Here is a 72089-nt window from a genome sequence, read left to right on the forward strand (position 1 = left end):
ATGAACGCGAGCTTAACTAAATAATTAAATTACACAAATAAATCACTTACAAACAGTAGCAGCTGACGATAGCTTTGTTGAGGGCACGTTGATTGTACATCTGGAAAAAATCATCGAACCCAACCTCCACACCGTACTCTCCGAAGTAGTGTTGATCCTGAACCGCCGCCATGATACAATCTCTCTTTTTCCTTGCGGCCTCCAAGTACCAAACATGTAAATTCCATAGTTGGGTTGTTAGAGCACTAGGATTTTCGACCAGAGGGTGCTCGGGCTTATATTTATATACCACATCAGCAATAGCGTAACCTACGTTGCCCATGCGTGGACCGGACACTGAAGCCTGGTTAGATAACACCTTGAGCGGGGCAATTGACTGTGCTTCTTGTTGTCCGAGCTGGGGAACTTGTTTCCCACATTTCGTCTGCTCCGCCTGCTTCATCTGCTCCGCCTGCTTCATCTGTGCGGTGTGCATCTTTTCAATGTACCGTTCATAGTCTGAAAGGGGCGGCGGTGGCGGCGGTTCAGGATAATATAAGTTGTCGATGGTGCGCTCAATTTTCCACTTTGGTACGTTCTTCAGAGTTTCCTTCCAGATGTCTGAAGGGGGATTCAGGGGAAACCGTGCGAACCATGCTTTGTTTTTGGCTTTCACGGCCTCGTCTAGTTCCTCCGGAGTCATCAGGCCTGGTAACTTCGGGGGAGTCTTGACTTTATTGGGTTTCCTTTCTCTCTTCTTGGGAGGAGTCCCATTTCTTCTGAACTGCAGCTTCCGCTTTGCCGTACCCGTAGTGGGCGCATCCGTCGGCTCACTGGAGTGCACGGGCGATGGACTCTCGGCCTCGGGCTCCATATCTTCGTTGTGGGGTGGACTTGGAGGTCGTGCATTCTCTGTACGAAAGTGAAAAAACTATTAAAAATAGGCTTACATGTGGTGCAACATTCAGTAATTGTTGGAGGTGGTGCATTTGTACCTGGAGGAGTCGGTGGCCTTGGCGCCGCGTTAGGAAACACGATGTGTTTCTTCTTCCACAAGATGATACCAAGCTCCATTTCTCCCAGTGTCTTCTCGCCTTCACCTCCAGGAATATCAAGCTCAATTGACTGGCATCCCGACGTAATTGTTGACAACCCGACACGAGCATGGGATGCTGGAATCTGACCACCATGGTAGGTTGCTCCAGGTTGATTCGGTAAAGCATAGCCTGACGCCACCATGAAGGATATGTTCCCCATTGGCATATGTATCTCACAGTTTGTCTTCTCCGTGACATCATCCATGGGGTAGTGAGGCGCCGACGGTTCGACTGCAGGACCGTCTTCTAGCTGCAGCTGCGTGGAACCCACGCTGCTTCTATGCTGAGATGGGACGGCATCTGCTACAGGATCGTCTTCTAATTGCTGCTGATCAGCGTCAGGTGCAGGATCTTCTTCCTCCTCTTCAGTGTCAGGTACAGGGTGTCCCCCTTTCTTCAAGAGAAATTCCACCTTTTCTTCTAATGTCGATATCCGTTCCAGCGCCTTCCTCTTGCTTCTACCACGGCTTCTGTAAGTGCCAAGGTCCGTCGGAAACCCTTGGTTCCACGGGGTAGTGGCTCCAAAGCCTCGTGTTCGTCCCCACTTTTCGGGGTTCCCGAGAGCCTTCGTCAACTCGTCGTTCTCTCTATCGGGAACAAAAGTTCCTTTTCGAACAACTTCTATTGCCTTCTCTAGATCTGATACGACTTGTGTTATTTTTTCCGACCATGGTCCCTCCGCAACAATCATCCCAGTCTCAGCGTCCAACGTTGCCCCATGCGCGAACAACCAGAACTTGGACCTATCGGGCCAGTCATGTGTCTGTGGAATGATATTTCTTTTCAGAAGTGCATCTTCATAGCGTCGCCACCTAGGCAGGGCAGTCATGTAGCCACCTGACCCCAAAATATGGTGATATTCCTTCTTCTTCGCATTCTCCGTATTTGTGGCTGATCGGGATGTAAAGACACCCGATTTCTTGTACGCCTTAAAATCAGGCCAAGCGTCTCTTATCTTCACTAGGTGCCCAGTGAAAACTGGATCTTCGTCCTTATATTTCTTCCACAAGTCTTTCTTCCACCTCTGGAATTGTGTGGCCATCTTCTTCAAAGCCCACTCCTCGACTTTCTTCTTCTTATCTTCCGCTACGCTGAAATTTAGCCAGACCGTGTCGCAAAGCACTCTTTTCAATCTGTCATCGACATAAGTAGCTCCAACGTTGGCGCCGGTCTTCGGCTTATTCCATTCTATTAAGTTGATCGGGACCAGGTCTCTTACAACAACTCTGCACTGATTTACAAATTTGCGATAAGTTTCTGGGGGTTCCAGTGGTTTGCCATCAGCAGCAACTTTATCGATCGAGTACCTTGCAGTATCTTTCAACCTTGCGGCCGGGCCTCGTTTCGACTTTGTCTCAGTACTTGCGCTAGCTGTTCCGGAGGGCGCCTAAACGGGAAAATAATGATTCGTTAGTAAGTCCAATAGAAATTAATTGTTGCGTCAACAGTGACTTGAGATATACATTGGCAGAGTTTGTTCCGGAGGGCACTTCTGCATCTACTACATGTTCTATATTCTCAGCTCCGTCACCGGAGTCGTTCAAAAATTGATTGCTAAACGCATGTCCACCGTCGTCATCATGATATATGGCCGTTGCATCTTCAAAAATCATCTGGCACATGTATCTTTCCTTCTCCGCCTCACCCATTCCCGCGAGCTGATCGGCATGCTGATCATGTGGTTCTTGGGGATCCATAGCTCAACACCTGCTAGTAACAAGAATTTAACTTAGCGAAATTATTTACGGAAAAGTTTTACGGAACCGGAAAGTTTACGGAAAAGTTTTACGGAATCGTCGGAGTCGTAATCGTCGGAAAGTTTTACGGAATCGTCGGAATCGTCGGAAACTTTCCCCAGCAAAACTAGTGAGAGGTCGGGGGGACATGACGAAAGGGTCCCTTGGCCAACACAGTTATATTGTGTGACACAGATTTCTTCACCGCAGTTCTGGCACAAATGCTCGGGTGTTTTTTTTTAAAAACGTCACCTCATTTATACAATCATAGGACTTTGCGATCTCCATCGATAAAACGGTAAGAATAAAGTCTAAGGGTAAAAATAGGAACTACAACAATATGGATATACAACAATATGATAAGGCTCTAAAATAGGATATACAACAATATGGATATACGAAAATAGGATATATGATACAACAATATGGATATATGATATATGAAAAATATGATACAACAATATGATATACAACAATATGGATATACAAAAATAGGATATACGAAAAATAGGATATACAACAATATGGATATACCGTGGGAGAAGAAGATGAAGTGGGGCGGCGAGGAGGCGGCGTGGGGCGGCGAGGAGGCGGCGCGAGGAGGCGGCGAGGAGGCGACGACGAGGCGACGAGGCGGCGAGGAGGTGGCGACGAGGCGAGGAGGCGACGAGGCGGCGACGAGGCGAGGAGGCGACGAGGCGACGAGGCGACAACGGCGAGGAGGTCGAGTCGGCGAGGAGAGAAGGCGAGGAGAGAGGCGGCGAGGAGAGAAGACGCGCGGGAAGGCGAGAAGTTGGCGGCCCGGAGAGATCTAGGAGCCTTTAGCACCGGTTGGTGTTCACAACCGGTCCTAAAGACCCTTTAGCACCGGTTGTTAACACAAACCGGTACTAAAGGTCCAAAAATTGGACGCGCGAGCGAACCCACCTTTAGGACCGGTTGTTGTTAAAAACCGGTCCTAAAGGTTTTTTTCCTTTTTCTTTTTTCCTTTTTTCCGGTTTCTGTTTTCTTTTTCTTTTTGTTTCCTTTTTCTTTTTTTTGTTTCTTCTTTTATTTTTCTTTTTTTTCCTTTTTCTGTTTTCTTTTACATTTATTTATAAAATCAAAGCAGACTCAAAAAGCTTTTGTAAAATCAAATATTTATAAAAACATATTTATATTTTCTGATAATTTGTGTAAAAATTGTCTAAATGTCATTTAAAACAATAAAAAAATAAAAAATAAGATATTTATCAAACTAATTTGAAAATATAAAGATATTTTTTTGTTTCCTTTTTCTTTTGCCTGTTTCTTCTTTTATTTTTCTTTTTGTTTCCCTTTTCTGTTTTCTTTTACATTTATTTACAAATTGTCTAAATGTCATTTTAACACTTAAAAAATAAAAATTATATTTATCAAAATGGTCAAATTTAGTGGAAACTGGTCAAATTTTTGATATTTATCAAAATGGTCAACACAATTACATAAAAGGTTTAATACATTATTACACATCACCAACAATACCCCCTATCTATTTTTCTTCTTGCATTTCTTCTGATTGCGCCGTAACCATGGAGTATCTTCATCATTTAACGGGATGCTTGGATCATCTTTGACTTTGAAGGGAGGAATTTCATCAAATTTATTGTAATCTTCTGACATGTCTGTCTTGTCCTCGACTCCCACGATGTTTCTTTTCCCTGAAAGAACTATGTGGCGCCTTGGCTCATCGTCTGATGTATTCGCTTCCTTATCTTTTCTTTTTCTCGGTCTGCTAGACATGTCCTTCACATAGAAAACCTGAGCCACATCATTGGATAGGACGAATTGATCATTGCCGTATCCAAGATTCTTCTGATCCACTGTTGTCATTCCGTACTTCGGGTCTACCTTCACGCCTGACAGGTTGAACCATTTGCACCAGAACAAAGGGACCTTAAAGGAAGGTCCATAGTCAAGTTCCCATATCTGCTCTATGTAACCATAGTATGTGACCCTTTGCCCGTTGTCGTCTTTTGCATCAAACCGGACGCCACTGTTTTGGTTGGTGCTCTTTTTATCTTGGTCTGCCGTGTAAAATGTGTTACCATTTATCTCTTACCCTTTAAAGGTCAATACAGTCGAAGATGGTTGCTTGGCCAACAAGTATAGCTCATCTTCAACAATGTTGTCATTAATGAGACGTCTTTGCAACCAACCGCCGAAAGTCTTCGTGTGTTCTTTAGCAATGAAATCTTCAGGTTGCTCCGGGTATTCCGAGCATAAAATATCCTTGTGTTCCTGGATATATGGAGCCGCCAAGCTGGAATTAACTAGAACTGTGTAGTGTGCTTCAGTGAAAGATTGCTCGTCCATACATGTTGTTGATTTCTTTCCTAGCGTGCCTTTTCCACGCAGTCTCCCCTCATGGCGCGACTGAGGAACACCGATCGGGTTCAGGTCAGGAATAAAGTCAACACAAAACTCAGTGACCTCCTCTGTTCCATAGCCCTTGACCATGCTTCCTTCTGGCCTAGCACGGTTTTTAACATAATTCTTCAAGACTCCCGTGAACCTCTCAAAGGGGAACATATTGTGTAAGAATACAGGACCGAGAACGGAAATCTCTTGGACTAGGTGAACTATGAGGTGCGTCATAATATTGAAGGTTGGTGGGAACACCAACTCGAAGCTGACAAGACATTGGACCACGTCCTTTTGTAAACTTGGTAGAGTTGCTGGATCGATTGCCTTCTGAGAAATTGCGTTGAGGAATGCACATAGCTTCACAATGGGTACTCGCACGTTTTCTGGCAGAAGCCCCCTCAATGCAATCGGAAGTAACTGGGTCATGATCACGTGGCAGTCATGAGACTTTAGGTTTTGGAACTTTTTCTCTTCCAGGTTTAGTATTCCTTTTATGTTCGACGAGTAGCCAGACGGGACCTTGATACTGCTCAGGACTTTGGAAAAAGATCTCCTTCTCTCCCTTGGTAAGAGCGTAGCTGGCAGGACCTTTGAAATTCTCTGGATTCATCAGGTCGTCTCGTTCGTGCATACGTTGGTGGTGGAGCCGTGCTTTTGGTGTATCTCTCGACTTCTTCCCATGCACGCCCAATAAGTTTAGCAGGTTCACGCAAATATTTTTAGTCACGTGCATCACGTCGATCGCAGAGCGAACCTCTAGGAATTTCCAATAGGGTAGTTCCCAGAATATAGATTTCTTCTTCCACATGGCTACGTGGTTGTCGGCGTCATTCGGAACAGATTGTGCGCCAGGACCCTTACCAAAGATTACTTTTATATCTTTGACCATGTCATATATATCAGTACCTTTAGGGAGGGTTGGCTTCCTCCGTGTATCTGCCTCGCCTTTGAAATGCTTTCCTTTCTTTCTTACGGGATGCCTGTCTGGAAGAAATCGACGATGCCCCGGGTACACATTCTTGCCTATATGTATACTTTCAGTCTCGCCTAAACAGTGTGTGCATGCGCTGTATCCCTTGTTTGACTGTCCTGAGATGTTACTAAGAGCGGGCCAATCATTGATGGTTACAAACAGCAACCCTCGTAGGTCAAATTCCTCCTGTTTGTACTCGTCCCACACACGTACACCTTCGTCAGCCCACAACTCTAAAAGTTCATGAACCAGTGGCCTCAGGTACACATCAATGTTGTTGCCGGGTTGCGACGGGCCTGGGATAAGCACTGGCATCATAATGAACTTACGCTTCATGCATAACCAAGGAGGAAGGTTATAGATACATAGAGTCACGGGCCAGGTGCTATGACTGCTACTCTGCTCCCCAAACGGACTCAGGCCATCTGTACTTAGACCAAACCTTAAGTTTCTTGGGTCACGTGCAAAGTCCTCGTACTTATCGTCGATGTTTCTCCACTGCGACCCATCAGCGGGTTGTCTCAGCATATCGTCTTCCTTACGGTCTTCTTTGTGCCATCGCAGCAACTTGGCATGCTCTTTGTTTCGAAACAAACGTTTCAACTGTGGTATTATAGGAGCATGCCACATCACCTTGGCAGGAACCCTCTTCCTGGGACGATCGTCGCCCTCAACATCACCAGGGTCATCTCGCCTGATCTTATACCGAAATGCACCGCATACCGGGCAGGCATTTAAATTCTCGTGCTGACCGCGGTAGAGGATGCAGTCATTGATGCATTCATGTATCTTATGCACTTCCAATCCTAGAGGACAGACAACCTTCTTTGCTTCGTACGTACTGCAGGGCAGCACGTAATCTCTTGGAAGCATCTTCTTCATTATTTTCAGCAGCTTTTCAAATCCCTTGTCAGATATTCCATTCTCTGCCTTCCATTGCAGCAATTCCAGGGTGGTGCCCAGCTTTTTCTGGCCATCTTCGCAATTTGGGTACAACATTTTTTTGTGATCTTCTAACATGCGCTCCAACTTCAACCTCTCGTTTTCACTTTCGCAGTTTATCTGTTCTTCACGAATGACCTGACGAAGATCATCATCAGACTCATCAACAATGTCCTCAAGTTCAGGCTCGTCTTCCCCCATTTCAGTATCACCGTGTTCACCGAACATAGGATAGTTATCATTATCCTCTTCTTCTTCGTTGTCATCCATTACAACCCCTCTTTCTCCGTGCTTGGTCCAACAAAAATAACTGGGCATGAAGCCTTCTTGCAACAGGTGGGTGTGTATGGTTCTTGAGTTAGGGAAGTTCCTCTTATTCTGGCATTTTTTACATGAACAAAAAATAAATCCATTCTGCCTGTTTTTCTCAGCCACATTGAGAAAACTATGCATGCCATTAAGGAATTCGGGACGACGTCGATCACTATACATCCATTGCCGGTTCATCTGCATTATATAAATTTATCAAAAACCATTATGCTAAATCATCATGACTAAATTAATTAATTAATACAAAAAGTTCATCACACGTTAAAACCAAAGTAGCGTAGTGACCATACATATATAGTTCTCATAAAAACACACACTGAAACCAACCATAAAAACTCTCTCTAATTAATGCATTTAAAAACAACAACAAATGCGATCAAAATCGCAACAAAGGTAACAATTGACCCGACGACATAATGATACCAAGCCTCTTTACTAATTGCATATTTTCTAATCTTTCTAATCTTCAGACGCATTGCGTCCATCTCGCTCTTGTGACCATCGACGACACCGGCAAAAACCTTTTCCAAGGTCATCTTCTCTCTTTCAGTTTTTTCCAACCTTTCTTCAGTTTTTTTCAATCTTTCTTTCAGGCCAACATTTTCTTGTTCAACTAAGTGTAACTTCTCAACAATAGGGTCGATTGGCATTTCCGGTTCCACTACCTCCTAGATAAAAATATCTATGTCAAGTTGGTCGGCGTAATTAATTGTCATATAATCAGGAAATGAAAATATGTAGTTATAAAAGATAATATACCACATCCGAATCATAGACTTGACGAGGGCCAACGGGGACGGATATCAAAACCATGGCGCTATACATATAAAAAAAATCTTACACAATAAGAAAATTATATACAAGTAAATATGTAAATCATACAAATCAAAATTTGTTTTGGTAAATAAAAACAACAGGCTCACCAAGGTTGTGTCGGTGACGGGGCGATCGACGGCGGTGAGGAAGGGGACAAGGCGCGCGACACTAAAAAAAACCACAAATCATAATTAAATTTGAGCTCAAATTGCATATGTATACATAACAAATGATGAACTCTCTCTAGCTTAGGCATTTCATCAAACACCTAGCTAGCACAACAAAAATGAAATGAGCAAGAAAACGAGCAAAACTTGCAATGTCGGAAGAGGGAATGTTGATGCTAACCGTAGGACCGATGGGTGCCAACAATCTTGACAAATGGTGGAGAAAAATGGGGATGGATTAGAGCTCCCAAGAGGAAGGAGAGAGCAAAAATGGAGTTGAGTTTGAGCTGGAAAAAATGGAGCTGAGCTCGGAGTGGAATATAGGGGAGGGCTTTAGGACCGGTTTGTGTTAAAAACCGGTGCTAAAGGGTCTGACAGCGGGGCCCCGCAGTTGCTGCAAAAATGAGAAAACCTTTAGCACCGGTTTGTGATACAAACCGGTTCTAAAGGGTCTGTCCACTGGGCCCCCCTCCCTGCAGCAAACGGTCCAAAAACCTTTAGGACCGGTTTGTGTTACAAACCGGTCCTAAAGGCCTTGCGGCCATTTGCTGCAGGGAGGGGGCCCAGCGGACAGACCCTTTAAAACTGGTTTATATCCAATCCGGGTCCAATGTGGTTGGCTCAATGCCGTGTGTTTCTACTACTGCTACTAGTGATAGTAGTGGCATGCCATTGCAGTTTTACACTGTTGGCACAAACTCAGATTTGAAGTTTATTGTGATGTTAACAACCTGATTGTAATAATGACCTTGAGAGAAATTTACTTACAAGAACAACGACAATATAACGGGGAAATAATACAATTTTATTCTAAGTGAGTTCTACAACAATGTGCACCTGCTGGTTATTATTTAGTCATCTCATTGTTTTGTTCCTATGCTATAGTGTCTGCTTAATGACTGACACTTCTCACGCGAGTTGTGTTAGCTGTGTTTTTTCTTATCTTGATATGGATCAATATTCTGTATGTATTATTGTAACCTATGCTGTGCAATGATTATCCACTCAATTATTTGAGTCGCTCATTCTTTCAGGCATTTAAGAAGCTGATTAAGAAGGTAAAGAGATGGAAGAGGCATGGCAGGTGGAAGTGGAACAGCATAGCATCAACTAGCAGGTTTTTAATCCACTTGTTTTCTACAATTCCATAAAAGTATTGTAGTCGAATGCATTCGACGTCATTGACATTATATATTCCCTTTTGAGCTATGGTAAAGAGAAATTTCTCGAGTTCTTGAGAAGTTATGATATGAGGAATCGACAAAGTACTCATGCTTGGTGTGAAATTGGAACTCATAATTTTGTTTGTGAACTCTTGTTGCATATGTACGCATGTTGTCATGAATCCTCGTTGAATATGTATGCATATGTGGACTTCGAACACATCATCCTTTCGTTTATGAATTCTTGTTCATATGTGATGAAGCTTACTGGCACAACCTATTCACATATGTACTGTAGCCGTTCAAGCAAAAGTTATCTGCATAGATGTGGAAAAGACCTTCAATTCATAGTAGTAATGTGTGCTTTCCTTCATGACTATTACCAGTACATAAATGAAATAAAACTATACTCCTTATCAATAAAATAGACTAATAGAAAAAATATATGCTAATTTGCATGTGTGACTTCCCTTATCGCTTCCATCTATATATGAAGTATCTGTTACTACTAAGCTTTCGAACAAGTATGGCAGTATATATAAACACCTTTCACATGATTTTTCCATCAGAAGTAATATATGCTACTATAATCATCCAGACATGAACATGAATGTGAAACATACTAGTACATGTCTCCGTCTGCACTCGCCGTACGAAATATGGATATATATCCTTTTTCAAGTGAAATTATTTATTAGAAGTGGAGGATATTGCTATGCAGTATGAGTATATTTGTATTTCCATAATTAAAATATAGTGTGTGTTTTTTTTTGAAACTAAAATATAGAGTATGTTCATCCGTAATATGAGTATATCCATTGAAAATGTGGTATATTCATCCATGTAGTAGTATATCCACGTGGGCGGACGTTTTATACCAATTTGTAGCGCATAGAGCATATACCTCAATTTTGCAAAAGGCACTCAGAAGTAAAAGTTGTATCTTCATTCAGAACGAGAGTATGCTCAACTGAGGAGTACATTCTATATATTGCTTGAACCATGTATAGTACTGTAAAACAATCAGGCAAGTAGTATTCGATTGTCATCGCACCTCTTTACAAACAAGCAAGGGTATCTATACACGTTTTGAGTTAATAAAATACAGATCCATATACTTTTCCGTTACCCCTGATTGCTTTCTTCGGATAGCTTTCAATAAAATATATCGTGCATGCAATTTTACTAGTTTCCTTGATCTGAAAGCCTTATCATCATTTTCCTCTTGCAGGAGGCAATGGCAAGAGCATATTGTGCGGATGAAGAGGATGAGAAGAATCTTGTGGTTCTCATCCAATCTTTGTGGAACTCTCTTTTTGTGCGACTGAGCACTTGTTGGGTCCTTTTTCTGTGCACTTGTTAGGTGTTGAACCTTAATGCATGGAGTCGGTGGATGATGTATTGTATTTGATGTGACATGCTACTGAAATAAAATATACATTTTATTTGCAATCTTTTATTCTGTTGTACTTATTTTTAATGGGCCTATCCTGAGATATGCGTACTTCTAGCAAAAAAATGCTTCAATCCAAACAAATTAGACATTTTTAATAGTAAAATAGTTATTGGGCCAGGCCCACGTAGCTAGATTGGTGGACGGGGATTTGAAATTTATGATGATTCCATTTGGTCACTAGCAATGCCACGTCATATCCTACGTGGCTCACACAAATGGGTAATGACCAAACAAAAATTTTGGTCGATAGAGACCTGCGACCAAAATTTTAGAAAGGTCATGTTTGTTCATTCTTGACGGCCAAGTGTTGACGTTGTAAATTTGGTCAAAAAAAGTCAATAAACAACAACAATGACGAATCAATGACCAATATAGGGAGTCATAATTGACCTTATTTCTTGTAGTGATGGGTTCAATCTGGAGGTGCTCTATATCCCAGTGACACAAAGGTACAGGACACGTCTTTGTATTGCTGCCACTAAGGATAAAACAATGTGGTTAGTTCATCTTAATTGAATTCTCTTTGTCTACATCATGTCATTGTTCTCCAAGCATTACTCTGTTTTACTTAATACTCTAGATGCATGCTGGATAGGGATCGATGGGTGGAGTAATAGTAATAGATGCAGGCAGGAGTCTGCCTATTTGCTTATGGACGTGATGCGTGTTGGAATTATGCCCTAGAGGCAATGATAAATAAGTTATTATTATAATTCCTGTATTAAGACAATCGTTTATTATCCATGCTATAATTGTATTGAATGGAGACTTAGATACAAGTGTGGATACATAGACAAAACACTGTCCCTAACAAGCCTCTAGTTGGCTAGCCAGTTGATAAGGATAGTTAGGGTCTTCTGACTATGTACAAGGTGTTGTTGCTTGATAACTGGATCACGTCATTGGGAGAATCATGTAATGGACTAGACCCAAACTAATAGACGTAGCATGTTGATCGTGTCATTTTGTTGCTACTGTTTTCTGCGTGTCAAGTATTTATTCCTATGACCATGAGATCATATAACTCACTGACACCGGAGGAATGCTTTGTGTGTATCAAACGTCGCAACGTAACTGGGTAACTATAAAGATGCTCTAGAGGCATATCTCCGAAGGTGATGATCGGACTTGAGCTAGTGGAATTGGATCATGGACCACTCAAATGACTAGAGCGATGTACTTTTTGAGTGGGAGTTTAGCTAGTAATTTGATTAAGTTAAACTCTAATTATCTTGAACATAGTCTAAGTCCACTTTGAATAAATTTGTGTTGTAGATCATGGCTCACGCGACAGTCCCCTGAATTTTAATACGTTCCTAGAGAAAGCTAAGTTGAAAGATGATGGAAGCAACTTTGTAGACTGGGCTCGTAATCTTATGTTGCTCCTACAAGCTGGGAAGAAGGATTATGTCCTTAATGCTGCGCTAGGAGATGAACCACCCGCTACGGCTGACCAAGATGTTAAGAACGCTTGGTTAACACGTAAGGAGGACTACTCAGTAGTTCAATGTGCAGTCTTGTATGGCTTAGAGCCGGGACTTCAACGTCACTTTGAGCGTCATGGAGCATACGAGATGTTCCAGGAGTTGAAGTTTATCTTTTAGAAGAACGCCCGGATTGAGAGGTATGAGACCTCCGATAAATTCTATGTTTGCAAGATGGAGGAGAACTCGTCTGTCAGTGAACATGTGCTCAAAATGTCTGGGTACTCAAACCGTCTAGCTGAGCTGGGGATTGAACTCCCGCAAGAGGCTATCACTGACAGAATTCTTCAATCACTGCCGCCAAGCTATAAGGGCTTTGTGTTGAACTACAACATGCAAGGGATGAACAAGTCACCCGGCGAGTTGTTTGCGATGCTGAAAGTCGCAGAGTCAGAACTCCGTAAAGAGCGAATAAGACCACTAGTTTCAAGAGAAACGGCCAAGGAAAGAAGGGTAATTCAAAGAAGAGCGGAAAACCTGTTGCCAATCCGACGAAGAAACCCAAAGCTGGACCTAAGCCTGAAACGGAGTGCTATTATTGCAAGGGTATGGGTCACTGGAAGCGCAACTGCCCCAAGTATCTGGCTGATAAGAAGGCGGCCAAAGAAAAATCAGGTATATTTGATATACATGTTATTGATGTGTACTTAACCAGCTCTCGTAGTAGTGCCTGGGTATTCGATACCGATTCTGTTGCTCATATTTGCAACTCGAAACAGGAACCGCGGAATAGGCGAAGGCTGGCGAAAGATGAAGTGACGATGCGCGTGGGAAATGGTTCCAAGGTTGATGCAATCGCCGTCGGCACAGTTTCACTTCAGTTACCATCAGAATTAGTTATGAACTTAAATAATTGTTATTTAGTGTCTGCGTTAAGCATGAACATTATATCTGGATCTTGTTTATTACGAGACGGTTACTCGTTTAAGTCAGAGAATAAAGGTTGTTCTATTTCTATGAGTAATATATTTTATGGTCATGCATCCAATGTGAGAGGATTGTTCATATTGAATCTTGATAATGATAATACACATATACATAACATTGAGACCAAAAGAGTTAGAGTTAACAATCATACATACCGATGTGTGTGGTCCGATGAGCGTGGAGGCACACGGCGGATATCGTTATTTTCTCACCTTCACTCACGATTTGAGTAGATATGGTTATGTCTACTTAATGAAACACAAGTCTGAAACATTTGAAAAGTTCAAGCAATTTCAGAGTGAAGTTGAAAATCATCGTAACAAGAAGATCAAGTTCCTACGTCTGATCGTGGGGGTGAATATCTGAGTTTCGAGTTTGGTGCTCACTTAAGACAATGTGGAATTGTTTCACAGTTGACACCGCCTGGAACACCACAGCGTAATGATGTGTCTGAACGTCATAATCGTACTTTATTAGAGATGGTGCGATCTATGATGTCTCTTACCGATTTGCCGTTATCGTTTTGGGGTTATGCATTAGAAACAGTTGCATTCACTTTAAATAGGGCACCATCAAAATCCGTTGAGACGACACCATACAAACTGTGGTATGGCAAAAGACCAAAGTTGTCGTTTCTTAAAGTTTGGGGATGTGATGCTTATGTCAAAAAGCTTCAGCCTGAAAAGCTGGAACCCAAAGCGGAAAAGTGTATCTTCATATGTTATCCAAAAGAGACAGTTGGGTATACCTTCTATCTCAAATCCGAGGGCAAAGTGTTTGTTGCTAAGAACGGAGCTTTTTTCGAGAAGGAGTTTCTCTCGAGAGAATTGAGTGGGAGGAAGATAGAACTTGATGAGGTTTGTCGAACCTCTCATCCCTCTGGATGGTGGCGCAGGGCAAGGGGAAACCCCTGTCGTTGCGACGCCGGTTGAGGAGGAAGTTAATGATGATGATCATGAAACTCCGGATCAAGTTCCTGTCGAACATCGCAGGTCGACGAGACCGCGTACTACTCCAGAGTGTTACGGTAATCCCGTCTTATCAATTATGTTGTTAGACAACAATGAGCCTGCGAATTATGAAGAAGCAATGGTGGGACCGGATTTCAACAAATGGCTGGAGGCCATGAAGTCCGAGATAGGATCTATGTATGAAAACAAAGTATGGACTTTGGAAGTACTACCTGAAGGCCACAAGGCTATTCAGAACAAATGGGTCTTTAAGAAGAAGACGGACGCTGAAGGTAATGTGACCGTTTATAAAGCTCGACTTGTGGCAAAGGGTTTTTCACAAGTTCAAGGAGTTGACTACGATGAGACATTCTCACCCGTACCGATGCTTAAGTCCGTCAGAATCATGTTAGCAATAGCTGCATTTTTCGATTATGAAATCTGGCAGATGGATGTCAAAACGGCGTTCCTTAACGGTTTCCTTAAGGAAGAGTTGTATATGATGCAACCCGAAAGTTTTGTCGATCCTAAAAATGCTAACAAAGTGTGCAAGCTCCAGCGGTCCATTTATGGACTGGTGCAAGCATTTCGGAGTTGGAATAAACGCTTTGATGAGGTGATCAAAGCATTTGGGTTTATACAAGTGGTTGGAGAATCTTGTATTTACAAGAAAGTGAGTGGGAGCTCTGTGGCGTTTCTAATATTATATATGGATGACATATTGCTGATTGGAAACAACGTGGAGTTTTTGGAGAGCATAAAGGATTACTTGAATAAAAGTTTCTCTATGAAGGACCTAGGAGAAGCTGCTTACATTCTAGGCACTAAGATCTATAAGGATAGATCGAAACGCCTGATAGGATTTTCACAAAGTACATACCTTGATAAAGTTTTGAAGAGGTTCAAAATGGAACAGTCCAAGAAGGGGTTCTTGCCAGTTTTACAAGGTACGAGATTGAGTAAGACTCAGTGCCCAGCAACTGATAAAGATAGAGAGCATATGAGCACCATCCCCTATGCTTCAGCCATAGGTTCTATCATGTATGCAATGATGTGCACTAGACCGGACGTTAGCCTGGCCATAAGTATGGCAGGCAAGTTCCAAAGTAATCCAGGAGTGGATCACTGGACGGCGGTCAAGAATATCCTGAAGTACCTCAAAAGGACTAAGGAGATCTTTCTCGTGTATGTGACGAAGAGCTCGCCGTAAAAGGTTACGTCGATGCAAGCTTTGACACAGATCCGGACGACTCTAAGTCGCAGACCGGATACGTATTTATTCTTAATGGGGGTGTTGTAAACTGGTGCAGTTCCAAGCAAAGTGTCGTAGCTGATTCTACATGTGAAGCGGAGTACATGGCTGCCTCGGAGGCGGCTAAGGAGGGTGTCTGGATGAAGCAGTTCATGACGGATCTCGGAGTGGTTGCAAGCACACTGAATCCCATAACCTTGTTTTGTGACAACACGAGTGCCATTGCCTTAGCAAAGGAACCACGGTTTCACAAGAAGACCAGACACATCAAACGATGCTTCAACCTCATCCGCAACTACGTCGAAGGGGAGGACGTAAATATATGCAAAGTGCACACGAGTCTGAATGTAGCAGACCCGCTGACTAAACCTCTTCCACGGGCAAAGCATGATCAACAACAGAACTGTATGGGTGTTAGATCTATTACAATGTAATTCGCATGGTGATGTGAGGGCTAGATTATTGACTCTAGTGCAAGTGGGAGACATTTGGAATTATAACCTAGAGGCAATGATAAATAAGTAATTATTATAATTCCTGTATCAAGATAATCGTTTATTATCCATGCTACAATTGTATTGAATGAAGACTTAGATACATGTGTGGATACATAGACAAAACACTGTCCCTAGCAAGCCTCTAGTTGGCTAGCTAGTTGATCAAGGATAGTCGGGGTCTTCTGACTATGTACAAGGTGTTGTTGCTTGATAACTGGATCACGTCATTGGGAGAATCATGTGATGGACTAGACCCAAACTAATAGACGTAGCATGTTGATCGTGTCATTTTGTTGCTACTGTTTTCTGCGTGCCAAGTATTTATTCCTATGACCATGAGATCATATAACTCACTAACACCGGAGGAATGTTTTGTGTGTATCAAACGTCGCAACGTAACTGGGTAACTATAAAGATGCTCTAGAGGTATCTCCGAAGGTGTTCGTTGATTAGTATGGATCAAGACTGGGATTTGTCACTCCGTGTGACGGAGAGGTATCTCGGGGCCCACTCGATAATACAACATCACACACAAGCCTTGCAAGCAATGTGACTTAGTGTAAGTTGCGGGATCTTGTATTACGGAACGAGTAAAGAGACTTGCCTGTAAACGAGATTGAAATAGGTATGCGGATAGTGACGATCGAATCTCGGGCAAGTAACATACCGAAGGACAAAGGGAATGACATACGGGATTATATGAATCCTTGGCACTGAGGTTCAAACGATAAGATCTTCGTAGAATATGTAGGATCTAATGTGGGCATCCAGGTCCCGCTATTGGATATTGACCGAGGAGTCCCTCGGGTCATGTCTACATAGTTCTCGAACCCGCAGGGTCTGCACACTTAAGGTTCGACGTTGTTTTATGCGTATTTAAGTTATATGGTTGGTTACCGAATGTTGTTCGGAGTCCCGGATGAGATCACGGATATCACGAGGGTTTCCGGAATGGTCCGGAGACGAAGATTGATATATCGGATGACCTCATTTGATTACCAGAAGGTTTTCGGAGTTACCGGGAATGTACCGGGAATGACGAATGGGTTCCGGATGTTCACCGGGGGGCAGCCCATCCCGGGGAAGCCCATAGGCCTTAGGGGTGCCGCACCAGCCCTTAGTGGGCTGGTGGGCAAGCCCAAAGAGGCCCCTACGCAGGGAGATAAGAAAATCAAAGAGAAAAAAAGGGAAGTGGGAAGGAAGGGAAGGACTCCACCTTCCAATCCTAGTTGGACTAGGATTGGAGGAGGACTCCTCCTCCCCCCCTTTGGCCGAACCCCTTGGGGCTCCTTGAGCCCCAAGGAAAGGCCCCTCCCCTCCCACCTATATATACGGAGGTTTTAGGGCTGATTTGGGACAAGTTTTCCACGGCAGCCCGACCACATACCTCCACGATTTTTCCTCTAGATCGCGTTTCTGCGGAGCTCGGGCGGAGCCCTCCTGAGATTAGATCACCACCAACCTCCGGAGCGCCGTCACGCTGCCGGAGAACTCATCTACCTCTCTGTCTCTCTTGCTGGATCAAGAAGGCCGAGATCATCGTCGAGCTGTACGTGTGCTGAACGCGGAGGTGCCGTCCGTTCGGCACTAGATCGGAGCGTATTGTGGGACGGATCGCGGGACGGTTCGTGTGACGGTTCGCGGGGCGGATCGAGGGACGTGAGGACGTTCCACTACATCAACCACGTTTATTAATGCTTCTGTTGTGCGATCTACAAGGGTACGTAGATCTGAAATCCCCCTCGTAGATGGACATCACCATGATAGGTCTTCGTGCGCGTAGAAATTTTTTTGTTTCCCATGCGACGTTTCCAAACAATGCCTATATACACATGATCATTGCCATGGATATCACCTAACTATGCGTTTTTCTACCAATTGCCCAACAACAATTTATTTATCACCGTATGCCTATTACATTAGAGATGCCACTAAGGAAAACTATGGCCCCCGGGTCTATCCAGCTATAAGTTTACAAATGCTTTCAATACCTTGCTTCCATTTATTGTCTTTTATTTTATTTTGGAATTTACAATTCACAACTATTATCTACACATATCACTTTCTTGCAAATAATGAGTCCAAGGGGATTGAGAACCCTCTTTCCCACGTTGGGCACAAGTGCTTTGCTCGTTTGTGTATAGTCGCTAAAAACGATAGTTGACTGCTATTTCTATTGGTTCGATAAACATTGGTGCCTAACTGAGGGACATACTTACCCATATTGTGTCGTAATTACCCATTCCTCTTCATAGAAAACCCAACGCAGATCACAATTACCAGTTGCAAGACGAATTTGATCGATGTCGGAGAAGACGGCGGCCGCGCGAGCAGGATAGATGGCGGAAAAAGTGGTGGACCACCAGGGACTGCGGGAGTGCCGAGTGGAGCCGGTGGAGAAGAGGAGCACCTGCGACCGGGGTGGCTCCAGAGTGGCATGGTGGTGGCAGGGAAACTACCGCAAACACAGGGTGAGAGATCCACACGTGAGAGGCGCGATCGGTGTTAGACACGACATCAACTACGGCAATGCAGGCAGCGGAGTCATGCGAGAGAAAGGGAATCGAGAAGACGGGTTCGTGCGCGTAAGTGTGAGAGTTGTGGGGGTGTGGGACCCACCTAACCGACCTGGGGTGGTGAAATTTTGGGTAAATAACTAACTTTCCCTACCAGAATAGAATAGTTGGGGGTTAGAAAGATCAGTCTTGATAAGTTTGAGTCGACCGAGACTTCACGAAGTCTGAGTTGGTGTTATGTCCATGAGAACTTACACTGGGATTTGTGCAAAATTTTCTCTTCAGTTTTTTTCCCTTACATTTTAGGTCACTTGAATAAGACTTGGGTTAAATATTAGTCGACTAAGACCTAGCCACACCTTAAAAAGATCAAATAGATTCCCCTGCCATCGGTTGCCGTCCCCTACCTCCGGCATTTCCGGGTTGGACTTGGTCACACTCTCTCCACACCACACCCCGTTCCACTCGTCTCCGTGTTGTCGGCCTCATCCTCGCCGTGCGGCCATGTCTGCTTAGACAACCGATCTTTGGATATGTATGACCTTGGCCCCAAGATCTCCCCATCCCTTTCCTCCTCTCTTCCGCTTGCTGCAGCCCGCTGCTGTCTTGGATCCTCTGCATGTGGCTGTGTCGCCACACCGGTGGTACGACGTCGTGAAGCCTTCGTCTAGTCGTACGTCCTGGTAGGCCCCGATCTCGTCCTCAAGATAGCAACTTCTTCGTCTACTATGGTGTACGTGGGGTGGATGGTCGCCGCATGATCGGATGCTCCTTCATCCACATGCGCTACTTTGTGCTGAAGACCAGAGGAAGTGCTGGCCCCGGGCACACAGGGACCAAGCCCCGGGTGTGGAATTTATAATAGGCTATTAAATATGTTTTTTTGCAGGTCCAGGGTGCAGACCAGTAAAATGAAGGAGGCCCAGACCGTAATGGTCTATCTCACCTCATATGAAATGGACACATGCACGAGGAGACCTCTCCAACACCGCTGCGACTATTTCTCGCCTTACGCGAGCCAACAACGACCTCTCACGTCGTGTAAACAGTGTTGGGTCGGCCCATTGTAGCGCACGTAGATTAAAAAATTGAGATATTTCAATTGTTGAGGCCAATGCAAAATGATTTTTCTCATGCATTGTGCATCAATGATCTATCTGTGCATACTTTTGTCGTGTCCCCACATTCATGTTGAAACATGAATTGGATAAAAGCAAAGAAGAAGCACAAGAGGGTGATACGCATGTGGCACACTAAAGTTATGATGACTAATTGCTCATAACATTTATCAGTGGCGCATGTGGAAAAGGTTTTATAATGTACTTGCATTTTAGAGTTTATCATGCTCTACGCACCTCATTTTTTTCATGCTCATGCTTATGTGTGTATTACCATTCATTGATGCACATACGAAACCTTCTATATAAACCCACGAGTGATTTCATTTGCTACTTGATCACATGTTAAGATAGGTAGCTAGTACCAACTATTTTTCTGCTTAGTTATTCTATTCGATGTTTTTCTTTGTTTGTACTAGTACATTAATCCCAATGTTGCTGTGAGAAGTTGGAGGAAACCAAAATGCAAGCCAGCTGGTGACGAGCACCATCACATCCCCCACCTGCCACGGATACGGGACAGAGGAGAGGTACAGTGATGGAAGACTGACCGATAGCATTAACTAATGGCTAATCAAGAATTCCCACGGCAGCTTGTGGTGGGACGGGGGATACATTGGCCTCGAGCACGGATATGAAAAAGATGGATGCATGAGTATTAATAGTTCCTAGTGGATCCTATCAACTATATACGGGGGCAAATATCCTAGCTAATTTGTTGTCATGTGAGATATAATTTCATTTTCTTTTATATTATATCATTTTTTATTATTCTGCCCCGTATATAGTAGAGCATGCATTCGTAAAGCATACATGTGCGCAAACTAGAAGAACTATCAATTTAACATGGAATGAAACTGAAAACATTGAGCAAAAAGCTTCATAGATGCTACATAAGATATATATGATGTGCACCAATAAGTCAGCTTGCCACCAAGTGCGCTATATTACGTTTAGAAATCAACAGTAGTTAAGCAAGATCAGGTATTCTGGTCCTCTGTTCTGACCCACGAAACGAAAATAATGCACAGAATGAACTCGATCTGAAACTATTTCACGATCTGATCCTTTTAGAAACGCCAGAACCCGTGGCGTTGCTGGTGTATATAGAAACGCTAGTCTACCGTGATGTTTTCGGTCCACATTCAGACGCCAGTCTAGCTCGCGTTGCAGATCCACCTAGAAACGCCACCCTCACTGGCGTTTCTGCACAGGCCCAAAACGCCATTAAGTATGCGTTTCTGCTGCTGCCGCCACCTCTTGATAATCTGCAGGTTAAAATAATGGAGGCTGGAGGCACAGCACGAGGAGGGGCCCTGCCCCGTCACCGCGTCGGGTCAGTGGTTACATACACGGCTAGGTGTACCCTACGCCACCTCTTGGCATGCCCCGTGGATAATGGTTGTACATGCACTGTACATGCACTGTACATGAACCGAAAACGCTATGGTAGAATGACGTTTCTATGTACACCAGCAACGTCACGGGTTCTGGCGTTTCTAAAAAGGTCAGATCGTGAAATAGTTTTAAATCGAGTTCATTTTATGCATTATTTTCGTCTCGTGGGTTAAAACAGTGAAAAAGTCCACTATGTTTCAGTCGACTGAGATTTAACGATGCTATATCCGTGAGATCTTACATAAAGATTCATGCAAAAACTTCATTTTAGTTGTTTTTCTTGTTTTCTCTTCCATCTTATGTCACTTGAGTGGGACTTGGTTAAATATCAGTCGAGTGAGACCGAGCCCCATTCTAAAAAGATCAAACATATTACCCCTGCCGCCGGTCGCCATCTCCTACCTCCCACCTTTTCTGGGTTAGACTTGGTCATGCTCTGTCCACACAACACCCTGTTCCCCTCGTCTACATGTCGCCGGCCTCAGCCTTGTCGTGCGGCATTGTCTGCTTCGCCAACCGATCTCTGGATCTTGACCCCAAGACCTCCCCGTCCCTCTCCTCTTCTCTTCAGCTTGCCGCCGCCCGCTGTTATCTCGGATCCTCTGCCAGTGGTTGTCCCACCGTGTCGGTGGTTCGACAACGGGAAGCCTTCGTCCATCCGAACGTCCTGATAGGCCCCGATCTCGTCCTCAAGAAGTCACCTGCTTCGTCGATTGTGATCTACGAGGGGTGGATGGTCTCCGCACGATCAGGCGCTCCTTCATCCACATGCGCTAATATGTGCTCAAGACCAGGGCGGAGTTGGGCCCACGCACACAGGGACTAGGACCGGGCCATAGAATTTACAATAGGCTATTGAATATGTATGTTTTTCTGCAGGCCCGGTGAGTACACCAAAAAAATGAAGGCGACCGAGAGCGTCATGGGCTATCTCACCTCATGAAACACACGCATGCACGAGGAGACCTCTAGTCTCGTGGCGACTATTTCTCGCCTTACGCTCTGTCCGCACCATACCCTGTTCCCCCCCATCTCCATGTCGCCGGCCTCATCCTCGTCACGGGGCCTTGTCTACTTCGCCAACCGATATTTGGATCTATGTGACCTTAGCTCCAAACGTCCCTCTCCTCTTATCTTTCGCTTACTACCGCTCGCCGCTGTCTCAGATCCTCTGCCTGCAGCCGTCCCACCATGCTGGTGCCCCGATGATGTGAAGCCTTCGTCCAGCCATACAACCTGGTAGGCCTTGACATCCCTCATGGGTGCGTTGGTTTCCCTCCAAGCTTAAAGGGTGATGTAGCACAACGACGACAAGTATTTTCCTCAGTTAAGAAACCAATGTATCAATTCAGTAGGAAGATTCACAAGACTATGTAAGCAGCACCTCCACACAAATAGAAAATCCTCGCAACCTAATGCGTAGAGGGGTTGTCAGTCCTTCGTAGGTAAAGTAAAGATGGATTTATAGATGCAAATAAGAGTGATAGCAAATAGAACGCAAAAAGGTATTTTTGCGCCTTTTGATAATATAGATCTGAAAACAAAACGGCAAATAAAGTAGAAAAGCAAATAGCAAAGTAGAGATTGCAAATAGATGTTGTGAAGTAGATACAGGGGCCATAGGTTTAACTAGTGGCTTCTCTCGAGAAAAATAGCAAGCGGTGGGTAGACAAATTACTGTTGGGCAATTGATAGAAAAGCAAATAATTATGACGATATTCATGACAATGATCATGTATATAGGCATCACGTGCAAAATAAGTAATCCGACTTCTGCATGCATCTACTTTTAGTACTCCATACATCGACCGCTATCCAGCATGCATCTAGTGCATTGAGTTCATGGAGAAAAGAAGTAATGCCTTAAGAACGATGACATGATGTAGACAAGATATATTCATGTAGGTATAGACCACATCTTAGTATCCTCAATGGCAACGATATTCGTGTCATCACTTGTAGAAAACAAGGCTTTAGTCCCGATTGATAAGGACCTTAAGTCCCGGTTCATCAACCCGGAATAATAACTTGGGACTAAAGCCCCCCTAGTCCCGGTTTGCCACGACCCGGGACTAATTCCCTTCCACGTGGCTGGCTGATCGCACTCGGGAGAGGGGATCTTTAGTCCCGGTTGGTAACACCAAGCGGGATTAAAGGCTTCCGGGATTTGGGTTTTGGGGTTTATTGTTTATTTTTGCTTTTCATTTTCTGTTTTCCATTTATTTCTTTTTCATTTCAAACATATCTTACGCTACTACATACCGTAGGATTTCTTGTAGGACCAATTACACACACACACACACACACACACACACACACACACACATATATATATATATATATATATATATATATATATATATATATATATATATATATATAGTCTATTCATCACCTAGGATGCATAATCATTTATTCTTCACCCGAGATAATCTTACGATTGTTTCATAAATAAATTACATTTGAAATGCAAATAGTTACGTTTATATTGATTCACTATGTAAAGTTGGACATAAGAAAACAAAAATATAGGTCATAAGACCACAAAAATGGTGTTTTATATATATTTCACACTATGTTTTTGTGTTTGTAATTCTACGTGACACAAATTATCTTTTACGGTGACTATATATTTCTTACGGTATCTTTTTATGTATGAAGTAAGACAACATTGACGGAACCTAAAATTAGGGTGCATTGATATGAAAATAGAGGGGGTGAAGAATAACCATTCCTCACCCAGAGTGATGAATAGTCAATCCCTATATATATACAATTTCTCTTACAACTTTCAGTTAATTGGTATAGTGGTATTCTCCGTCGGGATCTCTGACCTGCTCAAGCAAAAATCCTGCAATTTCCTCTTGAAGTGCTCGTATGCGTTCCTCTTCATTTTTCAAGAAAGTGACCAATATGAATATTTTAGTTGTGTATATATATATTAGACCATGATAAAATAAATTGTGAACGGTGTTTACGTGCCCAAAGAGTTCTTTCGCCTGGGTGTCGTTCGGTCATAAAGCGGATGTTCTTGCAAACATAGTATGCACATTAATTAGTCCCATGTTCCTGCCGCATGCACCACTTTACGAGAATAGAATCCAGTCAGATAATAATCAAGCATTATAATGGTATTGAAACTAGAACTAACTAGATGCGTGGACGTAGCTAGTACTACTTAATCACTTTGGGTCGTACCCATGTTAGCTTTCGTTTCCATTCACCGCGAACCTTCTCGATGAACCGTGTCCAAACCCTGTCCGACAAAGAAAAAGAATAAAGGAGTCATTGATTACTTGATATCAGGAAATGAACTAAAGAAGACGATATAGTGCAATAATAATTGAAATTACCTGCCGAACGCTTTATGATTTTTTTTACAGTGAGTTCAGTACTTCAACTTTTGCCTCGTCAACCTTAATGATTAGCAGGATCCAGCAAAAACTGTGTTGTATAAGCGGACATGAATAACTCATCAAGTACTACGTACACATAACATTGAGTAAGCAAAAAAAATTATAGTACAAGACAGTAAAACTCACCTCACGTTGTAAAGAAATAGTATTTCTGATTGCGTATTTAGTATCTCTAAAAACCTATACAAGTTCTCCTTTGTTTCTATTTGTGATTTATTAACATCTGATCATTAATGGTATTTGGGTCAATGAAGCCAATGCCAAAAACTCCATCTCTTTACATAACACCACACAAAAGAATATAGTAAAGATAATTAGAGGCAAGTGAACGAGCTGGTGAGCTAAAGACTTCAATTACAGAAAGAAATCACTTACAGACAATAGCAACTGACGAGTGATTTGTCGAACAATTCTGAATTTTTAATCCACAAATCTTTTATATTGAAGAAATGCTCTGGCTTGACTTTCATCATTTGTCAATACTATCCCAAGGTAAACAAAAAGGAAAATGTTTGAATGACGATTTGGGGATCGGCCTAATGCGGACAAAACTACAACATGGCAATAGAGACAAGAAATGTAAATTTAAGATCTAAAATCATCACTTATTTATCGAGTAACTACCCTGATCGTTTGCAAAACTTAAACTCCAAGGACTACTATTGGACGACCATTTTTTCCCTTCAACCAAGTTATCTCACACATGCAAAAGACCTACATTATCAAAGAAAACAACATGAACACCAACCATGTGATGGCAAAAATCTACTGTGGGGCCAGAAAGATGACTACATGCCACCGTAATCAGATCAAGGCAATACCTGGTACTCTACTCATGTCTCGTCGAGGGGCTTGTCCTGGTGCGCCTGCAAGTGGTCAGGAAGGCAGGCGTTGTTGGCACTGAAGAACACCATGACGGCCGATAAGTTCGCCTCTTCCTTGCACGCGGTTCACCTGGTCTGGCTGAATCGACCGGCATCGGATTCACCCGCATCCCGCGCTAAGGGTGGATCCCCTCGAGCGCTATATCCCTCGCGCGGCTCGCGTCCACTAGATCACATAGGCCGCCAGTTTCCTCGCGCGCGTCACGTGGCTCTCGTTCGCTGGATACGCCGGTTCCCTCGCCTGTATCGCGTCGGCTTCATCCCCTCCAGCTCCAGATCTAGTGTCGCCTCGGCTCCTCACCCGCGCCATGGATTTTTCTTATGAGACAAAACGTCGCCTGGATGGATGCAAACCAATCGATGTGTAGTAACTTCGTTAGTCAGAAAGACAACCGGGACAACAAGCCCATTTAACGACAGGGCTTCAAAAAAGCCCAGAATTGCAGCACATTAGGACAGTTAGCTCAGTCGCGGTGAACTGTTGTTGAAACAAAACTCCAACGTTCCGATTCAGTTCAAACACAAAATCCGACGGCCGAAATCACTGGGGTGTGAGAAAGCTCGCTTTAGGCTCAATTTTACTGTCCTAATAAATTGTTGTCTCCTTCCATTGGGCTGAGCTGGGCTACACAAGGCCAAACTGATGGGCTTCAGATATTAGTAGCCGATGCAAGGCTGCCCAAAAACTAAAACAAAAGCAGAAGATGGCCCGATTTTGCAAGTGCCAAAACTCAGCTAACCTTTCTCCTGAAACATATTCCACATCCCACTCAGCCTCGACATGCCGAGCAGGCTTTTTGGTCCGCTCGTGGCCTGTTCAGTCCAGGCCCGACAACAAAACAGGCCGATCCGGTCCCTCCAAACAAGCCCGAAAATCGGTCGGTCCGGTCAGGTTAAAGCTCGGCCCGACCGAGCGGACTGAACAAGCAGCCGGCGGCATGGTGAGGGCATGGCCGGGGCATGGCCGGGGCTTGCTAGAGGCGTGCTGGAGGTGTGCCGGGGGCATGCTGAAGGTGTGTTGGGGGCGTGCTGGAGGTGTGGCGGGGGACACGTACCTGTGCCGTGGCCGCCGTCGTCCAAAGCACAAGCTCTCGCGGACGTGGTCACCGGCCTCTCCAGGATGAACCACCATGTCTAGGAGCTTCACAACGAACAAATCTCCTTCCCCCCGTAAAGAATCGACCGGATTCACCACGAGTTAGTCGCCGTCATGCTCCATCTGCAGCTCCGGCCGTCGTCGTTTGTCGTCGATATTGCGTCCCGTAGCTGCTTCCCCGGCCTCCCCGACCTCGGCATCGAACTCTACATGAGTGCCCGCACCTATTCCCCCTGTCCCCGCTTTTGATAACGGCCTAGAGCCTTCGCTAGCCGACACCATGGTCACCACCTCGTCGCCGTTGAGTTGTTGACTGGTCCGTCAGTCCGACCCGGGCTTTTGCCTCTCCGCGCGGTCCCTGAAAAGAGGATCACCAGCTTGCTCGGTCCGGTCCGGACCGGACCACCGGCGGCCGGTCCAAACGACGGCTCGGACCGGGACCTGACCGGACCGGACCGTGTCCACCCTGACATTCCAATGTCAATTTTCATGGAGTACCAAACTTGGCAATACGGAAAATGTCTAATGAGATTAAACCAGGGCAACTCGGCAAAATGGGGGACTAGCAATACGGTGGTGCCACATGTCGGTTCATAATCGACATGAATCCGCCGAGTGCCGTCCTAGAAAAAGGGTTGCCAAGTTTCCTCCAATGTGCACTCGGCAAAATTGGGTACAGGGTTTTTAGAGCAAGTACAGTAGGATGATGTAGACGGGCTATAAGATTTAAAATAATATATTTATGATGATTTGAAAGAGGGAGAAGAGGAGAGAGAAGAGAAGCGGGCTACAAACTAACAGCCGGCTGTAACACGTGTTCCTAGACATTTTGTGAGAGAGGATGGTGGGCCTTGTATCAATAAAGTAGTACTTATTTACATCTATCTATTATACTTGCGGGCTATAAGCTTGGCTATAGATGACGTGTCAATATCATATAGTCAGCAACTGGTTGTAATATTAACCATGCTCTTATGATAAGTGTCTTTGGAGTTTCGAACTGGGTAGAAGTTTGGACGTCTTTCTTATATCAATCATGCTCTCGGCAATGGTTGTCGATTGTGCAATAGCAACCCACATGCCACGTTCCTTGTTCGTTGTGTATCTGCCGAGTTTAGCTGGCCAAAACTCAACAGAGCATTGTGTCATGCTGTAAACGAGAGCACAAAATTGAAGAACTTGACGAAAGCTACCTCAACGAGCTTAGGTCTCGCTTAAGTCACCCTGAACCCTACAGTGGGGGGGGGGGGGGGGGGTATAATCATTGGTAGCGGGGAGCATACTGTCACATGGTTAATACCTTCTGGTGTGGTACATCATGTGTTTTTTCTGCTTATACTTGGGCCGATTGCTCTGCCAAATAGGATTATTGCAAATATGAATGAAATGACGTCCCAACTTTCATTTTCTGCCGCGTATGTTTTATTGTATGAACTGGAGATTCACAACTAAAAAATAAAAATAAATTATAGTTTCAATAAAACTAGGCACCTATCATCTAGCACTCTGCTTTTTATTCAACCTTTGAATTGAACAAGGTTCATGTATCAAGTTTCTTCATATGTTCACGGACTACGGGATGTAGATTTCTTAATACTCATCATGTGTTATAATACTCCTAGCTTTGCCACTTTGAAGACATTTCATTAAACCGGGCCTTAACCACTTTGGATGTAGGTTTATGTCATTTTTGTTTGGTAAGAGTTTGTTGGCTATAAGCACTAAAATTATGTCCAGTGTATACGTAGCATCTTCTACCGTCTTTCATATTTTAGGTCGCTTAGTAACTTAGGCCCTATTTGTTTCAGAAGTCCCAGGACTTTTTTAGTCCCAACTAAAAAGTTTCTAGTCCCTATCCGTTTGTTTTCATGGACTAAATAGGAACGAGAGGTCATTAAATGACATGCAAAAAGACCATGTTACCCCTAGTAATGTACTAAAAGTTATTAAATGACATGCTAAAAGTAGGGGCATTGTTGGAAAAAGTACCAAAAAAGTCTCAAAAAGACCCTTCCATAGGGATTTCTTCCTTTAGTCCCAAATACCCCATTTTAGTCCCTAAAAGTCCGTCATGTTTGTTTCACATGGGACTAAAAGGGAATTTTTTTAGTCCCTACACCAAAAAGTCCCTGAAAACAAACACCCCTTTAGCGTACTTATTCATAGTTTTTTTGTCCATTCATAATTTTGTTTTTAGGCGTATGTAAAGTTCGATGTCATCACCAATGTCAATAAGCTCAGGGTACCTCTCATCATATCTATCCTTGCTTCCTGTTGTTCAGTCTAGATCACCTAATCAAACGTGTGTATAATGGCTTCAGTTTGTGCAATTGTTGGGGAGGGAAAAAAGACTTTGCTTCTTTTTTATCTTGGACAGGTATCTAGCTTATGCATTCCTTTCAGTGAATTCCTTCCTTGTTTTTCCCTTTAATAGGAAATGTTGACAGTGCTTAGTTCCATTAGATTTGGATTGTGTCCTTTTGATAACATAGATCTTTGATGGAATCAAGACAGCACGCTATTTCGGAAACTGGATTGGATTAATCAAGATGGACGCAATGCTTCTGATGTTGAACGTGCACGACATTGAGTAACATATTTTTTATCACAAATTTTCTACCATGTGTTGGCGACGTCCTTTAATTGATATAGCACATGGGTTCTGTATTTTGCTGTAAACTAATGTCTTCCCATCAAGAGAAAATTGATTTCAAATAATTTTAGATTTTAGATTCTACCAAATGTAGAAAGCTCTGTGCATATTTCAAATTTGCAGGCCAAGGGGGCAAGAATGATTAAAGAAGAAAAAGGGACCTCATAAAATTTGTTCAGAGTGATGCGTGCCCGGGAAAGGAAACTCCGTCTAACACACGAGTAGTCATGTCACCAGGTACGTCCAATTTTTTGGTCCACCAGATATGATGCACCAATCATTATTATGATGTTGACACCATTCACATGTCTGATGCATTCTTTCTGAAGGCTTGATATTAATTTTGTGATGTTAATACATACTTGTTGATTACCTCGGGCAAGGATACTACATCATTTACATCATATTTTGAGTACATGTGTTGCTCGTGATTTTAAACTGATGAAACTCTTGCTTTTTCTCTAATATGCTGATCGAAATCCAAAAGGAAGTAATACTAATCTTATAATCTTCGGCTTTTTCACTGACATTTTTCTTATGGTTTGTGGTTTATGTTGATGGAAACATATGCTTTACATATCATACAGAATAGGTGTAGTCCAAATTTATAATGCACCTAATATCTTTACATCCATCTAGGTACAAGAAGTAAGTAGCTGAAATTATTTACACATCAATATTTTGCTTGTTACATAATTACGAGATCACATAATTAAAATTCAAGGTGTGCTTTCAAGTTTGAATTCTCTTAAAACGTTTTAACATGGGACATGTTTGGGTAACCCTTTAGCGCATATTATTGTTAAAGTCTTGACTTAGGAAAATTTGTGGTTTTTTTATACTGATGTGATCTTGTTGTCCACTCTATTATGTTAAATTGCAACACTCTTTCTGCTTTCCGGTCTAATATGTTCCAAATTAACCTCACACCTACACGTTTAAGATGTTCCTCTTATCTATGTCCTATTTGGGGTGATATAGAGCATTTGCACACAGAACTTCTTACTACTAGAACTATTGCTTTGCACGATGTGGAGAGAGTATTAAATCATGTTCTACATCATCCAACAATCCGTCTTCATGTTGCTCTTCTACCAAGCATTGTTCATCTCTGCTTTTCTATTCTCTGACCCTACCATGGGTTTCATGTTTTTCATCTTTTTCGATCTCATTTCTAGCTAGCCTTGGTATATTCTTTCGTGTGGACATACTACGTTGGGTAATTCATGAGGTTTCGTATGTACAAGTTGTTGACAGTGTAAATGTAAGGTTTATGTGATATGCTGCTTCTAAGTGTGTAATGTCAATAATGTACAAATATAAATGTATTCTGTGTTGTATTATTACTTGTGTATTTGCTGAAAGGGGGATGATCACATCAACCAAGAATAAGCACATGCATCTTTCATACAATGTGGTTCTAGATATTCATTTTTTTATCCCATATAAACCGGTTGGCAACCTGATGAATGAAGAAATTCATTTGATTACACGTGTGTTACACGTGGACTGTTACTAGTTTCTGTTAACGTCTCATCCCTTCTCATGGTGTAGTCTGTCGATCGAAACTCCGCAACACGTGTTTTATGTTCGCCGAGTTTCAGAAAATAATAACTCGGCGGGCTTAATGTTTGTCAGCCCGCGTCCAGTCGATCCCAGTTCACCGAGTACAGAAGGCGGCTTATTCATGAAGGGGAACACCAAAGCCCGTTGTCAACCCATCATTTTGTCAACAGATATATAGAAGAGATTGTAGCTATTGATTTGATGAATCTAAAGACGATCAGGCAACAACCCGCCACGCACGGTCCTACGAGAAGATGGAATCCACCTCCTTCGGGCTGTGCTAAAATCAATGTGGATGGGGCAACCTGTCGTATGCCCCCGATTGGAGCGGTGAGTGCGGTATCTCGCGATGGACAGGGTAATTACCTTGGGTCGTCGGCTCTAGTATTCCATGAACTAACTGATCCCAAAATCTTGAAGACTTTGGCATGCCGCGAGGCCCTTGCACTGGGCAGGGATCTACTCCTTCAGAAGATCGCCATAGCATCGGATTGTCTTCAAGCAATCAAGGATATTAATTCGGGAACTAATGGCATTACAGCTCCAATTATCAAGGAAATCAAGGATGGAGGCAACGATTTCCAAACTATCTCTTTCAATCATGAAGGACGTTTGTCGAATACAGAAGCTCATATATAGTTTAGCTAGACATGCTTTGCACCTAGGGGAGGGACGCCCTGTTTGGCTCTTACAACCTTTTGATACTCTTGTTATACCTGTAAACCTCACTATTGATCAATAAAGCAAAACAGTCTTCCCTAAAAAAAGAACTCGGCGAATATATTGCGGTTTGATTCTGGGTTCCGCCAAGTTCCCAAGAAACTCGGTAAAGAAAGCGAATGCAGTAGTGTATGCTCCATATATATATACCGGGATTGATATATACCTTGCATTAAAGTATTCAAAACAAACTGTCTTAGTTGACATGTACAAGCCCCCATTCACCCAGAAGTAATATATGTAGTATCATACGAACAATAAAGGACTATGTAATTTATTTGCACATTTATTCATTTTACCTATATCATTAAAAGTACTTCGGGATTTTTTCTGTATGCAGCATCATTGGATACTAGAAATATCATCCTGAATACTAGTTGCTTTGGTGTCCATGGATATTTAATGCACTCGTCAGCCATTGTTGTATGTAATTGTAAGCATGATGCATGAATTGGTAGATTGTATAAAGGATACACGCTCCCTCCTTATATAACTAAAATCATATTGGATCAGATTAGCATGTGCATATCCTTGTCCTCCGGACCTCAGAGTGGTACTCACAACTTAATGTAACACTAATGGAGTCGAGATTTGGGAGAGTTCAGAAAGACAAAATGAACACCAGGAAGAGCTTCATGTACTCAGGATGGGAGTGAGAGGCGTCAGAAAATACAGGGGGTTCTTGGATGAAACGAGCTACAGAAGTCCAAGGACAGAATATGTTTGCAAGACAAGCTACAATACCGAGAATCTTGCTGCCCCAGGATAGTCGAGTGGTGCGGCTGGTAGACCACGCTTTCCTTGGGAGTATAGACTGTAATAGCAAATTAGCAATAGAAAAGCCCACATTTTTCGGAGCATTACTGGATAACTTTGCTCTGCACGGGCACGGACACATCGCTTCCTCCAAACTGCACATCTTCTTTACATGCCAAGCAAACCAATGTAGGGATCCAAGCGTATCTCCAGTTTCCTTGCATACGTTGCTTGATCAGCACCCACAGGACGGTATTCATGCTTACAATTACATACATGCATGGAAAGTAACGACGCTATTTCTTCACGAAACCAAGTCCATAGGCGTCTGAGTTCGTGTTTTGTTTTGCCCGTACTTGAAAGTGAGCATTCTACACGAATTGGTTCATAGCACTCCACGCAAATTCTGTACTACTCTGTCCGGGAATACTTGTAATAGGAATGAATGTATTTAGATGTATTTCGGTTCTTGATACATCTGTTTTTATCAATTTATACAACAAATAATTTCGGACGGATGGAGTACTTACCAAAGAGAATAACAACGGTATTTCTTCATGGAACCATGCTATGTTGAGGGAAGCCCCGCGTCCACCTCCGCTCCCCCCGCGTCACCCCCGCTCGGGCGACTCGGGCGGGACAAAACCCTAGCCACCGGAGCTCACCTTCCTTCCCACCCTCCCTCTGCTGCCGACGAAGGACGCCGCCGACATATGGCCCGGGGGCCGACAGCGGTGGTGGGAGCCTCCCTGATTGCGTTTTTGACTTTTTCCTCAGGGGTGCGTGTGCAAAAAATACTTGGGACCAATAGTTATGTCACATCAGCTTTTGCAGGACCCGCATGTCATAATCGTGGTTAAATTGGCTAAAGAGGCTGGTTAGTGTTTTCTGCAAAAAGAATAGGCCAAGAATCAATGGTTTCTACCTAAATTTATAAACCGGTATTTTCTGCGAACATATGCATCAATATGGTGGCTTTTTGCAATTCACTAAAAAAAAGAATATTATTTTGATGTCCATTGATATTTAATGTGGTCGTCAGCCATTCTCGTATGTAATGGTAAGCATCACTAGCCTTTGTCTAAGGGTCCTTATATAAAGGACACACCCTCTCTCCTGATATAGCTAAGCACATCCTCCTACCGGACCATAGTAGTGCCCGCAAATGTAACGCGAATGGAATCGAGACTCGAGAAAACAAGATAAAAAAGAACACCTGGAGGAGTTGTACTTACGCATGATGAGAGTGAGAGGCATCAGAAAACACAGGGGGTGCCGAGATGAGACATGCAATAGTATCCTATGAACAATATGTGTTGGCAGGACAAGCTACAATACCAACATGCTTGCTGGGCTAGGATAGTCGTTTGGCACCCCTAGAAGATCTGCCTTTTCTTAGCAGCATAGACTGCAATAGCAATAGAAAGGCTCTTCACCGGGGCATAGCTGATTAACTTGGCTCTCCTGCACGGGCACGCACATGTTTTTTACATCGGCTATTGGCCAAAACGCGAGCCTTCCTCCTGGCGGCTATGCGATCTAGCCAAGCAAACCAAACTAGCGATCCAGGCGTATCATCGCTTTCCTTGCACGCGTTGCTCGACCAAGCAGAGATCATATAGTGTACCAAACCATGGCTGCCTGTGTTCGTTTTTAGTTTTCCTGTGATTGAAAATGAGTATTCTACCCGAATTGCTTCATGGCAATCGACAACAATTTATTTACCATCGGAAATAAAAAACGGCATTTCCCCAGGAACCATGTCGCATTCCAGCCACTAGTATAAATTTGTTAGTCTCAGTCATAATGTATCAATATAGACTGGGATCATATATTTTGTGTAGACAAGACTCGTGAGGTTGTGATACATGTTGGCTTTTGAAACGCTGATCCAATCGTATACGTACTTGCAAGCTAGCTAGATAAGCTAGCAAGCAAGCAGGTCGATGGATACTGATACGAGTAGCAGACGTTGCTCTGGCCAGTACGAGCAGAACTAATCGATTCGATCGATTTGTTCGACGGCTCGGAACGTAACGACGTAGGAAATACTTTTTGCGGTGCAGAACAACTTGCAAGCTTTTCAAGATTTTCTTTGCGTATATAAAGGATACAGACTTGCCACGTCCAACACGTTGCCGGACTCGGCAGCCAACTCGACGTGACCCAAACTCAGCCGAGTTAGGTTTGGACTCGTACGTGAACTAGCTTAGACAGAAAAATCATAAACATCAACTAGTGTTTCCTATACGGACTCAACCTGGTTAACTACAACATTCACTTGCTTAACCTGGTTGCTTTGTCTTCACTTCTTGCACTCCAACCTTCTTCCTCATCTCGATGAACTTCTGTCGACCGAGAGACTTGGTCAGGATGTCGGCAGGCTGGTCTTTCGTGTTCACGTGCTGAACCTCGATCATCCCTTCTTCAATGCACTCCCGGATGTGATGGAACCGGGTATCTATGTGCTTGCTCCTTTCATGATGAACTGGATTTTTGCACAATGAGATTGCAGCTTGGTTGTCAATCTTCAATGACACCTTCTGCACCTCCCGCTTTGCAAGAATAGCTAGAAGTCTTCTCAGCCACACTGCTTGACAAGCTGCCGTGCTTGCCGCTATGTATTCTGTCTCGCATGAAGACAGTGCCACCACCTTTTGCTTCTGAGAATTCCAGCTAATCGGATTCGGGCCAAGGTAGAAAACCATGCCCGTTGTGCTCTTTCGGTCATCAACATCACCTGTCATGTCACTATCTGAATATCCACGAAGGATCAATCCTTCCTTTCCCTTTCTGTACGTGCAACCAAGATTAATGGTGCCTTTCACATAGCGCAAGATTTGATTGACCGCGCTCGTGTGCTCGGTTGTGGGATTCTCCATGAAACGACTCACGATCCCGACTGAATAAGCCAAGTCAGGTCGGGTATGCACCAAGTATCTTAGGCTGCCCACAACGCTTCGATACATTATGGTGTCCACCGGCGGATTTGAGCTACGCTTGCTCAACTTGTGACGTTGGTCCATTGGAACTTGTGTCTCGTAGCAATCTGACATGCCACACTTTTCCAATAACTTGACCGCGTAGGCCGATTGACATAGGGAAATCTCTCCGGAGCTTTGCTTCACTTCGATGCCCAAGTAATAGCTGAGTAATCCCAGATCACTCATGCTAAACTTGTTCTTCATTTGCGCCTTGAAACGTTCAATATCTCTTACGCTATCTCCGGTGATAATAAGATCGTCGACATAAACTCCAACTAGCAGGTTTGAACCTTTGGAGTTCTTTGTATAGACTGCATGCTCGAGGGGACATCTCTTGAACCCGAGCGAGACCAAACTTCGGTCTAACTTTGAGTTCCAAGCTCTTGGCGCTTGCTTCAACCCATAAAGTGCCTTCTTGAGCTTGTAAACTTTCCCTTCTTCGCCTTTCTTCTCGTAGCCGAGAGGTTGTTCCACGTACACTTCTTCTATGAGATCGCCATTGAGGAAAGCGGATTTAACATCCATATGATGAACCTTCCAATCCTCTTGTGCTGCCAAAGCTAGGAGCACTCTCACTGTCTCGAGTCGAGCAACCGGTGCAAACACCTCATCATAGTCAACTCCTTGACGTTGTACGTAGCCCTTTGCAACGAGTCTTGCCTTGTACTTCACAATGGCACCCTCTGTGTCCTTCTTTAACTTGTAAACCCACTTCAAACCTATCGTCTTTTGGTTTGTAGGTCGGGTTACCAAAGTCTACGTGCCATTGCTCTCAATCGCCTTCATCTCCTCATCCATGGCGTGCGTCCAGCTAGGACTTTTGCTCGCCTCTACGAAGTTTGCCTGCTCCTCAACACAGGTATACGTACTTGCAAGCTAGCTAGATAAGCTAGCAAGCAAGCAGGTCGATGGATACTGATACGAGTAGCAGACGTTGCTCTGGCCAGTACGAGCAGAACTAATCGATTCGATCGATTTGTTCGACGGCTCGGAACGTAACGACGTAGGAAATACTTTTTGCGGTGCAGAACAACTTGCAAGCTTTTCAGGATTTTCTTTGCGTATATAAAGGATACAGACTTGCCACGTCCAACACGTTGCCGGACTCGGCAGCCAACTCGACGTGACCCAAACTCAGCCGAGTTAGGTTTGGACTCGTACGTGAACTAGCTTAGACAGAAAAATCATAAACATCAACTAGTGTTTCCTATACGGACTCAACCTGGTTAACTACAACATTCACTTGCTTAACCTGGTTGCTTTGTCTTCACTTCTTGCACTCCAACCTTCTTCCTCATCTCGATGAACTTCTGTCGACCGAGAGACTTGGTCAGGATGTCGGCAGGCTGGTCTTTCGTGTTCACGTGCTGAACCTCGATCATCCCTTCTTCAATGCACTCCCGGATGTGATGAAACCGGGTATCTATGTGCTTGCTCCTTTCGTGATGAACTGTATTTTTTCACAATGAGATTGCAGCTTGGTTGTCAATCTTCAATGACACCTTCTGCACCTCCCGCTTTGCAAGAATAGCTAGAAGTCTTCTCAGCCACACTGCTTGACAAGCTGCCGTGCTTGCCGCTATGTATTCTGTCTCGCATGAAGACAGTGCCACCACCTTTTGCTTCTGAGAATTCCAGCTAATCGGATTCGGGCCAAGGTAGAAAACCATGCCCGTTGTGCTCTTTCGGTCATCAACATCACCTGTCATGTCACTATCTGAATATCCACGAAGGATCAATCCTTCCTTTCCCTTTCTGTACGTGCAACCAAGATTAATGGTGCCTTTCACATAGCGCAAGATTTGATTGACCGCGCTCGTGTGCTCGGTTGTGGGATTCTCCATGAAACGACTCACGATCCCGACTGAATAAGCCAAGTCAGGTCGGGTATGCACCAAGTATCTTAGGCTGCCCACAACGCTTCGATACATTATGGTGTCCACCGGCGGATTTGAGCTACGCTTGCTCAACTTGTGACGTTGGTCCATTGGAACTTGTGTCTCGTAGCAATCTGACATGCCACACTTTTCCAATAACTTGACCGCGTAGGCCGATTGACATAGGGAAATCTCTCCGGAGCTTTGCTTCACTTCGATGCCCAAGTAATAGCTGAGTAATCCCAGATCACTCATGCTAAACTTGTTCTTCATTTGCGCCTTGAAACGTTCAATATCTCTTACGCTATCTCCGGTGATAATAAGATCGTCGACATAAACTCCAACTAGCAGGTTTGAACCTTTGGAGTTCTTTGTATAGACTGCATGCTCGAGGGGACATCTCTTGAACCCGAGCGAGACCAAACTTCGGTCTAACTTTGAGTTCCAAGCTCTTGGCGCTTGCTTCAACCCATAAAGTGCCTTCTTGAGCTTGTAAACTTTCCCTTCTTCGCCTTTCTTCTCGTAGCCGAGAGGTTGTTCCACGTACACTTCTTCTATGAGATCGCCATTGAGGAAAGCGGATTTAACATCCATATGATGAACCTTCCAATCCTCTTGTGCTGCCAAAGCTAGGAGCACTCTCACTGTCTCGAGTCGAGCAACCGGTGCAAACACCTCATCATAGTCAACTCCTTGACGTTGTACGTAGCCCTTTGCAACGAGTCTTGCCTTGTACTTCACAATGGCACCCTCTGTGTCCTTCTTTAACTTGTAAACCCACTTCAAACCTATCGTCTTTTGGTTTGTAGGTCGGGTTACCAAAGTCTACGTGCCATTGCTCTCAATCGCCTTCATCTCCTCATCCATGGCGTGCGTCCAGCTAGGACTTTTGCTCGCCTCTACGAAGTTTGCCTGCTCCTCAACACAGGTATACGTACTTGCAAGCTAGCTAGATAAGCTAGCAAGCAAGCAGGTCGATGGATACTGATACGAGTAGCAGACGTTGCTCTGGCCAGTACGAGCAGAACTAATCGATTCGATCGATTTGTTCGACGGCTCGGAACGTAACGACGTAGGAAATACTTTTTGCGGTGCAGAACAACTTGCAAGCTTTTCAGGATTTTCTTTGCGTATATAAAGGATACAGACTTGCCACGTCCAACACGTTGCCGGACTCGGCAGCCAACTCGACGTGACCCAAACTCAGCCGAGTTAGGTTTGGACTCGTACGTGAACTAGCTTAGACAGAAAAATCATAAACATCAACTAGTGTTTCCTATACGGACTCAACCTGGTTAACTACAACATTCACTTGCTTAACCTGGTTGCTTTGTCTTCACTTCTTGCACTCCAACCTTCTTCCTCATCTCGATGAACTTCTGTCGACCGAGAGACTTGGTCAGGATGTCGGCAGGCTGGTCTTTCGTGTTCACGTGCTGAACCTCGATCATCCCTTCTTCAATGCACTCCCGGATGTGATGAAACCGGGTATCTATGTGCTTGCTCCTTTCGTGATGAACTGTATTTTTTCACAATGAGATTGCAGCTTGGTTGTCAATCTTCAATGACACCTTCTGCACCTCCCGCTTTGCAAGAATAGCTAGAAGTCTTCTCAGCCACACTGCTTGACAAGCTGCCGTGCTTGCCGCTATGTATTCTGTCTCGCATGAAGACAGTGCCACCACCTTTTGCTTCTGAGAATTCCAGCTAATCGGATTCGGGCCAAGGTAGAAAACCATGCCCGTTGTGCTCTTTCGGTCATCAACATCACCTGTCATGTCACTATCTGAATATCCACGAAGGATCAATCCTTCCTTTCCCTTTCTGTACGTGCAACCAAGATTAATGGTGCCTTTCACATAGCGCAAGATTTGATTGACCGCGCTCGTGTGCTCGGTTGTGGGATTCTCCATGAAACGACTCACGATCCCGACTGAATAAGCCAAGTCAGGTCGGGTATGCACCAAGTATCTTAGGCTGCCCACAACGCTTCGATACATTATGGTGTCCACCGGCGGATTTGAGCTACGCTTGCTCAACTTGTGACGTTGGTCCATTGGAACTTGTGTCTCGTAGCAATCTGACATGCCACACTTTTCCAATAACTTGACCGCGTAGGCCGATTGACATAGGGAAATCTCTCCGGAGCTTTGCTTCACTTCGATGCCCAAGTAATAGCTGAGTAATCCCAGATCACTCATGCTAAACTTGTTCTTCATTTGCGCCTTGAAACGTTCAATATCTCTTACGCTATCTCCGGTGATAATAAGATCGTCGACATAAACTCCAACTAGCAGGTTTGAACCTTTGGAGTTCTTTGTATAGACTGCATGCTCGAGGGGACATCTCTTGAACCCGAGCGAGACCAAACTTCGGTCTAACTTTGAGTTCCAAGCTCTTGGCGCTTGCTTCAACCCATAAAGTGCCTTCTTGAGCTTGTAAACTTTCCCTTCTTCGCCTTTCTTCTCGTAGCCGAGAGGTTGTTCCACGTACACTTCTTCTATGAGATCGCCATTGAGGAAAGCGGATTTAACATCCATATGATGAACCTTCCAATCCTCTTGTGCTGCCAAAGCTAGGAGCACTCTCACTGTCTCGAGTCGAGCAACCGGTGCAAACACCTCATCATAGTCAACTCCTTGACGTTGTACGTAGCCCTTTGCAACGAGTCTTGCCTTGTACTTCACAATGGCACCCTCTGTGTCCTTCTTTAACTTGTAAACCCACTTCAAACCTATCGTCTTTTGGTTTGTAGGTCGGGTTACCAAAGTCTACGTGCCATTGCTCTCAATCGCCTTCATCTCCTCATCCATGGCGTGCGTCCAGCTAGGACTTTTGCTCGCCTCTACGAAGTTTGCCTGCTCCTCAACACAGGTATACGTACTTGCAAGCTAGCTAGATAAGCTAGCAAGCAAGCAGGTCGATGGATACTGATACGAGTAGCAGACGTTGCTCTGGCCAGTACGAGCAGAACTAATCGATTCGATCGATTTGTTCGACGGCTCGGAACGTAACGACGTAGGAAATACTTTTTGCGGTGCAGAACAACTTGCAAGCTTTTCAGGATTTTCTTTGCGTATATAAAGGATACAGACTTGCCACGTCCAACACGTTGCCGGACTCGGCAGCCAACTCGACGTGACCCAAACTCAGCCGAGTTAGGTTTGGACTCGTACGTGAACTAGCTTAGACAGAAAAATCATAAACATCAACTAGTGTTTCCTATACGGACTCAACCTGGTTAACTACAACATTCACTTGCTTAACCTGGTTGCTTTGTCTTCACTTCTTGCACTCCAACCTTCTTCCTCATCTCGATGAACTTCTGTCGACCGAGAGACTTGGTCAGGATGTCGGCAGGCTGGTCTTTCGTGTTCACGTGCTGAACCTCGATCATCCCTTCTTCAATGCACTCCCGGATGTGATGAAACCGGGTATCTATGTGCTTGCTCCTTTCGTGATGAACTGTATTTTTTCACAATGAGATTGCAGCTTGGTTGTCAATCTTCAATGACACCTTCTGCACCTCCCGCTTTGCAAGAATAGCTAGAAGTCTTCTCAGCCACACTGCTTGACAAGCTGCCGTGCTTGCCGCTATGTATTCTGTCTCGCATGAAGACAGTGCCACCACCTTTTGCTTCTGAGAATTCCAGCTAATCGGATTCGGGCCAAGGTAGAAAACCATGCCCGTTGTGCTCTTTCGGTCATCAACATCACCTGTCATGTCACTATCTGAATATCCACGAAGGATCAATCCTTCCTTTCCCTTTCTGTACGTGCAACCAAGATTAATGGTGCCTTTCACATAGCGCAAGATTTGATTGACCGCGCTCGTGTGCTCGGTTGTGGGATTCTCCATGAAACGACTCACGATCCCGACTGAATAAGCCAAGTCAGGTCGGGTATGCACCAAGTATCTTAGGCTGCCCACAACGCTTCGATACATTATGGTGTCCACCGGCGGATTTGAGCTACGCTTGCTCAACTTGTGACGTTGGTCCATTGGAACTTGTGTCTCGTAGCAATCTGACATGCCACACTTTTCCAATAACTTGACCGCGTAGGCCGATTGACATAGGGAAATCTCTCCGGAGCTTTGCTTCACTTCGATGCCCAAGTAATAGCTGAGTAATCCCAGATCACTCATGCTAAACTTGTTCTTCATTTGCGCCTTGAAACGTTCAATATCTCTTACGCTATCTCCGGTGATAATAAGATCGTCGACATAAACTCCAACTAGCAGGTTTGAACCTTTGGAGTTCTTTGTATAGACTGCATGCTCGAGGGGACATCTCTTGAACCCGAGCGAGACCAAACTTCGGTCTAACTTTGAGTTCCAAGCTCTTGGCGCTTGCTTCAACCCATAAAGTGCCTTCTTGAGCTTGTAAACTTTCCCTTCTTCGCCTTTCTTCTCGTAGCCGAGAGGTTGTTCCACGTACACTTCTTCTATGAGATCGCCATTGAGGAAAGCGGATTTAACATCCATATGATGAACCTTCCAATCCTCTTGTGCTGCCAAAGCTAGGAGCACTCTCACTGTCTCGAGTCGAGCAACCGGTGCAAACACCTCATCATAGTCAACTCCTTGACGTTGTACGTAGCCCTTTGCAACGAGTCTTGCCTTGTACTTCACAATGGCACCCTCTGTGTCCTTCTTTAACTTGTAAACCCACTTCAAACCTATCGTCTTTTGGTTTGTAGGTCGGGTTACCAAAGTCTACGTGCCATTGCTCTCAATCGCCTTCATCTCCTCATCCATGGCGTGCGTCCAGCTAGGACTTTTGCTCGCCTCTACGAAGTTTGCCTGCTCCTCAACACAGGTATACGTACTTGCAAGCTAGCTAGATAAGCTAGCAAGCAAGCAGGTCGATGGATACTGATACGAGTAGCAGACGTTGCTCTGGCCAGTACGAGCAGAACTAATCGATTCGATCGATTTGTTCGACGGCTCGGAACGTAACGACGTAGGAAATACTTTTTGCGGTGCAGAACAACTTGCAAGCTTTTCAGGATTTTCTTTGCGTATATAAAGGATACAGACTTGCCACGTCCAACACGTTGCCGGACTCGGCAGCCAACTCGACGTGACCCAAACTCAGCCGAGTTAGGTTTGGACTCGTACGTGAACTAGCTTAGACAGAAAAATCATAAACATCAACTAGTGTTTCCTATACGGACTCAACCTGGTTAACTACAACATTCACTTGCTTAACCTGGTTGCTTTGTCTTCACTTCTTGCACTCCAACCTTCTTCCTCATCTCGATGAACTTCTGTCGACCGAGAGACTTGGTCAGGATGTCGGCAGGCTGGTCTTTCGTGTTCACGTGCTGAACCTCGATCATCCCTTCTTCAATGCACTCCCGGATGTGATGAAACCGGGTATCTATGTGCTTGCTCCTTTCGTGATGAACTGTATTTTTTCACAATGAGATTGCAGCTTGGTTGTCAATCTTCAATGACACCTTCTGCACCTCCCGCTTTGCAAGAATAGCTAGAAGTCTTCTCAGCCACACTGCTTGACAAGCTGTCGTGCTTGCCGCTATGTATTCTGTCTCGCATGAAGACAGTGCCACCACCTTTTGCTTCTGAGAATTCCAGCTAATCGGATTCGGGCCAAGGTAGAAAACCATGCCCGTTGTGCTCTTTCGGTCATCAACATCACCTGTCATGTCACTATCTGAATATCCACGAAGGATCAATCCTTCCTTTCCCTTTCTGTACGTGCAACCAAGATTAATGGTGCCTTTCACATAGCGCAAGATTTGATTGACCGCGCTCGTGTGCTCGGTTGTGGGATTCTCCATGAAACGACTCACGATCCCGACTGAATAAGCCAAGTCAGGTCGGGTATGCACCAAGTATCTTAGGCTGCCCACAACGCTTCGATACATTATGGTGTCCACCGGCGGATTTGAGCTACGCTTGCTCAACTTGTGACGTTGGTCCATTGGAACTTGTGTCTCGTAGCAATCTGACATGCCACACTTTTCCAATAACTTGACCGCGTAGGCCGATTGACATAGGGAAATCTCTCCGGAGCTTTGCTTCACTTCGATGCCCAAGTAATAGCTGAGTAATCCCAGATCACTCATGCTAAACTTGTTCTTCATTTGCGCCTTGAAACGTTCAATATCTCTTACGCTATCTCCGGTGATAATAAGATCGTCGACATAAACTCCAACTAGCAGGTTTGAACCTTTGGAGTTCTTTGTATAGACTGCATGCTCGAGGGGACATCTCTTGAACCCGAGCGAGACCAAACTTCGGTCTAACTTTGAGTTCCAAGCTCTTGGCGCTTGCTTCAACCCATAAAGTGCCTTCTTGAGCTTGTAAACTTTCCCTTCTTCGCCTTTCTTCTCGTAGCCGAGAGGTTGTTCCACGTACACTTCTTCTATGAGATCGCCATTGAGGAAAGCGGATTTAACATCCATATGATGAACCTTCCAATCCTCTTGTGCTGCCAAAGCTAGGAGCACTCTCACTGTCTCGAGCCGAGCAACCGGTGCAAACACCTCATCATAGTCAACTCCTTGACGTTGTACGTAGCCCTTTGCAACGAGTCTTGCCTTGTACTTCACAATGGCACCCTCTGTGTCCTTCTTTAACTTGTAAACCCACTTCAAACCTATCGCCTTTTGGTTTGTAGGTCGGGTTACCAAAGTCTACGTGTCATTGCTCTCAATCGCCTTCATCTCCTCATCCATGGCGTGCGTCCAGCTAGGACTTTTGCTCGCCTCTACGAAGTTTGCCTGCTCCTCAACACAGGTATACGTACTTGCAAGCTAGCTAGATAAGCTAGCAAGCAAGCAGGTCGATGGATACTGATACGAGTAGCAGACGTTGCTCTGGCCAGTACGAGCAGAACTAATCGATTCGATCGATTTGTTCGACGGCTCGGAACGTAACGACGTAGGAAATACTTTTTGCGGTGCAGAACAACTTGCAAGCTTTTCAGGATTTTCTTTGCGTATATAAAGGATACAGACTTGCCACGTCCAACACGTTGCCGGACTCGGCAGCCAACTCGACGTGACCCAAACTCAGCCGAGTTAGGTTTGGACTCGTACGTGAACTAGCTTAGACAGAAAAATCATAAACATCAACTAGTGTTTCCTATACGGACTCAACCTGGTTAACTACAACATTCACTTGCTTAACCTGGTTGCTTTGTCTTCACTTCTTGCACTCCAACCTTCTTCCTCATCTCGATGAACTTCTGTCGACCGAGAGACTTGGTCAGGATGTCGGCAGGCTGGTCTTTCGTGTTCACGTGCTGAACCTCGATCATCCCTTCTTCAATGCACTCCCGGATGTGATGAAACCGGGTATCTATGTGCTTGCTCCTTTCGTGATGAACTGTATTTTTTCACAATGAGATTGCAGCTTGGTTGTCAATCTTCAATGACACCTTCTGCACCTCCCGCTTTGCAAGAATAGCTAGAAGTCTTCTCAGCCACACTGCTTGACAAGCTGCCGTGCTTGCCGCTATGTATTCTGTCTCGCATGAAGACAGTGCCACCACCTTTTGCTTCTGAGAATTCCAGCTAATCGGATTCGGGCCAAGGTAGAAAACCATGCCCGTTGTGCTCTTTCGGTCATCAACATCACCTGTCATGTCACTATCTGAATATCCACGAAGGATCAATCCTTCCTTTCCCTTTCTGTACGTGCAACCAAGATTAATGGTGCCTTTCACATAGCGCAAGATTTGATTGACCGCGCTCGTGTGCTCGGTTGTGGGATTCTCCATGAAACGACTCACGATCCCGACTGAATAAGCCAAGTCAGGTCGGGTATGCACCAAGTATCTTAGGCTGCCCACAACGCTTCGATACATTATGGTGTCCACCGGCGGATTTGAGCTACGCTTGCTCAACTTGTGACGTTGGTCCATTGGAACTTGTGTCTCGTAGCAATCTGACATGCCACACTTTTCCAATAACTTGACCGCGTAGGCCGATTGACATAGGGAAATCTCTCCGGAGCTTTGCTTCACTTCGATGCCCAAGTAATAGCTGAGTAATCCCAGATCACTCATGCTAAACTTGTTCTTCATTTGCGCCTTGAAACGTTCAATATCTCTTACGCTATCTCCGGTGATAATAAGATCGTCGACATAAACTCCAACTAGCAGGTTTGAACCTTTGGAGTTCTTTGTATAGACTGCATGCTCGAGGGGACATCTCTTGAACCCGAGCGAGACCAAACTTCGGTCTAACTTTGAGTTCCAAGCTCTTGGCGCTTGCTTCAACCCATAAAGTGCCTTCTTGAGCTTGTAAACTTTCCCTTCTTCGCCTTTCTTCTCGTAGCCGAGAGGTTGTTCCACGTACACTTCTTCTATGAGATCGCCATTGAGGAAAGCGGATTTAACATCCATATGATGAACCTTCCAATCCTCTTGTGCTGCCAAAGCTAGGAGCACTCTCACTGTCTCGAGTCGAGCAACCGGTGCAAACACCTCATCATAGTCAACTCCTTGACGTTGTACGTAGCCCTTTGCAACGAGTCTTGCCTTGTACTTCACAATGGCACCCTCTGTGTCCTTCTTTAACTTGTAAACCCACTTCAAACCTATCGTCTTTTGGTTTGTAGGTCGGGTTACCAAAGTCTACGTGCCATTGCTCTCAATCGCCTTCATCTCCTCATCCATGGCGTGCGTCCAGCTAGGACTTTTGCTCGCCTCTACGAAGTTTGCCTGCTCCTCAACACAGGTATACGTACTTGCAAGCTAGCTAGATAAGCTAGCAAGCAAGCAGGTCGATGGATACTGATACGAGTAGCAGACGTTGCTCTGGCCAGTACGAGCAGAACTAATCGATTCGATCGATTTGTTCGACGGCTCGGAACGTAACGACGTAGGAAATACTTTTTGCGGTGCAGAACAACTTGCAAGCTTTTCAGGATTTTCTTTGCGTATATAAAGGATACAGACTTGCCACGTCCAACACGTTGCCGGACTCGGCAGCCAACTCGACGTGACCCAAACTCAGCCGAGTTAGGTTTGGACTCGTACGTGAACTAGCTTAGACAGAAAAATCATAAACATCAACTAGTGTTTCCTATACGGACTCAACCTGGTTAACTACAACATTCACTTGCTTAACCTGGTTGCTTTGTCTTCACTTCTTGCACTCCAACCTTCTTCCTCATCTCGATGAACTTCTGTCGACCGAGAGACTTGGTCAGGATGTCGGCAGGCTGGTCTTTCGTGTTCACGTGCTGAACCTCGATCATCCCTTCTTCAATGCACTCCCGGATGTGATGAAACCGGGTATCTATGTGCTTGCTCCTTTCGTGATGAACTGTATTTTTTCACAATGAGATTGCAGCTTGGTTGTCAATCTTCAATGACACCTTCTGCACCTCCCGCTTTGCAAGAATAGCTAGAAGTCTTCTCAGCCACACTGCTTGACAAGCTGTCGTGCTTGCCGCTATGTATTCTGTCTCGCATGAAGACAGTGCCACCACCTTTTGCTTCTGAGAATTCCAGCTAATCGGATTCGGGCCAAGGTAGAAAACCATGCCCGTTGTGCTCTTTCGGTCATCAACATCACCTGTCATGTCACTATCTGAATATCCACGAAGGATCAATCCTTCCTTTCCCTTTCTGTACGTGCAACCAAGATTAATGGTGCCTTTCACATAGCGCAAGATTTGATTGACCGCGCTCGTGTGCTCGGTTGTGGGATTCTCCATGAAACGACTCACGATCCCGACTGAATAAGCCAAGTCAGGTCGGGTATGCACCAAGTATCTTAGGCTGCCCACAACGCTTCGATACATTATGGTGTCCACCGGCGGATTTGAGCTACGCTTGCTCAACTTGTGACGTTGGTCCATTGGAACTTGTGTCTCGTAGCAATCTGACATGCCACACTTTTCCAATAACTTGACCGCGTAGGCCGATTGACATAGGGAAATCTCTCCGGAGCTTTGCTTCACTTCGATGCCCAAGTAATAGCTGAGTAATCCCAGATCACTCATGCTAAACTTGTTCTTCATTTGCGCCTTGAAACGTTCAATATCTCTTACGCTATCTCCGGTGATAATAAGATCGTCGACATAAACTCCAACTAGCAGGTTTGAACCTTTGGAGTTCTTTGTATAGACTGCATGCTCGAGGGGACATCTCTTGAACCCGAGCGAGACCAAACTTCGGTCTAACTTTGAGTTCCAAGCTCTTGGCGCTTGCTTCAACCCATAAAGTGCCTTCTTGAGCTTGTAAACTTTCCCTTCTTCGCCTTTCTTCTCGTAGCCGAGAGGTTGTTCCACGTACACTTCTTCTATGAGATCGCCATTGAGGAAAGCGGATTTAACATCCATATGATGAACCTTCCAATCCTCTTGTGCTGCCAAAGCTAGGAGCACTCTCACTGTCTCGAGCCGAGCAACCGGTGCAAACACCTCATCATAGTCAACTCCTTGACGTTGTACGTAGCCCTTTGCAACGAGTCTTGCCTTGTACTTCACAATGGCACCCTCTGTGTCCTTCTTTAACTTGTAAACCCACTTCAAACCTATCGCCTTTTGGTTTGTAGGTCGGGTTACCAAAGTCTACGTGTCATTGCTCTCAATCGCCTTCATCTCCTCATCCATGGCGTGCGTCCAGCTAGGACTTTTGCTCGCCTCTACGAAGTTTGCCTGCTCCTCAACACAGGTATACGTACTTGCAAGCTAGCTAGATAAGCTAGCAAGCAAGCAGGTCGATGGATACTGATACGAGTAGCAGACGTTGCTCTGGCCAGTACGAGCAGAACTAATCGATTCGATCGATTTGTTCGACGGCTCGGAACGTAACGACGTAGGAAATACTTTTTGCGGTGCAGAACAACTTGCAAGCTTTTCAGGATTTTCTTTGCGTATATAAAGGATACAGACTTGCCACGTCCAACACGTTGCCGGACTCGGCAGCCAACTCGACGTGACCCAAACTCAGCCGAGTTAGGTTTGGACTCGTACGTGAACTAGCTTAGACAGAAAAATCATAAACATCAACTAGTGTTTCCTATACGGACTCAACCTGGTTAACTACAACATTCACTTGCTTAACCTGGTTGCTTTGTCTTCACTTCTTGCACTCCAACCTTCTTCCTCATCTCGATGAACTTCTGTCGACCGAGAGACTTGGTCAGGATGTCGGCAGGCTGGTCTTTCGTGTTCACGTGCTGAACCTCGATCATCCCTTCTTCAATGCACTCCCGGATGTGATGAAACCGGGTATCTATGTGCTTGCTCCTTTCGTGATGAACTGTATTTTTTCACAATGAGATTGCAGCTTGGTTGTCAATCTTCAATGACACCTTCTGCACCTCCCGCTTTGCAAGAATAGCTAGAAGTCTTCTCAGCCACACTGCTTGACAAGCTGCCGTGCTTGCCGCTATGTATTCTGTCTCGCATGAAGACAGTGCCACCACCTTTTGCTTCTGAGAATTCCAGCTAATCGGATTCGGGCCAAGGTAGAAAACCATGCCCGTTGTGCTCTTTCGGTCATCAACATCACCTGTCATGTCACTATCTGAATATCCACGAAGGATCAATCCTTCCTTTCCCTTTCTGTACGTGCAACCAAGATTAATGGTGCCTTTCACATAGCGCAAGATTTGATTGACCGCGCTCGTGTGCTCGGTTGTGAGATTCTCCATGAAACGACTCACGATCCCGACTGAATAAGCCAAGTCAGGTCGGGTATGCACCAAGTATCTTAGGCTGCCCACAACGCTTCGATACATTATGGTGTCCACCGGCGGATTTGAGCTACGCTTGCTCAACTTGTGACGTTGGTCCATTGGAACTTGTGTCTCGTAGCAATCTGACATGCCACACTTTTCCAATAACTTGACCGCGTAGGCCGATTGACATAGGGAAATCTCTCCGGAGCTTTGCTTCACTTCGATGCCCAAGTAATAGCTGAGTAATCCCAGATCACTCATGCTAAACTTGTTCTTCATTTGCGCCTTGAAACGTTCAATATCTCTTACGCTATCTCCGGTGATAATAAGATCGTCGACATAAACTCCAACTAGCAGGTTTGAACCTTTGGAGTTCTTTGTATAGACTGCATGCTCGAGGGGACATCTCTTGAACCCGAGCGAGACCAAACTTCGGTCTAACTTTGAGTTCCAAGCTCTTGGCGCTTGCTTCAACCCATAAAGTGCCTTCTTGAGCTTGTAAACTTTCCCTTCTTCGCCTTTCTTCTCGTAGCCGAGAGGTTGTTCCACGTACACTTCTTCTATGAGATCGCCATTGAGGAAAGCGGATTTAACATCCATATGATGAACCTTCCAATCCTCTTGTGCTGCCAAAGCTAGGAGCACTATCACTGTCTCGAGTCGAGCAACCGGTGCAAACACCTCATCATAGTCAACTCCTTGACGTTGTACGTAGCCCTTTGCAACGAGTCTTGCCTTGTACTTCACAATGGCACCCTCTGTGTCCTTCTTTAACTTGTAAACCCACTTCAAACCTATCGTCTTTTGGTTTGTAGGTCGGGTTACCAAAGTCTACGTGCCATTGCTCTCAATCGCCTTCATCTCCTCATCCATGGCGTGCGTCCAGCTAGGACTTTTGCTCGCCTCTACGAAGTTTGCCTGCTCCTCAACACAGGTATACGTACTTGCAAGCTAGCTAGATAAGCTAGCAAGCAAGCAGGTCGATGGATACTGATACGAGTAGCAGACGTTGCTCTGGCCAGTACGAGCAGAACTAATCGATTCGATCGATTTGTTCGACGGCTCGGAACGTAACGACGTAGGAAATACTTTTTGCGGTGCAGAACAACTTGCAAGCTTTTCAGGATTTTCTTTGCGTATATAAAGGATACAGACTTGCCACGTCCAACACTTTGCCGGACTCGGCAGCCAATTCGACGTGACCCAAACTCAGCCGAGTTAGGTTTGGACTCGTACGTGAACTAGCTTAGACAGAAAAATCATAAACATCAACTAGTGTTTCCTATACGGACTCAACCTGGTTAACTACAACATTCACTTTCTTAACCTGGTTGCTTTGTCTTCACTTCTTGCACTCCAACCTTCTTCCTCATCTCGATGAACTTCTGTCGACCGAGAGACTTGGTCAGGATGTCGGCAGGCTGGTCTTTCGTGTTCACGTGCTGAACCTCGATCATCCCTTCTTCAATGCACTCCCGGATGTGATGGAACCGGGTATCTATGTGCTTGCTCCTTTCGTGATGAACTGGATTTTTGCACAATGAGATTGCAGCTTGGTTGTCAATCTTCAATGACACCTTCTGCACCTCCCGCTCTGCAAGAATAGCTAGAAGTCTTCCCAGCCACACTGCTTGACAAGCTGCCGTGCTTGCCGCTATGTATTCTGTCTCGCATGAAGACAGTGCCACCACCTTTTGCTTCTGAGAATTCCAGCTAATCGGATTCGGGCCAAGGTAGAAAACCATGCCCGTTGTGCTCTTTCGGTCATCAACATCACCTGTCATGTCACTATCTGAATATCCACGAAGGATCAATCCTTCCTTTCCCTTTCTGTACGTGCAACCAAGATTAATGGTGCCTTTCACATAGCGCAAGATTTGATTGACCGCGCTCATGTGCTCGGTTGTGGGATTCTCCATGAAACGACTCACGATCCCGACTGAATAAGCCAAGTCAGGTCGGGTATGCACCAAGTATCTTAGGCTGCCCACAACGCTTCGATACATTATGGTGTCCACCGGCGGATTTGAGCTACGCTTGCTCAACTTGTGACGTTGGTCCATTGGAACTTGTGTCTCGTAGCAATCTGACATGCCACACTTTTCCAATAACTTGACCGCGTAGGCCGATTGACATAGGGAAATCTCTCCGGAGCTTTGCTTCACTTCGATGCCCAAGTAATAGCTGAGTAATCCCAGATCACTCATGCTAAACTTGTTCTTCATTTGCGCCTTGAAACGTTCAATATCTCTTACGCTATCTCCGGTGATAATAAGATCGTCGACATAAACTCCAACTAGCAGGTTTGAACCTTTGGAGTTCTTTGTATAGACTGCATGCTCGAGGGGACATCTCTTGAACCCGAGCGAGACCAAACTTCGGTCTAACTTTGAGTTCCAAGCTCTTGGCGCTTGCTTCAACCCATAAAGTGCCTTCTTGAGCTTGTAAACTTTCCCTTCTTCGCCTTTCTTCTCGTAGCCGAGAGGTTGTTCCACGTACACTTCTTCTATGAGATCGCCATTGAGGAAAGCGGATTTAACATCCATATGATGAACCTTCCAATCCTCTTGTGCTTCCAAAGCTAGGAGCACTCTCACTGTCTCGAGTCGAGCAACCGGTGCAAACACCACATCATAGTCAACTCCTTGACGTTGTACGTAGCCCTTTGCAACGAGTCTTGCCTTGTACTTCACAATGGCACCCTCTGTGTCCTTCTTTAACTTGTAAACCCACTTCAAACCTATCGTCTTTTGGTTTGTAGGTCGGGTTACCAAAGTCTACGTGCCATTGCTCTCAATCGCCTTCATCTCCTCATCCATGGCGTGCGTCCAGCTAGGACTTTTGCTCGCCTCTACGAAGTTTGCCGGCTCCTCAACTCCGAACAGACATAGTCCGGAGTACTCGAGCGTAACTGGCTTTGTGTACTTGTATACTTTCTTGAGGGTCTTGTAGCGACGAGGCCCTGAGGAATCCGTTGTGGCTTGCGAAGGAGGCGACACAAATTGTGTCGATGTTGATGCACTTGAGGAAGATGGCTGAGACCCGGGCGTGTCATCGACATCCGTGTCGTCGGCGTAGTCGTCGTGACCGTCACCATCATCTTGATTGTCGTCGTCACTATGCGCCTCGTTGTCGATGTTGTCGTCGAGATCTCCGCCTGTGTCGTGCGCGGCGTTGTCGCTATCTCCTTGCGACCTATGCGCGTCGTCGTCGGTGTCGGCACCATGATGATCACTACCATTGTGGTCACCTTGGTTGGGTGTCTTGCCAACCACCTGGACATCCTCCCCTGCATCATCATCAGTCGGAAATTCAACCGTGAATATGTTACCGTTTGGAGCACCGTCAGCTGCTGCACTCCAGTTCCACGCTTTGTTTTCTTCAAACACGACGTTGCATGAAATCCGTAGACGCTTGGTTTGTGGATCATAGAAGCGGTATGCCTTGGTGCCGGAACTTCTCTCGTATCAGATGACCACCATCTTGGTGCTATGATCGGCAAGCTTTGAGAGGTGCGGCTCCGCCGTCTTCACATGTGCCAAGCATCCGAATGTCCGTAGATGAGACACATTCGGCTTACGTCCGTAAATTGCTTCATACGGAGTCTTGCCGATCACCGCCTTCGCTGGAGCCCGGTTGAGAAGATAGACCGCCGTCGAGACAGCTTCTCCCCAAAAAGTCTCCGGCAGGTTCTTGCTCTTGAGTAAACTCCTTGCCATGTCAACGACGGTTCGATTGCGCCTTTCAACGACCCCATTCTGCTGCGGCGTGTAAGGTGCCGTGAGGAACCTCTTTATGCCAATCTTCTCGCAGTAGTCGTTGAACTCATTCGACGTAAACTCTCCGCCGCGATCTGTCCGTAGAGCGCGAACCTTCAGCTTGTGTTCCATCTCCGTTGCAACCTTCAGCTTCTTGAATGCTTCAAATGCCTCATCTTTAGACCGTAGGAGAACGACCCACATATATCTCGAGTAGTCGTCTACCACAAGGAAGAAATACTTCTTTCCAGCGTGAGTTGCCGGGGTGATAGGGCCACATAGATCACCATGGAGCAGCTCGAGTGCATCACTTGCACGATAGGTAGACTGAGCAGGGAATGGTCTGCGGTGCTGTTTTCCAACCAAGCACCCGTCACATACTCGATCAACATGGTCGATAACTGGCATCCCGGATATCATCTCCATCTTTGAAATCTTCTTCAAGGCGTAGAAGTTAACGTGTCCAAATCTAGCATGCCATAACCACGAATCATCATCACTCTTGGTGAGCCAACACTCCGGTAGAGATTGATCAAGGTTGAGGATATAGAGCCTGTTCCGTGTGCGATTAACACGAGCTAGCACGTTTCGGAGGTTGTCGTAGATCGTCATCACTCCGTTCTCGATATTCACCTTGCATCCATTCTCGTCAAGCTTCCCAATAGAGATGATGTTGTTGCGAAGCCGTGGGATGTAGTACACTCTGGTGAGTATGCGATGTTCGCCTGTGAGACCCTCGAATAGGATAGATCCTTGCCCGCAAATCTCCACCGCTGAACCATCACCGAACTTGACCGAGCCTTCAACATCGTATTCCAGCTCGAGGAATTTCTCCTTGCACCCCGTCATGTGGTTACTAGCACCCGTGTCGAGATACCACAACACGTTCTGATCACCGGATAACTTTGGTGTCACTTTTTCCACATGAAGTAGCACCTTCCGGCTTGGTTTCACAACCACCGTTTCAGCGAGATCACAAACTTCGGCCATCAGAAGACCTGGACCTTCGTCTTTCTGCTTTGCCAAATTTGCCTTGATCTCCCGCTTGTTAGACTTTGGACAATCCTTCGCAAAGTGACCCATCTTATTGCAGTTATAGCACTTGACCTCGGACAAGTCCAAGTTCCGTGGTTTCTGCTCTTTAGATTGGCCCGCCTTACCACGACCTTGTGGTTTGCCTTTTCCTTTGCCTTTTCCGGTTTGTCCATCGCCCTTCGTGTTGCTTGAGCCTTCGCCACCGTCACGCCTTCCTTTGCTACTTGGGGCCTCCCAATCTGAGCGCGAGTACATGAGTTGGTCACTACCTCCTCCTTTGCCTTTCCGACAGCCACGAGCATTCTCTTCCCATGTCCGCAATCGTCCGATCGCCTCCGTTATGGTCATGTCGTCGATGTCGTAAAGCTGCTCGAGCGTGTCGATGATGTACGTGAATTTATCAGTGACTGAACTGAAAAACTTCTCCACGATCTCGGTCTCATCGAGCTTTGCACCAAGCGCGCGGATCTCTCCCACCAAAGTAGTAAGACGCATGACGTAGTCATTCACCGATTCAGTTTCCTTCATCTGCAACTTGTGAAATTGGCGCTTCAGCACTTGTGCCCGAGCCTTGGTGACGCGATCTTCTCCGATCCTCATCTCCTTGAGTGCGTTCCACGCCTCTCTTGCCGTCTCGAACTCCGCCAATGTCATCAGCACGGAATCCGGCACAGACTGGGCTATGGCGGCCAAGGCACCTTCGCCGCGCTCCTCGTCGACGTCGTCGTCCGTGATGGCCTCCCATACTCGAAGGGATCGAAGAATAATCTTCATCTTCACCGCCCACACGCCGTAGTTGGCGTCGGTGAGCATCAGGTACTGGATGGGGATGTTGCGATGCGCATGGACGTTGGCGCCGCTCGTTCCTCCACCACTGGTTGCTGACTTGACGCCGTTCTTCACCTTGTCGCCGTTCTTGTTCGCCTTGGCACCGCCGCTGCCGGACTTGACTGACTCAGCGTCGCTGCCCGTCATCGTAGATCGTAGATCGTCGAGGCTCTAGATACCAATTGTTGGCTTTTGAAACGCTGATCCAATCGTATACGTACTTGCAAGCTAGCTAGATAAGCTAGCAAGCAAGCAGGTCGATGGATACTGATACGAGTAGCGGACGTTGCTTTGGCCAGTACGAGCAGAATTAATCGATTCGATCGATTTGTTCGACAGCTCGGAACGTAACGACGTAGGAAATACTTTTTGCGGTGCAGAACAACTTGCAAGCTTTTCAGGATTTTCTTTGTGTATATAAAGGATATAGACTTGCCACGTTCAACACGTTGCCGGACTCGGCAGCCAACTCGACGTGACCCAAACTCAACCGAGTTAGGTTTGGACTCGTACGTGAACTAGCTTAGACAGAAAAATCATAAACATCAACTAGTGTTTTCTATACGAACTCAACCTGGTTAACTACAACAATACATAGTCAAACAGCTTATGCAACCCAGACATCAAGTGGTGAAAGAAAACACACGAGAGAGTCGGACGACGACACCACACGGGAACGTGGTGAGCACCTTTAGCCCAATTGACGACATACATAGTAATTTTTTTGCAAATTGCACTGGTCGAATGATTTATCCCAATTGATTACTTTCTGACAAGTGGATAAGTGAAACCTGATTGTAAGAAGTTGACTTAGCAAAAAATTTACATACACATCCCTCGATCTAAAAACAGAAAAGCAATTCAGCCCTTTGTCGTCAGACTGTGCACACCTGGCCATGGCTGCTACGTGATATGCCTTCCTGAGGGCATGTACAATAGTTGATAAGCAGCAATGCTACACATACATAATTTTACATGGATTTTACAAATAGCTGGATTTTAATTGGAGATTAAGGAGGGTGAGGGTCCCACCCCTCTTGAAAATCTAAATCTGGGGGAGTGCTTAGTTAGAAAGAAAAAATCCTAGTCAGCGTGTAACCTTATGTAACTTTTTGTATGTCTAGCATTTTTGGTTGATAAGATGGTTCTATTTTAAGTCTTGTATGTAATTTAGTGATGACAAAAAGAATGTCTTACAATGAGTCACCTTTTAGCTTTATCTTCAATAACTAGTTATTCCTAAAAATATGATGAGACATATTATGCTAAAAGGTCACCTCTTCTCTTAAATAAGAGAAGACAAACATTTTTTTATGAGTTCTCTCTCCTCCACTTTATCTATCGCCGCAGGTCCTCGCCACTGCGACTGCCCGCTGGGACTCGTCGGCGGAGCAGGAAGGAGATGAGCAAGAACGAAGGCGAAGACGGATAGGATGGTGAGGCCGAGGAGGACGAGATGAGTAGGAAGCCACAGGGAAGGGGTTGATTACTTTTTTTAAGATATAAGGGTGTATATTTTAATTGTTTGCTGAGTCAGCTCCTTTTAACCGGGCCCCTTGTTAGAAAGTGATTAAATGAGCTAAATAGTTCAATCGGTGTTTTCTGCAAAATATTTACCAGAAACACTATGGATTTTATAAAAATAAATAGGGACCCACTAGTTTTCGCAAATGAAGCCTCAAATGTGATGATTTTCTGCTTTTAACTCTCATCTCCACCGTCGGAGGAGGATGCCGCAGACGAAGCCATGTGGCTAACATCGGCGGCGGGGACCTTGGCACCTTACTAGCGACGTGGGTGCCTCTCCGGCCTGACGGCGAGCTTCTCGTGGACAGTGGCGGCTTGGACGGCTCCGCCAGGCTGCTGGGTCGCCGGCGTGGTGCTGCCGTGCTGGGCGCTTGAGCAGGACGTTATGCTGGCCTAGACACGTACGGCAGCATGAGTCTCCTTAGCGTCGTCCTGATCTGTGGGGTAGGGGATGGCGGCGTTGAGATCCCAAGTCGTTGGCTGTGCCATGTACCTATGCTCGGGATCCACGACGGCGGAGTGTGTAGCGGCTTGCGCTGGCCGGATCTGGGCCGAGCGCGGGGCTGTTCTGCTGGTGTTCCTGTGGATGTACCAGTACTCCAATACATGTCATGGATTGGATCGGTTGCTACTAAAGGCTAGCTTTGCATTGTGGTGCCTCGTCTAGCAACATCTTCTCATCGACGCACACGCAGCCGAGCCGAGTATGGCACTAGCCTAGTCTGAATTTAAATTAATAAAGTCATCAACACTACAGATTACAACAACGAGTAAGAACAAAGAAACAGCAAGATACAGAGGCACTGGAAAGCAACAAAACACCTTGATTCCTTTGCTAAAGATCCGTCATGAACTGCTTCATCCAAACACCCTCCTTAGCTGCCTCTGAGACAGTCATGTACTCCGCTTCACATGTAGAATCTGCTACGACGCTTTGCTTTGAACTGCACCAGCTTACCGCACCCCAATTAAAAATAAATACGTATCCGGTTTGAGACTTAGAGTCATCTGGATCAGTGTCAAAGCTTGCGTCGACGTAACCCTTTACGACGAGCTCTTCGTCACCTCCATAAACGAGAAACATTTCCTTAGTCGTTTTCAGGTACTTCAGAATATTCTTGACCGGTGTCCAGTGATCCACTCATAGATTACTTTGAAACCTGCTTGCCATACTTATGGCCAAGCTGACGTCTGGTCTAGTGCACAGCATTGCATACATGATAGAACCTATGGCTGAAGCATAGGGACGGAACTCATTTGTTCTCTATCTTCCGCAGTTGCTGGGCACTAAGTCTTACTCAATTTTATACCTGCAGCAACCGAGACCATGAGGCTGATGAGGAGCGGTGACGGCAGCGACGGATCGAGATCTGGGTCGGCGAGGTGGTGTGTGGGGGTGATTTTTTTCGCAAGAGGGGAGAGATGCGTTCGGAGGAGAGGACTGCACGAAGGAGACGGGGCGTGTGGGAACGTGAGTTCATGAGGGGATTGATTCTTCCGGAGACGTTTTTTCTTCTGTTTTCTTTGTTTTCCTTTATAAGCGAAAATAAGGGAGCGGCGTGCTGGTTCTCAGATTTATTTTGTCGATGGTGGGAAGAGGAGGTTGAACCATCACGATGTTTGATCTTTCTTTAATACTACAGATTTAATAGTACAGCTTCTCGTGGACAGTGGCGGCTTGGACGGCTCCGTCAGGCTGCTGGATCGCCGGCATGGTGCTGCCGTGTTGGGCGCTTGAGCAAAACGTTATGCTGGCCTACACACGGCAGCGTGAGTCTCCTTAGCGTCATCCTGACCTGTGGGGTAGGGGATGGGATGGCCGTGTTGAGATCCCAAGTCGTTGGCTGTGCCATGTGCCTATGCTCGGGATCCACGACGGCGGAGTGTGTAGCGGCTTGCGCTGGCCGGATCTGGGCCGAGCGCGGGGCTGCTCTGCTGGTGTTCCCGTGGATGTACCAGTACTCCAATACATGTCATGGAATGGATCGATTGCTACTAAAGGCTAGCTTTGCACTGTGGTGCCTCGTCTAGCAACATCTTCTCGTCGACGCACACGCAGCCGAGCCGAGTATGGCACTAGCCTAGTCTGAATTTAAATTAATAAAGTCATCAACCGGTCAGGATACGACTACAGATTACAACAAGGAGCAAGAACAAAGAAGCAGCAAGATACAGAGGCACTGGAAAGCAACAAAACACCTTGGTTCCTTTGCTAAAGATCCGTCGTGAACTGCTTCATCCAAACACCCTCCTTAGCTGCCTCTGAGACAGCCATGTACTCTGCTTCACATGTAGAATCTGCTACGACGCTTTGCTTGGAACTGCACCAGCTTACCGCACCCCAATTAAAAATAAATACGTATCTGGTTTGAGACTTAGAGTCATCTGGATCAGTGTCAAAGCTTGCGTCGACGTAACCCTTTACGACGAGCTCTTCGTCACCTCCATAAACGAGAAACATTTCCTTAGTCGTTTTCAGGTACTTCAGAATATTCTTGACCGTTGTCCAGTGATCCACTCATGGATTACTTTGAAACCTGCCTGCCATACTTATGACCAAGCTGACGTCTGGTCTAGTCACTAGTAGGGACGGGGCCTTTAGCCCTGGCCCGTAAGGGGCTTTAGTCCCGGTTCACCAACCGGGACTAAAGGCCTAACCTTTTCGTCCCGGCCCTGTTACACGCCGGGACTAAAGGTGCTCCACGTGGGCGCCTCGTAGCGCCCCAGGGGCAGGCCCTTTAGTCCCGGTTCGTTACATGGACCGGGACTAAAGAATTTCAGATTTTGCTTATTTTTGGGTTTTTTTTGAATGAAATTATTTTTGGGTTTTAGGGTTTTAGGGTTTAGGTGTTCAGGAGATTAACGTGATGCCTCGTTTGGTGTTCGAGAATTAGTTTTCATATAATTTAAATAGAAATAATTATGCATATATATATAAGATTAACTTATCTTACAAGCGAGCATATATATACAATTACATGGAGATCTGCATTATCGGGACTAGAGTGTGACGGCCCGAGACTGACGTTCCAGAAGATTCCCCTTCTATTCCGTTTTCATTGTGTGTCTATTTTCTTTTGTCGCATCATGCGCATCATCAGCATTGCATCGGCACCCCGTTGCCGCCAGTTTTCAAAACTTGCATCCGTTGTTAGTTGCCGGTTCTCGTCGTTGTTCGTTCTGAGCCCGACCGCACTCGCACGCGCCCGCGGCACCGTCGAAACCCTATTTTTAAAGTGCGTTTAAAACTTTCTCTGATCGAGGTGAAACTTGGCACGCGGTCGCGTTTAGTTATAGCTAGGCCGCCTGTCGAATTTCGTCGCGATCGGAGTTCGTCTGGTACCCGAACGGTCGACCGTAGCGGCACCGTATTCGGTCCACCGTCGGACGTTTGTCGGTGTTTTAAAAATTCGTGTCGCGCCGCCCGTTCTCCCTCTCGTCTCCGGATATTCCCTCTACACGGCCGCGTACCCATACCCGCGTTCGGAATCGTCCGAATCCGACCGCGCGGTTGAAACCGGAGCGAAAAACTGCTAAACCTAGCCCCCCATTTATTATAAATAGACCCCCCTCCTAAATTTTAGGCAGCTAACCCTAGCCGCCTCGAAAACCGTGCAATCCACCAAACCCTAGCCAGCCTCCTCTCTCCCTCTCTAGCCGCCGGGCCCGCGAGCCCATCCGGGGCCCGCCCGAGCCCGCATCGCGCCGCCGCCGTGGCCCGAGCTCCCTGCTCCCGGGTCTCCCTCCCATGGCCGCAGCAGCATGCCCTCGCCTCCTCGCGGGATCCCGCAGCGCCTCGGATCCCCGGCCGCCTGCAGCGCCTCCGTCGGGTCCCGCCGTTGCCAGCTCCTCCCTCGCCCCGGCCGCCATCGCCCTGCAGCCGCCGGCCCCTGTCAGATCTGCGCCGGCAGCCGTCGTCTGCCCAGGATCCGCCGCCGCCTCAAAGCTAGTTGGCCGGAACCGGCTAGGTCCGGTCCGGGAACCCCGTCCCAAGGGTCGCCGTCCTCCCTGCTGGACTCCGCGTCGCCGGAGCAGGGCAACTGCCGCCGCCAGCTATCTCCCGGTCGGGAGCAGCACGACGAGCGCGGGCGCCGCTCGATCCCCCCCCCCCCGCATGGGCTGCTCCAGCGCCCTGCAACCGGCCTACTGCCGCGTGGGCCAAGGGCCCCCTCGGCCTCCTTCCCCCTGCGAGGCCAGGCCTCCCACAGCCTCAGCACCGCCTCGGCCCAGCTGGCCCAGCTGGCCAGTGCCTCCCCAAGCCGGCCTTTCGGCCCAAGGTGAGCCCCCCGCTAAACCCCGCTCAGGCGCATGCTAGTTATCTTGCGCCCATTTGCTGTTAGGCCCATTTAGTAATTTAGGGTTTTTATTCCGTTTTTAGATAATTCCAGTAAATACGTATATTAATATGCCCGTATCATTTTATCCGTAAGTCGGAACAACGCGTATTATATATGGTTTTGTGGTAGTTTCGCGTGTAGAATACGAATTTGAAACTTGCATAATTATTTGACGTCGTTTAGCGTGCTGGTTGCCTAGATAAGTGTGCTGCCCAATAGTATATAGCCCTTATTATTTTTCTCGCGCGTGTCCGGATAGCCCGTATGCCTTGGATAAAATGCCTACGTTTTTGGGACTATTTTTCCGTTTATTTTAGAGCGGTCATTGATATTTGTGCGTGTAGGGAATTGCCGGTAGCTTATTTTTTCCGTGTCTAGGATTTTTCTCGCATTTTGTGCGGCATTATTTTTTGTTGCACACCCCACATATTTTATATGTTTCCGGGGTAGGAAAATCCCATGGATTTTTCTGTGCAATTAGTTTTAGCTTGTGAGTAAGTTAGTTCGCGCAATATTTTGCCGTGATGCCCTTTTGTTTAATCCGTAGGGTTTATTCTGTGCCTCGTTTGAATTAGTTGTCAACTAGGGAGTTGATCTTGGATGTTTTGTTTAGTCCCTGGTATTTTTAGTTGCAATAGAAATGCATGTTTAGGTGTGGTTTTCTTGCCCTCAAGTTGCTAGAAATAGTGCTGTTTTGGACGTGCTGAAATATTTCTAAGTCTGGAATCTGTTATATTTTGTTGCTGTCTTGTCTTGCTTGCATCTTGTGATCTGTAGCTCTTTTGAGGTTGGTCCAATGGAGTTAGTTGTACCCCTTATGTTTCTCTAGCATGCTGTGAATTTTCATGCCATTTGGAGTCCTGTAGCTATAGGTTTTGCTGCTGTCAATATTGCTTCAGACTGAAAACTGCACTTTCTCGAGGTGTAATTTTCACTAAGTCTGAAATAGTGTGTGAGGTGCCATGTTGTGTCTTCTTTTCCTAGCGATCCATGATGCCATGCTAGTTGTTGTTGGCTGTTCGTAGTAGAGCTTCTTGCCCTCTTCCGTGCCATGCCTTGCTTGAGCATATCGGAGTTGTGTAGCCGTAGTTGTGGGGCGTAGAAAGTGCTATGTGGCTGTTTTTGGCAGATTGTAGTGATTTCTTGTTTTGCTCGTAGATGTTGAACCGTAGCTCCGTTTTGATCGTGTCCTATATGAAACTTGCTTAAAATCTCGTGTAGTTTCATTTTCTCTTGCTGTTTGTATGTGTTGAAGTGCTCGTAGCCGCCGTTGCACACATTTTGTATTCATGTCATCATATCTTGCGGTGCTCGTAACTTTTGATCCGTAGCTCCATTGGAGATGTTCTTTATGTCTAGATTGCTTGCCTTGACGCGTAGAATCACGTGAACCTATTTGTTTTGCTGTTTAAAAACTAATTAAATGCATTAATTCAGATCTGGACAGAATTGTAAATTAACATGTGAGGTCGTTTCGGAGGTGCTATATGTCATTTCCGACCTCATTTCAAATGTCTAGATAGGTAGTTTAATTTCCGCTTCCCCTCTTGCATGTTTGACAACTTTAATATTGTCGTGTATCTAATCGGATAGAACTAAATAATAAACGTGGAGTTTGGTCAATATGCAACTCGTTGCATATTGAACTTCACTTAATGTGTAGTGTTTGATTGTGTGATTTGTCATGCCGTGACTTGCATGTATTCAGTAGCTCATGCATCATATGTGTTGTGCATCGTGTGGTGAATTTCGTGTGTTGATTTGTGTTTCTGGTTTGCTTCGTCTCGATAGAGTTCCGCAGCGTGCCGGACTGTGAGGACCCGTTCGACTACGTCGGTTCGTCTGCTTCACGGAGGCATTCTACTTCCAAGCGGGATCTCAGGCAAGATGATCATTTCCCCAGATACCATTACTATCATTGCCATGCTACTTTTACCATCTCTATCGTTATGTCTCGTTGCCTACCACATGTTAAATATCAGCCTCTCAACAATGCCATGAAACCTTCAACCTGTACGACCTAGCAAACCACTAATTGGCTATGTTACCGCTTGCTTATCCATGTTGTTAGCGTTGCTAGTTGCAGGTGCAGTTGCTTCCATGTGAAATCATGGGTTCCTTGTCATATCACCATATTAAATGCTATTTAATTTAATGCACCTATATACTTGGTAAAAGGTGGAAGGCTCAGCCTTTCTAGCCTGGTGTTTTGTTCCACCTTTGCCCCCTTAGTTTCGGCTACCGGTGTTATGTTCCATAAACGAGCGCTCCTAACACGATCGGGTTGTTATGGGGACCCCCTTGATAATTCGTTTTAGATTAAAGCTGGTATGGCAAGGCCCAACTTTGGTTCTACATTTGCCCAACATAATAATTTTGATAAATTGAAATGCATAGGGAGTTAGTGCTATCCGAGGAGTAATTTTACATAAACAGGGGGGGCCAGTGCTGATGGTGTTGGTCCCAAATGGTCTGCCTGCGGGGCCACCGCGAGGAAACTCGAGGTTTGGCACTCGTAGCTAGTTCCATCCGTCGTGTCCTGAGAACGAGATACGCGGCTCCTATCGGGTACGTCGACACGTCGGGCGGCCTTGCTGGATTAGTTTTACCTTTGACGAGATATCTTGTGCATCGGGATTCCGGTGATGCTTTGGGTAATCTCAGAGTTGAGGTTTTCCACTAGGGAATCCGACGAGATCGCGAGCTTCGTGATTGAGGATTTCTATGCGGCTTGTGGTAATTTGTGATGGACTAGTTGGAGCACCCCTGCAGGGTTAAATCTTTCGGAAAGCCGTGCCCGCGGTTATGTGGCAACGTGGATACTTTGTTTAACACTGGTTCTAGATAACTTGAAGTTAATTAATTAAAACTTGCCAACTGTGTGCGTAACCGTGACTGTCTCTTTCGTGAGTTCCTTCTCCGATCGAGGACACGGTGGGGTTATGTCTGACGTAGGTAGGTGTTCAGGATCATTCATTTGATCATCTGTAGTTCACGTCCGCTATGCGTAGATTTTCCCCCTCTTACTTCTTGTACTCGTAAGTTAGCCACCAAATACATGCTTAGTCACTGCTACAACCTCACCACTTAACCATACCTCACCCATAAAGCTTTGCTAGTCTTGATACCTTTGGAAATGAGATTGCTGAGTCCCCTGTGGCTCACAGATTACTACAACACCAGTTGCAGGTACAGGTAAAGGTTACTTGACGCGAGCGCGTTGATTGTTCATTTGGAGTTGCTTCTTCTACTTCTTCTTCATCGATCTAGGATGGGTTCTAGGCCGGCATCCTGGGATAGCAAGGATGGACGTCGTTCTCCTTTGGTCGTTTGTTTTCGTCCGTAGTCAGACCCTGCTCTTACACTTGATGACTATGTAATGTACTGATGTGACTCTGATGTAGCTTGTGGCGAGTGTAAGCCAACTCTTTATATATCTTTTCTTTTCAGTACATGTACTTGTAACGATATCCATTCTTGCGACACGACGAGATGTGCTTCTATCCCTGACGAGGTCCTTGTGCCAAATTGAGGATAGGGTCGCATCTTGGGCGTGACATAGAGCCCGTCTATTCGATTACATGGACGAATTTCAGTAATGGCCCCTAGCTACACTAAATCGTCCTTTGTCATCTATAGCTTCAGTCCTCAGAAAGGTCGCAAGCTCCTCTGCAACAGCAATCGCGCGTTGCTCTAGTAGGACCTTCGTCGTCATGGCCGTGTGCTATATAAGAAGAGGAGATGAATATGAATATCAATCATGATAACAAGGAATGACGGGTAAAAATAGAGGTGTGAATGTTCATTTCTTACGTCGAATCTGTGATCCTTGTGCTCAGAGGTAAAAATGTGAATGGTCTCGCAAACATAGTATCCGCATAGATGCGTTCCCCGTGGCTGCTGGTCGCACTTTACGAGAATAGAATATATATAATCAAAATAATAATCTAGCATCATAAATGTATTGAAAATTAATAGAAGTATATCATACTACTACTTACCTGAGCCGCTCTAAAGGTCAGCTTCTCATGAAAGTTACCGGGAGTCACGCACTTGAACCGCTTCCAAACCCTGCCCGACAAGGATAATGATTTGCTGAGGTTTTCATTAATTGATATATCAGAAAATCATCGAAAGAGACCGATAGAGCGCAAGAATGATTAAAATTACCCTTGGAGCATGTCCTGCAGGCTTTGGAACTGTTCCAAGGGTCTCGATAATGGGTCGAAGGCATCAACTCTTCCCTTATCAATTTGAATGTCCAACAGAATCCAATGGAAGCTGCACATGTGTGTGTGTGTGTATATATATATATATATGTGTGTGTGTGTGTGTGTGTGTCAGTAACTTATCAATTACACTTATAAGTGAATGGACACAACAGAGTAAAGACCCTCACGTGAAGTTGTATGGAAACAGTATGTGGTCACAGAAATTTTGATCTATTAGAAACCTTAGAAGGTTTTCCTCCGTCTCCTTGGGATAATTAGTTAGCGTCGCTATATGTATTTTAGCTGGGTCAATAAACCCAATATTTAGGATGCTCTTACTTTTACAATCCAGAATCTTCATTCTGCATAATAGAGTACAAGTTATATATAGACAATGAATTGAAATAACTAAACAAGTTATATGTAGACAACGAATTGAAAAACTTACAGACAATAGCAACTCATAAGCGATTTGTCGAGGGCGTCGCCATTGTACATCTGCAAGAGTTCATCAAAGTCGATATGGATTTGTTCGGGGCGGACGTAGTACTCCTGTGGGACACTCAGCACGATCATCGTTCTCCCATTCTTTGATTCACTTAAGAACCATTGATGCAAGTAACGCATATTTGTTGGGAGATCATCTTTGCTGACCAAAGGCTCACCCATGACAAACTGTGGCTTAGGGGCTACCACAGCCTTGGGTATCTTGTCGTTTTGGGAAGACAGCAATTCTTCAACCGAGACACCACATGCAGCCGCCAACTCCTTTGCACTTTCTAAAGCTAGCCCCTGCACCGAAGGGGGAACATTCTCGGTTAACACCTTGAGGGGTGGGATCGACTGTTCAGCATGTTGTCCAAGCTGAGGAACGTCTGATTTTTTCTTGCTTGTAGTTGAACTTGATTTGCTCCCACTTGCACTTGCACGTGATCTGCTCTTTTTCACTTCCTTCTGCAATGTGCGTGTATAGTCATCAGGCTTATGGTGTAAGTCATAAGGTCTGATATAGGAAGATTAGCATGACGTACCTTTGGGAGGGGCGACAGTTTGCGCTTTGGGGTTCTCTGTGGCTTAGGAATCGTCGCCGGAGCGTTCTTGGTGGCACGCTCCCGCTTAGTATCCGGAGCGGGCGGCGGCAGAGACGGACGACCCAAGTCCGGCGGCGGTGATCGAGATGGACCCGTGTTCTGCTGGCCGACGTCATGTGGAGGGCTTGCACGTGATCTGCTCTTTTTCACTTCCTTCTCCAATGTGCGTGTATAGTCATCAGGCTTATGGTGTAAGTCATACTGTGATGGAAGGGGGTATGATCATAAGGTCCGATAGGAAGATTAGCATGACGTACCTTTGGGAGGGGCGACCGTTTGCGCTTTGGGGTGCTCTGTGGCTTAGGAAACGTCGGCGGAGCGTTCTTGGTGGCACGCTCCCGCTTTGTATCCGTGGCAGGCTCAGGCTTTGTATCCGGAGCGGGCGGCGGCGGAGCGTTCTTGGTGGCACGCTCCCTCTTTGTATCCGTGGTAGGCTCAGGCTTAGTATCCGGAGCGGGCGGCGGCGGAGACGGACGACCCAAGTCCGGCGGCGGTGATCGAGATGGACTCGTGTTGTGCTGGCCGACGTCATGTGGAGGGCTTGGAGGTAATGTAGGTGTAGGTGACCTGCGACGACTCGGAGGCGGTGTTGTCCTTGGGGCCGAGCCTGGAAGCTTGATGTAGTTCTTGTCCCATAGGATGACTCCACCCAGTATTTCTCCGAGTGTCCTCTCATCTTCGGGTCCATCTATGTCGAGCTCCATATCACTAAACCCCGTCATGATTTCATCCACCCCGACTTTAGCAAAGCCAGCTGGAATCTCACGGCCATGCCAGCGCGCATCAGGGCCAGAAGGTAAAGCTTGTCCGACAGCCACCTTCATGGATATGTTCTTGAATTTCTGATGGAGTTCACATGATGTTGACTCCTTGATTCCATCCACGGGGTAGCCGGGACCGCCCTTTATCATTCTTCGTTCATCGTCGGGCGGGGCCTCAGATTCAGCCATGCTGCTTTTCCGCTTAGATGGGGCGCCGGTAATATCAAGTGCAGGATCTTCCTGGCGCGGTACTCCTCTAAGCTCATCAATCTGCTTCTGTTGCTCGTTAATCCTGGCAAGCAACTGGTTGAACTTGTCATTCTCCTCATCCTGCTGCCGCTTCTTTGCTCTCTCTCGGCTTCTGTAAGTGTCTTGGTCTCTGGCAAACTCAAGCCACCACGGGTAAGATGGACCGAAGCCTCGCGTTCGTCCTCCATGTTCGTCATTGCCGAGGACCAGTGTGAGCAAATCCTTATCTCTATCTGCAGTGAACTTTCTTTGTCCCTCCTTAATTTCTTTCACTATCCTTTTCCAATTCTCCCTGGGTATCCTAAGATTGTCATTGCAGATGAGGTCCCCTGTTATTTCGTCGTACGACCCACCATGCGCAAGGAACCAATTTCTTGCTCTCAATTCCCACTCATCACGGAGTGGTTCAGGTACGATGCCTTTATCTATCAGATCTTGCTCTTTCTTTTCCCACTTTGGGATGGCAGTCTCATAGCCCCCTGGCCCCAGCTTGTGGTGATATTTCTTCTTGTCGGCATTTATCTTGTTCTTTTCTCATAATGCCTGGGCATCTTCTGAATCCTTGTACTCTTGAAATTCCTTCCAGTGATTCGCCTGTTTGGCTAGATACCCCTTGAATACTGGCACTTTCTTTGTCTGCAGATAGTTTTTCCATAGTTTCTTCTTCCAGCTACGGAACAGTTCGGCCGTCATCTTTAGAGTCCACTACTTGACTTTGGCCCTCAGTTTGTCTGCGGCGTCTTCATTCTCACATTCTGGCAGGTTGAAATGTGACATGAGATCATTCCAAAGATTATCTTTGTACCTTTCGGCGACATAGTCACTATCGGCTGCCCCTTTGCGCTTGTTCCACTCCTGAATGCTGATCGGGACGTGATCCCTAACGAGAACTCCGCATTGCTTCTTGAATGTGTCAGCAGCATTCTTAGGAAGCTTGGGTTCGCCCGTAGGCATTATCACCTCAAAGGTGTAATGCGTCCGTGCATCCAACTTTCTAGTCTGGCCTCGTTTCGTAGATTTGGTCGATGTGGAGGCCTAAGAGGGAGAAACATTCGTCAAATGAATGTATATGTATACAATATAGAGCTATCTCCAATATTTTTCACATATTACAAGTGATTGTCGAACTTCATATGTATACCTCGCCGGACTTTATTATTTCTTCACCGGCTTCTCCATCAGTGGAGCTATCACCTTCTCCGTCATTGGACCTATCTCCTGCCCCATCGGCTTCATCTTCGTGTCGCTCGACCTCCATTCCATATCCGGAGTCGTTTAGATATGACGTCGGAGATTCGGCTGGTTCAACGTCGGGGCCGTCTTCGATTATATCTTCGAGAAGTTCTTCCTCTTCGAGGTTCCTGATATGTGGATCCATAGTTCTGCAAAAAACGGACATTTGATTAACTAATAAACTAACAAACTAGCCGGGCGGAAACTTCGAAGGCTCGTTTTATATTGGAGGACCTTTAGTCCCGGGTCTTGGCTAGAACCTAAACTCTAAAATACCAGCCGGGCGGAGCCCAGTCCCGGACACTTAAGCATATACAATAGCAAAATTAAACTAGTTCTATTAATTTTCTTGCTAAAAATAAACTATTAACACTTAGGCATATACAATAGAAAAATTGAACTATTAACACTTAAGCATATACAATAGCAATAATCTAAGGAACACTATTAACACTTAAGCATATACACTATACAATAGCAAAATTAAATGACAAAACAAATATTTCTTCTTCTTCTAACCCTAAACTAATTTTTTCTCTTCTTCTATTTCTCCTCTTCTTCTACTTCTACTTCTCCTCTTCTTCTACTACTTCTCCTCTCCTCTTCTTCTATTTTTCCTCCTCTTCTCCTCTCCTCCTCTTCTTATTCTCCCTTTTCTTCTTTTCTTCTCCTCCTCTTCTTATTCTCCTTTTTCTTCCTTTCTTCTCCTTTTTCTTCCTTTCTTCCCTTTTTCTTCTTTTCTTCTCCTTTTTCTTCCTTTCTTCTCCTTTTTCTTCCTTTCTTCTCCTTTTTCTTATTTTCTTCTCCTTTTTCTTCCTTTCTTCTCCTTTTTCTTCCTTTCTTCTCCTTATACTTCTTTTCTTCTCCTTTTTCTTCCTTTCTTCTCCTTTTTCTTCCTTTCTTCTCCTTTTTCTTATTTGCTTGTGCTGGCCGGAGTGTTGGCGAGGAGGGGGCGTGGGGCTTACCGGCCGGAGGTGTCGACGGCGCGCGGCGATGAGGACGGCGGCGCGCGGCGAGGAGGACGGCGGCGCGCGGCAGGGAGGGCGGCGCGCGGCGAGGAGGACGGCGGCGGCGAGGAGGACGGCGGCGGCGAGGAGGACGACGGCGACGACGAGGAGGACGGCAGGCGGCGGCGAGCAGGACGGCGGGCAGCCTGACGGCGTCGTCGAGTTCGTCGCTTGCCGCGCCGGGCAGGAGAACGAGAGGAAGAAGAAGAGAAAATGGACGATTTGGGTTCAAAATTTTCTAACTCCCGCTTATACAGGTGGATCTTTAGTCCCGGGTGGAGCCACGAACCGGGACTAAAGACCCCTTTAGTCCCGGGTGGAGCCACGACCCGGGACTAAAGACCCTTTTTCGGGCAGACCAGAAGGTGGGAAACAGGGGCCTTTATGTTGGGTAACGTCGCATGGGAAACAAAAAATTTCCTACGCGCACGAAGACCTATCATGGTGATGTCCATCTACAAGAGGGGATGAGTGATCTACGTACCCTCGTAGACCGTACAGCAGAAGCGTTAGAGAACGCGGTTGATGTAGTGGAACGTCCTCACGTCCCTCGATCCGCCCCGCGAACAATCCCGCGATCAGTCCCACGATCTAGTACCGAACAGACGGCACCTCCGCGTTCAGCACACGTACAGCTCGACGATGATCTCGGCCTTCTTCATCCAGCAAGAGAGACGGAGAGGTAGAAGAGTTCTCCGGCAGCGTGACGGCGCTCCGGAGGTTGGTGATGACCTTGTCTCAGCAGGGCTCCGCCCGAGCTCCGCAAAAACGCGATCTAGAGGAAAAACCGTGGAGGTATGTGGTCGGGCTGCCGTGGAAAAGTCGTCTCAAATCAGCCCTAAAACCTCCGTATATATACGTGGGAGGGAGGGGGCCTTGCCTTGGGGCTCAAGGAGCCCCAAGGGGGTCGGCCGAGTCCAAGGGGGAGAACTCTCCCCGCCCAAACCGAGTTGGACTAGGTTTAGTGGGAGGGAGTCCCCCTTCCTTCCCACCTCCTCCTTTTTTTTTCTTTCTCTCTTGATTTTCTTCTCCATGGCGCATAGGGCACTTGTGGGCTGTCCCACCAGCCCACTAAGGGCTGGGGTGGCTCCCCAATGCCTATGGGCTTCCCCGGGGTGGGTTGCCCCCCCCCCCCCCCCGGTGAACTCCCGGAACCCATTCGTCATTCCCGGTACATTCCCGGTAACTCCGAAAACCTTCCGGTAATCAAATGAGGTCATCCTATATATCAATCTTCGTTTCCGGACCATTCCGGAAACCCTCGTGACGTCCGTGATCTCATCCGGGACTCCGAACAACATTCGGTAACCAACCATATAACTCAAATACGCATAAAAACAACGTCGAACCTTAAGTGTGCAGACCCTGCGGGTTCGAGAACTATGTAGACATGACCCGAGAGACTCCTCGGTCAATATCCAATAGCGGGACCTGGATGCCCATATTGGATCCTACATATTCTACGAAGATCTTATCGTTTGAACCTCAGTGCCAAGGATTCGTATAATCCCGTATGTCATTCCCTTTGTCCTTCGGTATGTTACTTGCCCGAGGTTCGATCGTCAGTATCCGTATACCTATTTCAATCTCGTTTACAGGCAAGTCTCTTTACTCGTTCCGTAATACAAGATCCCGCAACTTACACTAAGTTACATTGCTTGCAAGGCTTGTGTGTGATGTTGTATTACCGAGTGGGCCCCGAGATACCTCTCCGTCACACGGAGTGACAAATCCCAGTCTTGATCCATACTAACTCAACTAACACCTTCGGAGATACCTGTAGAGCATCTTTATAGTCACCCAGTTACGTTGCGACGTTTGATACACACAAAGCATTCCTCCGGTGTCAGTGAGTTATATGATCTCATGGTCATAGGAATAAATACTTGACACGCAGAAAACAGTAGCAACAAAATGACACGATCAACATGCTACGTCTATTAGTTTGGGTCTAGTCCATCACGTGATTCTCCCAATGACGTGATCCAGTTATCAAGCAACAACACCTTGTTCATAATCAGAAGACACTGACTATCATCGATCAACTGGCTAGCCAACTAGAGGCATGCTAGGGACGGTGTTTTGTCTATGTATCCACACATGTAAATGAGTCTTCATTCAATACAATTATAGCATGGATAATAAACTATTATCTTGATACAGGAATTATAATAATAACTATATTTATTATTGCCTCTAGGGCATAATTCCAACAGTCTCCCACTTGCACTAGAGTCAATAATCTAGCCCTGACATCACCATGTGAATTACATTGTAATAAATCTAACACCCATACAGTTCTGGTGTCGATCATGTTTTGGCCGTGGAAGAGGTTTAGTCAGCGGGTCTGCTACATTCAGATCCATGTGCACTTTGCATATATTTACGTCCTCTTCCTCGACGTAGTCGCGGATGAGGTTGAAGCGTCGTTTGATGTGTCTTGTCTTCTTGTGAAACCGTGGTTCCTTTGCTAAGGCAATGGCACCAGTGTTGTCACAGAACAAGGTTATTGGATTCAGTGCGCTTGGCACCACTCCAAGATCCGTCGTGAACTGCTTCATCCAGACACCCTCCTTAGCTGCCTCCGAGGCAGCCATGTACTCCGCTTCACATGTAGAATCTGCTACGACGCTTTGCTTGGAACTGCACCAGCTTACTGCACCCCCATTAAGAATAAATACGTATCCGGTCTGCGACTTAGAGTCGTCCGGATCTGTGTCAAAGCTTGCATCGACGTAACCTTTTACGGCGAGCTCTTCGTCACCTCCATATACGAGAAACATCTCCTTAGTCCTTTTCAGGTACTTCAGGATATTCTTGACCGCTGTCCAGTGATCCACTCCTGGATTACTCTGAAACCTACCTACCATACTTATGGCCAGGCTAACATCCGGTCTAGTGCACAGCATTGCATACATGATAGAACCTATGGCTGAAGCATAGGGGACGGAGTGCATATGCTCTCTATCTTCATCAGTTATTGGGCACTGAGTCTTACTCAATCTTGTACCTTGTAAAACTGGCAAGAACCATTTCTTGGACTGTTCCATTTTGAACCTCTTCAAAACTTTATCAAGGTATGTGCTTTGTGAAAGTCCTATCAGGCGTTTTGATCTATCCCTATAGATCTTAATGCCTAGAATGTAAGCAGCTTCTCCTAGGTCCTTCATAGAGAAACTTTTATTTAAGTAACCTTTTATGCTCTCCAAAAGCTCTACGTTGTTTCCAATCAGCAATATGTCAT

The sequence above is a fragment of the Hordeum vulgare genome, chromosome 3H (assembly GCF_904849725.1).
Source record: "Hordeum vulgare subsp. vulgare chromosome 3H, MorexV3_pseudomolecules_assembly, whole genome shotgun sequence".
Lineage (NCBI taxonomy): Eukaryota > Viridiplantae > Streptophyta > Magnoliopsida > Poales > Poaceae > Hordeum > Hordeum vulgare.